Raw genomic sequence first — 60,352 nt, 5'->3', positions numbered from 1 at the left:
CTCAGAGGACCACAGCTTCCCAATGGACATCATCGCTGGTCTTGAGAGTGGTGCACAGTGGGCACATGCCAATATTCTGTTTCCTGCAGATGGACATATGCTGGAGTGGTGCAGCAGAAGGCTCCCAGGGGTTGGGCTTTGACTCTGCCTGATTGATAGATTCTCTTCCTCCCTGGGCAAAAGTAATTTTGGGCTGACTCCCCTCATTGATCACTGTTGGCCCAGGACAACAATTTTTCCCTGGTGCTGCAGGCCTTAGGGGTCTCATCCCAGGGTTCCTTGATGGCTCCTTGTGCTGTTTGGCAGTAGTGATGATAATTTCACATAATTGTTGGAGGGAGGATATTAAGTAAAATTACTACAGTAGCTTATAACTTTAAAAAGGGAAGACTGACAGAATGAGGAAATTAGGAGTTGCAAGATTGCATGAGGTGGACATTGTTTAAAAATACCATCTTAGAAGACCAGATAAAATGTATTCCCTGTACATAACCCACATCAGTCCAGACTCTCCTATGTTTTGCCTCCGTTCCAGCAGATGGAGTCGGGGAATGTTTGCAGGCCACCGCCTCTTAATCCGCTGTGCCAGTATTTCTCTGTCTCCAGCAGATGGAGGTGGTGCAAAACATGTGGGATCATAGGGCCCAGCTCGTTTACCTATTTCAGAGAGAAGAGCTGAGCCCTATGATCCCGCATGTTCTGGCGGAATTGGGAATAGCAGTTCCGCAGGAGGAGCCGGATCAGAACACAGTATATCCTGGTATGGCGGGCTTATGGGGCCCTGCCAGAACTTTTCCTTTCCATAAGATGGTTAAGCAACTGATGGTCAGGGAGTGGAATACTCCTGAGACAGGTCTTAAGGTTAGAGCTAAGGACAAGCTTTATCCCTTGCCTGAGGAAACTGGAACTTTTGAGGGTGCTGAAGGTGGATGCTTACGTGTCGGCGGTCACAAAGAGAACCACCATCCCTGTAGCTGGCGTGGCAGCTCTGAAGCATCTCCAAGATAGCAAGCTCAAGGTGCACCTCAAGATTTTTTTTTTTTATTTTCGCATTTACATAAATCATACAGAATTTATAATACAATATTGTATTACATCAATAATTCCAAACAGATATATCTATATTTCTTGAAATTAAATTTTACATCATGGATAATAATCTTTAATACTGTTGGAATGAAAAGATACATTTTCCTGCATTATTATTAAAAAGGAACAAAATAATAAAACTGAAACCCATTGGCAAATACTAGAGAGGAATTATTTGTTAGGCAATAATATTATTAAGCAATCAGCAACGACAACAATTATACTATTTCTAATCCCTGTACATCAAGGGTCAACCGGGGAGGAGGTTGCAGGTATTCGGGACTCAACAAACTGGCTTAAATGTTTCACCTGAGTAAAAACAAAGGATTCCGTACCTCTTTTTAGGACAACGGCAAGGATATTTTAACGTAAAGGAAAAACCTAATGTCAAGACTCTGTCTTAATTCAAGAAATTGACGTCTTTTAATACGAGTAGCTAATGATAAATCAGGAAAAATCTTAACATTTTGTCCTAAATATGATATAGGAAATTTTTGAAAGTAGTTCCTCATTAAATTACTTATATCAACTGTAGATATTAGTGAAACTTAATGTTTCTCTCGCAAGCACTTGAATAGCTGAGTTTTCCAGAAAACTGGTTAAATTAGCTGGGACAAACTGCCACTCCAGAAGTTCTTTTTTTTTTTTTTAAATAACGAGTTTACTGAAATCATATTTTCAGAAAAACCAAGCGCTTCGGTTAAAATTTTTTTAAAGGAAACATAAGGAATTTCCCCAGCTATTCTTAGAAAATTCATTAAGCGTACATTTAATTGTCTAGTACTATTCTCAATTACTTCCAACCTTTTAGAGCAGAGGGACTGATCTTTCAACAAAGCTATATTCACTGCCTGTAAAGATTTAATATTCCCTTCTGCTAAATCAATTCTAGTATCTATTTCATTCACATGCTGTTGCATTCCTACATATTGCTGGGATAAATTAGAAGATACCGTATCAATTTTTTTTCCAACCTGTTGAGTCTCGTTTAACCCGCTTACCAAGTCCCACAGTGCCCCCAATGTTACCGTTTCCGGTCTAGTTGTTCTTGGCCTTACATCCTCCTGTTGTTCTCTAGCAGATGTTACTGCTATTAACGATCTCTCCCCATCCTCCAGTTCCACCATGGAGATAGCTCCCTCAATAGTAGACGACTGATCAACCCCTTCGGTAGGAATTGCTACTGCTCCTTCGTTTGCGACTCTTTGGGCTGGAGGGGGGCGTAGTCTCGGGGAGCCTCTTGTTCCTCTACTAAGGGGCTTCCAATAGTCACTGGGACCCCCATCCTCTAATTGTTTCATAAACCGGTCTATTTCTAGCTGTAATAAGGGAGGTAGGGGATCTGAGGGAAATACCCTCACCTTCCCTTTTTCTTTTCGCTGGTATACCAAATCAACCAAGAAAGCAGAAGCACAGAAATAGAAGGTTTACCGGTGCTGTCCTTTTGCCACGAGTTCACTCGTTGGGGACGGTTGTTCACCTCCTGTCCAGCCTAAGCCGGACCAAGCTGTGCGCACCCCTTAGGCGCGCACGGCTTTGGCGGCGAGCCGGTGTCGACGGGGCGCTGCTGTCGCTGGGATCTTTACTGCGGTCCGGCTCCTCCCCTCACGTGTGCCTTGCTGCTGTTCCGGGCTGCAACAGGGGGGTTCTGCACACCGGTCTCCCGGGCGTCTCTGTTTCTCCGCTGGGATCTTTATTGCGGACCGGCTCCTCCCCTCACGTGTGCCTTGCTGCTGTTCCGGGCTGCAACAGGGGGGCTTTGCACACCGGTCTCTCGGCTCAAGAAGATTTTTGAAGTTTCTGCTCTAGGCGTCTGGGTATGGTGTGCAGCAGTTTTATGCTTCGAGTGAGCTTGAGATGGGTGCAGCAGTTGCAGAGCGCCAAAGATCTCTCGCCCCAGGAATCTGAGCTTAGAGGCAACTGTGGCTTATGGGGCAGATGCTTTATATGATCTTATTCGCACCTCTTCTAGGACAATGGTGTTTGCTGTCTCGGCCAGGACGCTCTGATGGCTGCACATCTGGTCGGTGGATGTTTCATCGAAGGCTCAGCTTGGTGCGTTCCCCTTTAAGGGCAAGCTCCTTTTTGGGGAAGATTTGGAGCAGCTGATAAAGCAGCTGGGAGATGAGGTGCTCAAACTACTGGAAGACAAACCTAAAGGGACCAAAGGTTTTTTTCACCTGTTCACTTTCATTTTCAAGGCCAAAGGTGTTTGTCAGAGCAGAGCTCAGTGTGCAGGCCAGACGCAAACCTTGGGGAGGTAGTCCTTTAACAGCCCTTTTTGCGGATGCGGAGCGAACAGAGGCTCCAGCCAGGGGCCTGGAGGAGCCAAATCCTTGCAATGAGGTGGGGCCAGCCCACTCCTCGCTCCCAGCCATCGGAGGTTGGTTGACTTTTTTTTTTTTTTTTTTTGAGTGGGTCAAGATCACATCGGACCAGTATGTTCTAAGTGTTATAGGACAAGGCTATGCTTTAGAATTTTCTTGGCCACTAAGAAACCTATTCATGGTATCTCCCTGTGTTTTGCCAGCAAAGAAGCTGATCGTATGACAGACCATCCAGAGACTAGACTGGGAGTCATTGTTTCCCCCCCCCCCCAGAACAGTGAGGGTTGAGACGTTATTCCATTTACTCTGTGGTGCCAAAGAAGGAAGGCACCTTTCGCCCAATCCTGGATTTAAAAAGCGTAAATGTGGCTCTCAAAGTTCTTAGTTTCCAGATGGAAACTCTCAGGTCTGTCATTAGCAGTGATGAGAAGCAGCAAATTCTTGGCTTCACTGGATTTGACAAACATATCCGCAGAAATCATCAGAGATACCTCAGATTCATGATCCTAGGAAAGCACTTCCAATTTTGCGCTCTTCCATTTGGTCTCGCCACTGCTCTAAGGAATTTCACCAAAGTGATGGTGGTGGTAGCATCGACTCTCAGGAAGGAGGGTGTGCTGGTTCATCCATATTTGGACAACTGCAAACAGGCGATGGACGTGGTCTTGCGCCGCCTGAACTCTGAGCTGCATTGTGAACCTGGCCGAGCCACCTTTCTCCTTCTCAGGTTCTGGAGTTCTTGGGTGCATGCTTTGATACCCAAGTGGTCAAGGTATTTCTCTCAAAGGACTCGATTGTCAAGCTACAGGTACAAGTTCGGAGCCTGTTGAGGGCCCGTGTACCCAGGGTCTGGGATTACCTGCAGGTCCTTAGTTTCATGGCCTCGACCTTGGAGCTGGTCCTGTGGGCATTTGTTCATATGAGACCACTGCAGAAAGCGATGCTATCCCGGTGTGATCAGAGGTCTGAGCAATTTCATCTTTCACTGCCGCTTACAGAAGTCACCAGGTCCAGTCTTTGGTGGCTTGGTCTGGATCATTTGCGGCATGGGGTGAACCTCGAGATACCTCAATGGATGGTAATGACTACAGACGCCAGTCTCACTGGTTGGGGGGCTGTTTGTCAGTCCCAGTCAGAGCAGGGCCTATGGTCACCGGAGGAAGTGACCTGCTCCCTCAATCACCTAGAGACAAAAGCGATGCAGTTGGCATTGGCGAGGTTTCTTCCTCTTCTGTACAACCACGCAATCGGGATCTTATCCCACAATTTGATGATTGTGGCTTACTTCAACCGTTAGGGAGGAACCAAGAGTCGACTGGTAGCTTTGGAAACGGAGTTGCTGATGTCCCGAGCAGAACAGCATCTAGCCTTGATAGCGGCATCACATATAGCTGGGTCTGATAATGTGCAAGTGGATTTTCTCAGCTGGCAACAATTGGATCCCAGGGAAGCAATGTCCCTCATTTCTCACTGCCAGGGGATGCCTCACATAGATCTGATGGCAACTCAAAGGAATGCCAAAGAACCACGCTGCTTATGTTGTCGATCCATTCAGTTGATGCCGGAACGGGTGTTATTAAATGCTCCAATAGAGGTGAAAGTTTGTTTACTCAAATGTTTGGGAACACTGTGTATATTGGCAGCAACATGGAAGCAGGTAATGGTGCCATCATTGAATGTTTTGATTCAACAATTGGACAAAATGCATATCTTGTACCAGATAACAGCCCAGAAACACCACAACATTCCTCGATTTAATCAGGTATGGAACCCATACATGCAGTGGAGGGATTCTTCAACATCTGTGGTGATCTTGACGCAGCAACCACAACTACTTATGGCGACTGGAAATGAAGATACTTACACATTTTAAGCGTAACGTATGCTTCACCACTGTTTGATTGCTTGACCATTTGATTACAAAATTGTGATATGGCTCATTGTATAGATATGCATATCTTGTACCAGATAACAGTGTTTGAATGCCTCCTCCGGATAGCCTCCTCCGGAGGCATTCAAACACTGCACAGAGGGGCAGTAGCCACAGAGGCATTCAAACACTGCACGGAGCGGCAGTAGCCACAGAGGCATTCACGCAGCGGGATGCCAGTGGCCAGTAGTTGGTGTTCCACCTTCATGGAGCGGAAGGATGGAGGGCTGCTATCAAAAAATAAAAACAGGGGTGGGTAAGAGTATGGGGTAAGGGTGTGGCCTGCTTGTTACAGCGGTTGCTACCCCTAATTGAGCTGGATGTTCACTTGGATGCAGATACGGCACTGCTCTCTAAATTGGTGGAGGGGAATTAGGGCTGGAGGGTACTGGAAGCCAATAGTAACAGGTGGGAGAGAAAAAAAGGGGAAAAAAAAATGGATAAAGTGTGTAGCTTGCTGGGCAGACTAGATTTATTTATTTTATTTATTTATTTAAGGTTTTTTTATACCGGCATTCATGAACTCGTTCACATCATGTCGGTTTACAGAAAACAGGGGTGCGGATAATACAACCAAAAAACATAAATAACGTGATGAAGAGAAGCAGTTACAATTAACAAGGGCTAATGAACTGGGAATGTAAGAAATAGAAAGAGATAGAGGAGAATAATTATATACAAAAGTTCAATATAAATATGGTGTCTCATATGTACAGTCTCTGAGTAGAGAGTTTGTTTATGGTGCATCTTAGGTAGAGTTCGAGAAGGCTTGCCTGAAAAGCCATGTCTTGAGTCTTTTCCTAAAGGTTAGGAGACATGGTTCGTTTCTGAGTTCTGGAGGGATGGAGTTCCATAACTGTGGGCCTGCGGTGGAAAGGGCTCGGTCTCTTAAGGTGCTGTGATTAGTGGTTTTCGTGGGTGGAACAATGAGGCATCCTCTGTAGGCTTCCCTGGTCGGTCTTGTGGATTTGTGGAAGCGGGGAGGAATTTGTAGATCGATTGTGGTATGTTGGTGAATGATTTTGTATATCAAGATGGGCCTAGAATGCCCTTCCGGAGGAAGTGGTGAAGTCTAAAACTGTGAACGACTTCAAAAGGGCATGGGCTAAACACTGTGGATCCATCAAGTCTAGAGGGCGTGAATAAAGAGGAGGCATTCAAACACTGCACGGAGCGGCAGTAGCCACAGAGGCATTCACGGAGCGGGATGCCAGTGGCCAGTAGTTGGTGTTCCACCTTCACGGAGCGGAAGGATGGAGGGCTGCTATCTCAAAAAAATAAAAACAGGGGTGGGTAAGAGTATGGGGTAAGGGTGTGGCCTGCTTGTTACAGCGGTTGCTACCCCTAATTGAGCTGGACGTTCACTTGAATGCAGATACGGCGCTGCTCTCTAAATTGGTGGTGGGGTGGAGGGGAATTAGGGCTGGAGGGTACTGGAAGCCAATAGTAACAGGTGGGAGAGAAAAAAAAGGGGAAAAAATGGATAAAGTGCGTAGCTTGCTGGGCAGACTAGATGGGCCGTTTGGTCTTCTGCCGTCATTTCTATGTTTCTATATCTTTCTGCATACACTTGTATATTGCAGTTTAGTGTTAACTTGTATAATAAAATTTAAATTACAAAAAAAAACTTACTGGTTCTTCAATTCAGTCACAGAAGAGAGCGCGGAGTGGAAGGGGGCGATGTCCTGGTGCTTCCTTGGCCACACTATGTTCTGCTCTACGTGTTCCCTCCATGGCCTCTGGTGAGCAAGGTTGTCAGGAGGATAGAGGTCCACTCAGGAAGGGTGATTCTCGTGGCTCCAGTGGTTGAGAAGGCCTTGGTTTGTGGATTTTGATCAATCTTCCAGTGGATGGCACCCTGAAGCTGGATCACCTGCCGAACCTTCTCTGGCAGGGCCCTATATTTTTTGATCAGGAGGATCGCTTTTGTCTAGCGGCTTGGCTTTTGAGGGAAGCAATTAAGGCGGAAAGGCTATCCGGAGGATGTGATTTCGAAGCTACTAAGAGCAAGAAAGACCTCTACTTCCTTGGCGTAATGTTCGAGTTTGTAAGGTCTTCGAATCTTGGTGTACGTGGCGCAGATTCTGGCCTTTTTACAGAAAGGACTAATGAAAGGGTTGACCTTTAGCTACCTGAGAGTGCAGGTATCAGCCTTGGGCTCTTTGAGGGGCAAGGTTCATGGAGCAACTCTGCCTGCACATCCAGATGTGGTACGTTTCCTTCGCGGGGCAAAACAGGTGTGTCTTCCTGTTCATAAGTTGTGTTCTTCTTGGAGCCTTAACTTGGTACTCTGTAGTTTGTTTGAAGGGCCATTTGAGCCTCTTGAGGGCCACTATAAACAATTTGACTTTGAAAGTGGTTTTCTTGGTTGTGATCTGTTCAGCCAAAAGGATGTCTGAACTGCAAGCGCTATCAAGCAGAGAACCCTTTTTGCAAATTTCGGATTTCAGAGTTTCTCTGAGGATGGTCCTGTCGTTCCTGCTGAAGGCGGTTTTGGCATATCATTTGGGTCAGTCAGTGGAGCCTCCGGCCTTTCCAAATCTGGAGGCCGATACGCCTCATGCGAAAGAATTGAGACCTCTGGATGTCAGAAGGGCCTTGTTGCGATATCTGGAGGTCACTAATGGTTTCTGCCTGTCTGATCACCTTTTTGTGTTTCTGGAGTGGTGCAAAAAAGGGTCAAAGGCCACAATAGCGCTTTGGCTGAAGGAGGCTATTGGTCCCATGTATATCTGTTGCAGTTGTCCGGTCCCGGAAGGATTGAGGGCTCATTTGACCCTTTTGCAGGCAGCATTGTGGTTAGTGTTTGGGTAATTGCCGGGTTCTTGTGGCCTGGTTTTGGCCTCTGTTGGAAACAGGATGCTGGACTTGATGGACCCTTGGTCTGACTCAGCATGGCAATTTCTTATGTTCAGTGTGCCAACGAGTTTCTCTGCAGGAGATTTGCAGCGCAGCTACTTGGAAATCTTTGCAAACGTTTGCCAGACACTACTGGTTGGACGTTCAGGCCCCGGATGGCGACAATTTTGGCAAAGTGTTCTTCAAACAGGACTCTCTCAGCCCCATCCAGTTTAGGGAAGCTTTGGTATACCCCAGGAGTCTGGACTGATCTGGATACGTACAGGTAAGGAAAACCGGTTCTTATCTGCTAATCTTCGTTCCTGTAATACCATAAATCAGTCCATACATCCACCCAGTAAGAGGTATGTGTTTGAGCAAGTCTGCTCAATCTGTGTATTGTAATGATTCTGATTGTTTGTTTGTTTCTGAAGAATGGTACAGGTTTCTCATTAGTCCTTTAAGGAGGATTCTAAAATTGATGATAGTTCTTAATTACGAATTTCCTTGTCCTCTGCTTGTTCCGGGCGATACACTAGGGTTAATTTATTGTTTTTTGGTTGAATGTTTTTCTGTTTGGGTACTGATTAATAATGAGGAGCTGCAGGTGCCACACCGGGTTAAGAGGTGGTGCCTGCAAAGCTTTCTCTGTCTCCATCTGCTGGAAGGAATGAAAATTAGCAGGTAAGAACCAATTTTCCTTTCTATGCACTAAAAAAGGTTGAAGGAAGACCAGATGACTTCCAACATGGTTTAATGATAAGATGAAAGGCCCTAAAAGGCAATGTTTGAAAAAAATGGAAAGTGAACCTGATTTGAAATAGGCAAGAGCATAAGTACTGGCAAGTTAATGTAAAACAGTAAGATAAGTTATGAGAATATGAAAAGAAGTTTGTGCCAGAGGCAAAGACTAGTAACTTTCAAGTACATTCCAAGCAAAAAGCTGGATTAATAGATGACAAAGGAGGCCAGTGGGGGCAGCGACAGCAAATCTCTGGTCTAATGAAGATGTAATCGAGCACACTAAAGATTAACAAATCACAAAGAACGGGGTAGTATTCACAGCAGAGTTTTGAAAGAACTTGGGTGTGGAATTGCAAACCTGTTAGCAGTAATCTATGACCTCTCATTTAAAATGGGCACAGTTACTGTAGACTGGAAGATGGCAATGTGTAACCCAAAGCAGAGATGGGCTGGGAAGCTATAGACCAGTGAAACTGCCAGTGGGGCCCAGCAGCATGCTAGAAGCTATTCTTAAAAACAGAATTACTGGCCATGGAGACAAATGTGTGTCTTCACAAAGGATTCAGTGGTTCCTAGTCGTGGAAAGTCCTGGCCTTTGGCATGCAGATTTCTGGGTGAGTGGTTGGGGTTATTCCTGCCGCCTTCCTTTGGCAGGTGCTTCTGAGTTTCTACCACCTGTGCAAAACACAATTTTTCAGGAATGGAAAACAAAAGGGGATAAGTACTCAGCGCTAAACATAAGATGATTTACCTCCCGAATACTTTTTCACATCTTTACAAGCAAGGCCCAAGATCTACACATTGAAGTCAGTCACCTAAATTGTTTCAGATTAACTCCTTAGACAATTTGGTTTGTTCAATCAGTATCCAGAACATTTCCAAATCATCACATGACCTACTTTGTCCCCTAGGCCAGTTCTGCACAAAAAGAATAGGTTCAATCATTGAGACATCGGATATGTTAATGTTTTGACACTGTCTATAAAAGGTGGATGCATTGCTTGAAATTTCAAATCTAAATTAAACTCTTACATCACTTTTATGTAGACACTGTAAAAGCATTCAAAATAGGAATCTCAAGTTCCTCTCTATATATTAAATGTGTGGTGTGTGTTTTGTATAGGGGGTTGGTGTATTGGTTCACAATTATATCTTTTATGTTAACTTTAATTTCTGGAAGGAGATTTTAGTGAAAATGTGGCAGTAATTAAACTACCCCTTAATGGAGAATTTCTGTGAATGTAGCAGTCCACTGAAAAGACTTTATCTAAGGCCTATATTAAATTGACCAAGTTCTGAGTTTTAAAATGTTGCTTAGATTCCTCACCTTCTGTTTCACTATGGTATAAAAAAAAAAGTGGCTGCAATGTGAACAAGCAGATGCCATGAAAAATCTTTAGGATAGCCCTGTTAGTCTGGTGTAGCAAATATGACAGGAGTCAGGTGCCATCTGATGCCGTGGACTCTGTCCTTGAAAGCTCATGTGGCAATAAATTGGTTAGTCTATAAGCTGCCACCCAACTCCAGTCATTTTTAAACAGGTCATGTATTTAGTGAGGACATTTGCTAAGACCAAAAGAAGTTGCTATATTGAGTCAGCCTGAGGGTCCATCAAGTCCAGTATCCTAAATCCAGGATAGGATTTGGCTGCAGTGGCGAGTCGGTGGCCGGTACCAGAGACTGGTTTACATGACTGAAATTTTAGTCAGGTGACTATGGCAGCCATTTTGGAACTGTATGCCTCCTTGGACATTTTGGAAAGGGGGTCTCATTGAAATTACTGGGGGTTTTTTTAAAGTTCTTATGTTGCCTATACAAAGCTCTAGGCAACATACAGAATAAATATACATAATCATATATAAAACTAACAAAATATATATATTTAAAAGGTTGTCACATCAAAAAAGCAGAAGAAGTGGTGCCCACCCAGAACCAGTCTAAAAACCAAACACTCTAGAAAGTGCCTAGAGGCTAGGATAGGTGCAAGGGAAAAGCTGCTTCTAAAACTTCACTTGCTGGTTGGACCAAGGAGCCATCAGATCTGCTTACACTTGTAAAGGTTTGACTCTTTCAAAAAATACAAAGACTAGAGCGCACTCCATGACGTTAGTAAGAGTGTGCCTTCCAGTTGGCCCTTGAAAGAGATTGATATTGAAGCATGGGACTCAGGAAATCAGCTTGGCTCTGCCCTCTTTATCCCCACGAACCCAGCTATTGCTTTGCAATTGTTTTTTCAAACTCCACATGTTACGTACTATCAAGCCTATGCTAGCCCCCATCTGTTTTCTGTCCTTACCTAGTCACTAATTCTTACTTCATTAGCTTACTGTAACTCTCTCTATTAAGATCTCACTCAGTCCACTCAGAGCTGTACAAGCCATTCACAATTCAGAAGCTCATTTGGTTTTGGGGAGTGCCTCTTCTTTTTCACATATCCCCAGCTCTAGCCCCTCTACACTGGCTCCCCAGAAAGTGGTGTATGCATTTTAAAGTTCTCGCACTAGTCTTCAAAGCGATTAATGATCTTGCTCCCTATAGTCTAGCCAAGCCTATCTGCTATTTTCCTATGTGCCATTTATGTTCTGCATCAAATGGTTTGCTTGTCATCCCTACTGTCAGAATGATAGGCCAGGTCCAAGCTGTGAGTGAATGTTCACTGTCGCTGGCTTTCAGTTGTGGAATGAGCTCCCTGCCTTTCTCAAGACAGAGAAGGACCTACTACGCTTTAGAAAACTTCTGAAAACCAATCTGCATTTCAACCCTAGTTGTTGCAATATGCAAAGATGTGATATTTCAGGTTAAAGGAAAGGCCTTCATCTATTTTTACTTTGTTTTGTTCTGTTATGTTGGTTTTATTTGAATTATTTTAATTGTAACTTTTATTTTGACTATTGTGTATGTTTACTGTAACCCATTGAGCTCTGTGGGTTACAGTAAACATACAGAGCAAATTGTTTTTCACTCAATGCACAATTAAGTTCTGGAATTCATTACCAAAGGATTTGGTTAAGGCAGTTAGCCTAGCTGGTTTTAAAAAACATATGCACTGGTTCTTAGAGAAGTGCATAAGTGGTTAGTAACCAAATGGAATTAGGGATTAGCCACTACTTCCTATATGATAGCAGCCTGTGATCTATTTACTGTTTTGAGTATTTGCCAGGTTATGGCCTGGATTGGTTACTATTGGAGACAGGATACTGGGCTTGATGGATGCTTGGTCTAACTCAGTATAGCAAGTTTTTATATTGTCTCCATTCAAAGGTCTGAAGGCTCATTCAACCTGGGTGCAGGCCTCTTCATGTGCCTAGTTTCTGCTTTGGAGATTTGTTGGACATCTAGTTGGGTCTCCTTGCATTCATGCAGATGAAGCCTCTGGGTGTCTGAACTAGAGAAGTTGCCTCCTTTGGCTTGAGTCTTGAGAGTAGATGTAGAAGTATCCCACCGCCTCTAATGGATGGTTATCGTACATCCCATTTGTTTGGACTGCGCTGGGGGGGGACGAGGGGACACAAAAAGAAGATGACATTGTCTTATTTTCTAATTTCCTGTCAGGCTGGTCCAGGACCCTCCCAGACTGCTGCAGTTGAGCTGTTCTTGTTTTCTGTCTTGCTGGCAGTGGGATTTTGCCCCAATCTTGCTGAAGGTATTATTTTATTTATTTAACTTCTTTTACTATACCGATACTCAAGACCAGGTCTTATCGTACCGGTTTACATTAGAACATGAGGGAAACCAATTAACGTCTAAGTAGAAATGAAAGTTACATTAAAACAGGGAGCGTAAAAACATGGATGTCGGAAGATAGGGCAGAATTAAACTATAACATTAATGAGTGATAGCTAATTAACAAAGACAATAAATTAACAAAAACAAATATTAGTGTATATAGTGTAGTTCCTTGCAGTTTAGGACACTTGGTGGGCTTCTTGCTAGCTGGTTTCTCAGGGGTTGTAGGCTCACTCTTTTTTTCTAGCCCTGTGAAGCCCTCTGGTTAATGGGAGGGAGGTTTTGTTATGAGCTTCTTACCTTGGTCTGTGAGCATTGCTATAAGCATGGGACCCTAGAGAGGGTGACGACTGTAAATGAATTGCTCTCTCCCTTTAGCTTCTGCTAGGGCAGTGTAATGCATTGGTCTGAACTGGTCGGGCAAGACTCAAAGAAAGGAAATTAGCAGCTAAAAGTAAGGCTTGAGCTGGGCTCTAGTGCAGCTCTGCTTCCCTGGGGTGAGGACGTTGGAAGCAGGCTGTCCCTCTAATCATTTGCAGCAGCCTGTTTGCTCCCCTACCACAGTGGCCCACCACACTCTAATTCTAAGCCGCTAGCCATCATCTTTTGGTTTTTGTTCAAACCGCTAACCCCTAGATATATTGCTGCTTGTTTTCTGCCAGCCCTTCAGCATGTTTTTGCTTTACTTCGCTTTGGTGGTCTCCACCAAACCTCAGGCCTTTTCATCTTGCTGTAGCTCTTTCCCTCCCAGCCTCCTTCTCCATTTTCCCTTGGGTTTGTACCGAGAGTGCTGTGCCGGCAGGGACTGCGTCCCGGGCTGCTCAGCAGAGGTCAGTGTTGTAATACGAATAGGGGTTGGACCGTAGTGCAGACCTCAAACTTTCTGCATGCGGAAGGCTTAGTTTTCTCTTACCGGAGGCGCTCGAGATGTGAAGTGGCACGGGGTAGCGCGGTGCAATCTTGTAACCCCCAGCTTCCGGTTGCACGCAGCCTGGCCCTGCTAGAGTAGCGAGCCAGCATGCTCAGGGGCGGACCGATAGGGATATGAGCCCCTAACTACCCATCTGCATGCCTGACTTCTCCGTCCTAGACTTAATTAAAGTATTAGCGCTAAGAAACACCTCCTGGCCAAGTATTGTGTGCACTAAAGCGGCTCGGATTGCCCGCATTGGCTCCTGGGGCCACATGGCTGGTAGTCCCTAGCTCACCCGTAAACCTGGGAGCAGTTGGGGGGAAGACTGGGTGCATTCACGTCTCTGGGGGAGGGGTGGACCTCCAAGCTGGAAGGGATGATTTAGGATTATTAAAAGCTACTGGGGGGGGCAGTTGCTGGATCGAGATGTAAGAGTAGGTAGGAAGTGGCTGAGCCTTTGGCCACTTCGTGAATCCCGCAGGCGTGAGTGCAGCTGTCTGCAAGGAGCACGGGGCGCTAGGACCCCGCGGAGGCCGCTGCAGCCGGTGCGGGGAATCCTGACGGCGGCGGCTGCGGGGCTTTTCCCGGCCCCGGGGGGCGCTGCGCGCTGGCGCAGGTAAGCCGAGGCCTCAGCTCACCTTTACCGGGGGGAGGGGGCTTTCTGCATTTCCTTCTGGCCCCAGCATGAAATCCCCCTTCTGCTGCGAGTGGCAGAGGCAGCATCCGGATCCCCCCCAGACCCAGGGGTGAGGCGCTTACTCTTCTCAGCCGAGCATTTCTGCTTTGGCTTCTTGCCTCTAAAATGCTTCCGTTTTATAGAAGTTGTTTGCGGTTTTATGGCATCAAGAGAGCGAAAATCTCGGCGTGGAGCCACATCCCACCCCCGGCTTCTCTCCAAATGGCAGAGAAGCAGGACTCCCGTGGGCAGACTGCAGCCTCTTCTGCCGGTTGCTCGCTGCTTGCCGGCTTAATCTCAATGTTCTGCCGGCACCGCCTCCGCTGTGACCCAGCAGCCGGGCCACTGCTCGGAGCTGTGCTGGATTAACCACTGTAAGCTCTTCTGGTAAATAAAGGGCCAAGAATCGATAACTTCCCCCCACCCCAGGAGGCCTGGGCCCATTCGGCCTTGTCTCTAGCGCATCTTGTTCTGATATTGCTGGGACGTCTCCACTCCTGTCTGTGCCGGTAACGTCCGGCGGGCAGGACTGGACGCACCCTGCGCTGTAATAAGCTAAGTGCAGATGCCAGGAAAGGTGAAGACCGCTGTAAACTGGACTGGGAGTGTGAAAGCTACAGATGTGTGCACATGAAGTCTTGCCTAGTTTCTGTATGCACGTGTTCTGGTTGCATGCCTGATTGGGAGCTAGGTAGCCATCCACGCCAGTTGTGAGCCCGCTGCTACCAATGGATCTTTTTTTTTTTTTTTTTAATTTATCCTCTCCTTCCAAGAGGAAACCTGGGTTCTATCCAGTTTTGCTTTGCAAATCCAGTCCCCCACTTGTCAAACAGAATAACCATCTATGCGCAGGTCGATTTCTTAGATCAAATGTGTGCCAATTGTATCTTCTGGATATTCATAGAAGCAGAGCAAATGTTGGGGAAAAAAAAAAGACCACTAGGTCCCCTCTTCACCCAATCTGCCCCTTTGTACCTGCCTGCCATGCTCTCCCAGGTCTTCTCCTTCCCATCACCACTAAGGTCCCTGAGTGTCTGCACCATGCATGCTTGATTTTGGCCACTCTTTTGGCTCCTAACATCTTCACTGAAGTCTGGTCCAGGTGCGCGCCCCCCATTACTCTCTGTGATAAAATGTCTTCTCACATTGCTTTTCAGCCTCTCTCCCTTTGCATGTCATGCGATGAAGATGCTTCCTTCTGCTACTTTGCTGAAACCTGCCAGATCTTTGAATGTGCCTTATCCCTCTTTCCCTCTAGAGAGGCCATCTCTAGCACCCTCGTCTCGGCGTGCACGGCTTACAAGTGTCCTCCTTCTGAAGTGGCTGACTATAATTCCCATTGCTGGGTCAAGTCTGTAAGCCGCCTTGATTGTGTTCACAAAGATGGTATTTTGCCTTTTGCAAAGGTTGGCCCTTGCTGCATTCTGTAAAGCAGCAAGTCCTTGGGTAGGTAAGTAATCTATATCATTCAATAAATGCATTTGCCTCTCCCTTATCCAGGACTGTTTGTAGATGGCAATCTCCAGGCCACAGCTCAGTCCTTAGAGCCAGCATTACTTCCCCCGCTGCACTAGCGGTGCCTCCTGGTTCTGCACCCCACTTTATCGGCTTTCCAAACTGTGTGTTAGTTTGCTGACTGCTAATTCTTTCCTCAAAAATAGTATTTTGCTCCTTGGATTGCTGCACTCCATGTGTTAGAGTTTGCAGTTTTTTGTTTTTAAATCAAAGTGCAGTGGTCAAACCCAATTTGTTTAAAGTCACTTTTCATCTTATCTCTTCCCGCCATGCCTGGTTTTGCAGTCTTTCATATACGTGCACACGGGTGCATGACTCTGTCAGAAACGTTGCCCATGACTGCCCTTGTGGCCTCCATTCCTACCCTCAGAGCAGCCTTCTGGGCAGAGGGCTTTACTTAAATCCAGATAGGGTTACTTCAGCGTTTTCCCTCTGTGCCGTGCTGCAGCGGGTCCCAGAGCCTTCTCCAACGCCCCTGGCGCCAGCACCCTGCATCCTCTCTTCTCAGCCCCCAGGCTCTTTGCCTAATGCCCATCATCTTGCACCGGCGTGCGTAGCGAGCACAAGAATCTACTTTCTTCTGTGCCTCCCTTTAATTGTTACTATTCCCCTTCCGGCCTTCCTCTTTTTCGCTTGTGTACTAAAACGGTTCTATCCCCTTCCAGCCTTGCTCTCACACTCTCACAGTGGCTTTTCCAACACCTGACGGTTTGCTCCTATTTTGGGAGGGGATGAGGTCTTGGTGCTGCAGTTTTATTCTTCTTTTTACACCAAATTAAATAATTTTACAAGCACCTGGGAGGAGCCTTCAGGGCACCAGGCTGTGCCACCTGGGCTACTGAGCCAGGTTTCAAAGGCCCACTGTGCAGGTAAAACTGGTCCCCCTGCTCGTGGTGTCTCTTTAATGCATTGCGGTTTTCCTGTAAAGCAGACCTGCTTAGAGGGTCTTGAAAATGCGGTTTAAGGCCCCTGCCCTCAGGGTCCTGTATCCAGCTGTGCATGGGAAGCCCCTGGAGTGCCAGCACTTTCATGCTGGCTAGCGACTTGACCTCTCCTATTGATTTCCTGCCAACCCATTTTTACCGAGCTCCATCAGGTTTGGGGCACTATCTAAAGAAATGAATGTAAGAATTGGGAAGGCACAGGGAGGAAAGGAGATCTCATCATTGTTGATTTCTTCCTGAGTTTGGGGGGGTTGTCTTTCTAATTTTTTTATTTTTTTTTTGTGCACGTTCACAAGGAACGGTCGTGTAAGCAGCTCTGGTCTTCCTTACACAGGCCCACACCATCCAAACCCAAGGACAAGAAACTTCATCCCCAAGTTCTGATTGCTGCCCCCCCCCCCCCAAAAAAAAAGGTCCAGTTCTTGGGCAATCCTGAAAAGGTCTCTGAGATGAGCAGGGGAAGGGGAAGGGGTTTGCCGAGGGCCCAGACCTTGTCAGCGCATTCACTCTGCAGGTGTCATTCAGCACCTAGTTTGCTGGTTCTCGTTTGAGCTCTCACCTGAAGGAAGCTTGGAGCGGCACTGAAGATGGAGCGAGTGTCGCAGCCTCTCTCGCTGTTCCGGGTCCCCGCTTATGTTTATTTGGTGCCGACTGAGCAGAAAAAAACCCCGAAGTGCAGAAAGCTTTAATAAGTAGCAAATGCAAGTTCCCTTCCCCAGAGAGCTTACAAATGGAAAGGATGGCGTGTAAGAGCAGCGCCCGGGACGTGCTGGAAATTTGGGAGGAGCTTGTTTTTGATTGCGTGGCTACTCGCTCCCAGCAGCGAGGGCACTAGTGCTTTTGCTAATTTCCATGTAATTATCGTACCTGTGCACTCTCTCGGCCCAGAACTTTATTTCTAGATGGGAAGCAGAAGTGTGAGTGTGCGGATGAGTTTCTGGCTGTGATGCGGAGAGTTGGCTACGGCCAACACATGATGGGGCACCTCTCTCTGCTTTCCCCAGAGTCATTGGCTATGGTAGAGAGAGGCTACAGGTAGGGACTGGCTTAGGCTGTGATGGGCTGCTCCCATGCTGAGCCTTTCCTCCTGCCAGGCCTCTACAAAGCCAGAATTTTAGCTCAGACACAAAAGTGTTTAAGCTCAGCAGGGCTCCCTTTCTAATATCATAAGAACAGAAGACTTGCCATACTGTGTCAGACTAAAGGTCCAACCAGCCTAGTATCCTGCTTCCAAGTCACCTGACATGATCCCAAGAGGTAGATAGATTGCTTGTGATCTATCCCAGGGACAAGCAGTGAATTTCTGTAATTCCAGCTTAATGGTTTATGGACTTTTCTTTCAGGAACTTATCTAAACCTTTTTTAAATGCAGCTTCACTTATAGCTTTCATCACATCCTCTGGCAATGATTTCCAGAGCTTAATTATGTGTCGAGTAAAGTATATTTTCTCGTATTAGTTTTAAATGTCTTACCCGGTAACTTCATTGTGTCCCCCTGGTCTTTGTACTTTTTGAAAGAGTAAACAACTGATTAACGTTTACTCGTTCCAATCGACTCATTATTTTATAGACCTTCCCTCAGCTGTCTCTTCTCCAAGCTGAAGTGTCCTAACCTCTTTAGCCTTTCTTCATAGGGGAATCGTTCCATCCCCTTCATCTTGGTCGCCCTTCCCTGTACCTTTTCTAATTCTGTTATATCTTTTTTGAGATGTGGTGACCAGAACTGCACATAGTACTCAAGATGAGGTCACACCATGGAGCGATACAGAGGCATTATGATATTCTCTGTTTTATTCTCCATTCCTTTCCTAATAATCCCTAGCAATCTGTTTGCTTTCTTGGTCACTGCCACATACTGAGCAAAACATTTCAACGTATTATCAATAATGTCCTTCTGTGCTGCACACATAGCCTGGAATGTATCCCTGTATCTTAAGTGCACGCAGTGTAGAATTAAGCAGCAGTGCACATCTCCCCATAGCACATGTGGCTTAGTTTAAGGCCCTGTGTATGTCTCTGTAGCTCAGCATGTGGTTCCTGGAGCACTACAACTCCTGTTGGCAGATTCAGCGTAAGTGATGGAATGAAGATACTCCGTTGGTGGCTTTCAAATGGGAGACTTGAGTCATTTTCTCAGGGAAAACCTGCACTTAAAGTGACATTTCTAAGTGGCTGGGCCCGCTGGGAAGAAAATGCAAGCCACAGAAGAGAGCCCCTCAGACAGCACTAACGTCCGTGCTCACGAGGAGCTGGCACCGTTTCTCCTTCTAAGCATTTTTTTTTCTTTCCTGTTGCAGAGAATCGGAGTTAGAGCTAAGGATTCTTTCTACTCTGTGATAAGTTCGTGGGCCAGCATGAGTCTTCTGACGAGGAAGGCCTTGGGGGAGCTCGCCGGACCACCGCCAGATGTGCTGCTGCTGGCCAAGGCCCCTTATCACAGCCGAATGGACCCCAACATGAAAATCCCCTTTTTCCGGGTAGTTCACGGGGAGCCTGCCCATTTGATGGTGCTTGCAGGTGCTTATCCTTGCCTGTCAGCAGTTGTTTGCTTGTTTTGTTCACATAGGGCGCATGCTTTTTTGGAGGAAGGAGAATTGGGGATTATTAAACCCTTAGTCTAAATGCCCTGTGTGTGTTTGCTTGCTCTCTGCAGCGGTCGGCGACTGCAGGTCAATATTCTTTCAGTGGAGGGCTGGCGGGGCAGTCAAGTGGAGATTGCGCCCTATGCTTCTTGGTCCTCACACAAGCCTAATGATGAAATTGAGGAGGGGGCTGTTCTTTGTCAGGTTCTGCCAGCACGGTGCTCCTTGGGTTGTCTTTTGGAAGAGAAGAGGCGTCGCTGGGGTGGGTGCTGAGTATTTTCTGTCTTGGCTCAGTTCTTTGGAAGTGGTCTGAATATTTTCCGGTCTTACGGGGGGTGCATGTTTGTGCTGGTGAAAGGTGCAGGCCAGGTCGGGAGCCGGAGTTCAGATGAAGTGAGCCGTGACTTGAGACTCGTTCTGATTTTGGCTCTGTTTAGTTGGACTTTTCGCAGGCCGCGATACGTTTCTCACATTGACTAATGGGAGACTTCTCCAGAGAGGATAGACTTGTGCGCTTCTTGGTTTGAAAAAGACCCGGACAGCAGTATCCCAGTGTCCGGCACCATTTAGAAATGTTACTTTTGCCCAGAAGGAAGGGGGGAAGCTGAGTGCTTTCCTCTCTGCCCAGCAGACTTCTCTCCAGGGTAAGCAGCGCAGAACAGGGAGCCTCCCAGAGTCCTTGGTTTCCCTCGGCAATCCTAGGCCTGCAGGGCTGAATGTAATGTGACAGCTGGGAAATGTTACACGGCCTCTTCGCAAGGGAGAGGTGAGGCGCTGGCACACGAGGCCATCTCTTAAAGGGGCAGGAGCGCCTACACCATCATCCTGTAAGTCTCGGCTGCCGCTTTCTGGCCCTCGGCCTCTTTGGCTCCCTTTTTCTCGTCTTGGACCTACCCTGTTTTTCTGGGCTGCTGTAGCATTTTCTGTCTGTCTGTCCTTCATGAAGTCTAATGATGTTTTAAAATGCTGCCCTTGGGGGATGGCACATGGGCAACAAGGGAGAGGTTAAGTGCTTTAAGTCTAGCAGAGGGGAGAGCTGCAGCTGGCTGATTTCCCCCCCCCCCGACCCCCCCCCCCCCCCCCCAGTCTGTGGGACAGGCACCCCCTTTCTCTGTGCTGCATGGGAATGGGTTCAGGCAGCAGAGGGGGGTGGCTGTCAGGGCAAGATTTTCAAAGCTCCTGGGAGCAGAGGCTGGGAGTGGTTGGGGTCCTCTAGCACCAAAACACAGCATGGGAGGCTGGGGATGGAGTTCATTTCCAGGGTGCCAGCCGAGAGGCAATCCTGCCTTTTACAGCTGGAAAGGGCCACAGGGTCAATCCGTTTCCTACAGTTTTTGAAGGAAATCCCTGCTGGTTATGTGTGGGGGGAAGGGAGGGGCGGGTGCTTCCTAATACTCTGAGCAGGGTGATTAAAGCTTTGAGCTGGTCTGCAGCCGGACTGGGTGTGTGTGCGCTTAGAGTGTACAATTTGTACTTATATTGAATTAAAAATCCTCCTGACAGGCTCCTGGAATGGAGACAACGTGTAATGACATTTAATACCTGCTAAATCCGTGTTTGGCTGGAGATGGCTGTAGGTTAGGAGGCTTCCAGCTGTGAGTCAGGACCAAAACATGCAACTTTGGCAAACACGGTTTGTGTGTTGTGAGGTTGGACATAACCTGACTGGTAGCAGCCACCTTCACCTGCTCCCTAACTTAACCCTTGAAAGCCAGTAAGTGGTGAACATGAGGAAAGGCGCAGCCGTGCTGCGGTTTTTGTGGTCCGTTGCAGGTCGGCACGAGCTTTTCTCCTGGGCTCTGGCTTGTCTGGTTCTCCTCCAGTTGGAAAGTTATGCTTGACCTGCCCTGCTTTTTAAGGGAAGGGGTCAGGGGGAGTCTTGGGGGTCTCCTGGCCTTGATTTATCATCTAACTATGCCCCTCCCCCCACGCGGCCTGCTGTCCCGAGATCTGCTCTCCGGGCTCGCACTGAATGTCCATCTTGGCTAGCAGAGGTTGCTTTACTTAAAGGAAGGGTACAACTGCAGGATTGGGTGGTGCTGCCGCCCTCCAGCCACGACAACATCGCCCTCTTAAGTATGGCTTCCCCATGGCGCGAATCGTGTTCTTCCCTTCCGTGGCTCGCGTGAGCAGAATTCGAAGCCCTCGCCGCCAGAGAAACGTCTCCTCGGTAACGTGACAGCGTGAGAGGTGCAGGGGCAGAGCGAGGTGCATGGTGCTGTGTGTGCAGAGGCTGAGACCCAAGCTGCTTCCTCTTCTCAGAGCCCGCTGATTCACTGGCTGCGGCGAGGCATTGAGGCAGCGCCGGGCACTGGGAGGAAATCCTCCTGCGCGCTGCTTGGACCGCAGTGACGTGAGGAGCTGGCGCGTGAGGCTGGGGAAGGAAGGGCCAGCTGCCCCTCCCCCCCCCCCCCCCCCCCCCCCCCCGTGGTTTCTCTAGGGGATGGTGAGCGCGGAGGCTCTCGAGTGAGTCACTGCTATTGGAAAAGCATCCATTTTATGGAGAGCTGAGGGGGGTGGAAATCTCAAGCTGGCAGCGCGAGGCTTTCTCTTCTGTACTGGGCAGGGGAAGTCGGAGCTCTGTGGCAGTCTCGCCCTGTTTCGCTTTTTCTGTCTTTCATCTCACTTCTGGGCCCTCTCCTTCCTGTGGCATGAGAGTCACGCCTTCACAGGGAGACAGACGCTCTCCTGAATGAGTCATTCACCTTCCTGCCCATTATCAAAGTCACTCACATCTTCCCTCTGTGGCTTGCAAGGTGTACGTCTGAGCCCCTGTCCAATGGCAGTCCCCATATCTGTTCCTTCCTCCCTATTACCCGAACTTCCCTCATCCCCCTTAAGGGGATGAGGAACATGCCATACTGGGTCAGAGCAAGGGTCCATCAAGCCCAGCATCCTGTTTCCAACAGAGGCCAAACCAGGCCACAAGAACCTGGCAAGTACCCAAACACTAAATACATCCCTTACTACTAATGCCAGTGGCTGTTCCCTAAGTCAGCTTGACTAATAGTTTATGGACTTCACCTTCCTCCCGCCGATGAAGATGTGGGTTGAGCTGAGTCAGCTCCGTGCTGTAGGCCCAGTGTAAGATGTGGCTCTTGGCACCTGCGACCTGAGATAACCGGGCTTCATGGGTGGAAAGGGTGCAGCAGCTGCCCCTCGGGGGTGTCTGATGTTTGTGCAAACTGCTGGAAGCAGCTTCTCACTCTGATTCCTCTGCAGATGTCACTGCAATCTGCCCAAACAGAGATGTCCATGGCTGCAAAGAGAAGCAGAGAAGAAGAAACTTTGTGTTAACTCTTAAATGGCACTGACCAGGAAAATCTCCCAAGCTATGAAACCAAATATTGAGGTGGAAACGGAGAGCCGGGGCACACTCTGCTCCTTTCCACCCCCAGCAACCTGCATCTGACTTGCAGCCTCTCATCTTTTCCTCGCTCGCTACCCTCTGAATAATCCATTCACGTGCCAGCCTGCTCCCTACAGGAGCCCTGTGTGCCCGCTGCTTGGGCATTCTGGCCCATTCCTGGCACCAAGCATTTTATAAAGTTCTGCTCCCTGGGCTGAATCCCTTTCCACTGCATTCTCCCAAGCTCAGAAGCACCTTGAAGTCATCTGTGGGCAGAAGGGAGTGAGGCTTGTGAATTGGGGTGGGGAGGGCAGAGGAAAAGATCAGAAGGCAGCTGGATTCTAGCCACCCCCCTCCCCACCTCAGATCCTTTCACAGCCTCGGTTCTCTCAATAGTTTGGGTACCTGTGCTCACCTGTGCTCACATGATGCAGTTTTATTTGTTTCAGACAAAAAAAAACCACCCAAACCGCAATAACTGTACTCAAAACATGGCTTACAAAACAACAAAAACAGGACAGTACTGTTTGCTCACAAATACAAAGTCAATCAAACATCTGTTCAAAACTTTATTAATTCATAATTTCACCCTAATATCATAACATCTGATTGCACAATAACACAAATCTACAGGGTCCTATCTTTCCTTCAATTCACATAAAAACATCAAACACAAACTCCCGAAACCACAGGACCACATAAACCACAATACATACAACATCTGATTAACATTTTGTTTTTTTGAGTTTTTTAAAGACAAAAAAAGTATCTAAGAAAACAAACAAGGGGCTGTAAGAAAACAGAAGTCCACTAAATTCTTCTCTTAAAAAGAGGAAAAAATGAGAAAAACTTCCATAAAACCAAACTGTGAGGTCTTGCATTACAAGATTATAATCCCAGACTGTGAGTTACTGTGTAAAGAATTATAATCCGTTTGGCCGGCTCGTCATAGCATAATATTCCACTCGGAGGCAGCTGCAGAAAAAGACAACAAACACTCAAGAGAGTATGAGGTCAAGGATATTCAGTCAGCACCCGTTGAACTTCACAGTGGGTATATCACGTTTTCCCCGAAAACTATTCATTCTGTAGTATCATCAATTCTTCTAACTGTTGTCCTCACTAGGTGATGAATAATACAGCATTCCCAAAGATTGGCAGCTTATCCCATGCTTTACCTCTCACTCTCCCACAGCTAAGGATCCTCTGTGCTTATCCCATGCTTTACCTCTCACTCTCCCACAGCTAAGGATCCTCTGTGCTTATCCCAGGCTTTACCTCTCACTCCTCCCACAGCTAAGGATCCTCTCTGCTTATCCCAGGCTTTACCCCTCACTCCCTCACACTGAGGATCCTCTGTGCTTATCCCAGGCTTTACCCCTCACTCCCCCATCAGCTAAGGACCCTCTGTGCTTATCCCAAGCTTTGCCCCTCACTCCCCCCACAGCTAAGGATCCTCTGTGCTTATCCCAGGCTTTACCCTTCACTCCCTCACAGCTAAGGATCCTCTGTGCTTATCCCAGGCTTTACCCCTCACTCCTCCACAGCTAAGGATCCTCTGCTTATCTCAGGCTTTACCCTTCACTCCCTCACAGCTAAGGATCCTCTGTGCTTATCCCAGGCTTTACCCCCTCACAGCTAAGGATCCTCTGTGCTTATCCCAGGCTTTACCCTTCACTCCTCCACAGCTAAGGATCCTCTGTGCTTATCCCAGGCTTTACCCTTCACTCCTCCACAGCTAAGGATCCTCTGTGCTTATCTCAGGCTTTACCCCCTCACAGCTAAGGATCCTCTGTGCTTATCCCAGGCTTTACCCTTCACTCCTCCACAGCTAAGGATCCTCTGTGCTTATCCCAGGCTTTACCCCTCACTCCCCCCACAGCTAAGGATCCTCTGTGCTTATCCCAGGCTTTACCTCTCACTCCCCCACAGCTAAGGATCCTCTGTGCTTATCCCAGGCTTTACCCCTCACTCCCCCCACAGCTAAGGATCCTCTGTGCTTATCCCAGGCTTTACCCCTCACTCCCCCCACAGCTAAGGATCCTCTGTGCTTATCCCAGGCATTACCTCTCACTCCCCCACAGCCAAGGATCCTCTGTGCTTATCCCAGGCTTTACCCCTCACTCCCCCACAGCTAAGGATCCTCTGTGCTTATCCCAGGCTTTACCCCTCATGACCCCACAGCTAAGGAAATTTGGTTTTATGGAAGTTTTTCTCCATTTTTTTTCTCTTTTTAAAATAAGATTTTAGTGGACTTCTGTTTCTTATAACCCCTTGTTTGTTTTCTTAGATACCTTTTTGTCTTTTGCCTTTGGTGTCATAAGAACATGCCATACTGGGTCAGACCAAGGGTCCATCAAGCCCAGCATCCTGCCTCCAACAGTGGCCAATCCAGGCCATAAGTACCTGGCAAGTACCCAAAAACTAAGTAGATCCTTTTTTGAGTTTTTTAGATGTTGTATGTATTGTGGTTTATGTGGTCCTGTGGTTTCGGGAGTTTGTGTTTGATGTTTTTATGTGAATTGTAGGAAAGATAGGACCCTGTAGATTTGTGTTATTGCGCAATCAGATGTTATGATATTAGGGTGAAATTATGAATTAATAAAGTTTTGAACAGATGTTTGTTTGACTTTGTGTTTGTGAGCAAGCTTATAGTACTGTCCTGTGTGTGTTGTCTTGTATGTTATTTATTTCACAGACATATTCCACCATTTGCAGAGCACCAATGCAGATTATACCCAATATATACAGAAATAACTATACACAATACAAAAACAATCATTAATTAAAAGTTAAAGCATCCTCGACAATAACAGTCCATTGTGGTTTTCTACAGCAGTGGCAATTAGTGCTGCACAGCCTGAGGAAGACACAGATATTGATTGTTGTTTGTGGGACTTCAGTCCTAATTAGCAAAGCAGGAGACCAGAAGCAACCCAGACTGGTTCACATAAGAAGTGCCATGCTGGGTCAGACCAAAGGTCCATCAATCCCAGCATCCTGTCTCTGACAGTGCCGGTCCAGGTCACAGGTACTCAGCAGCTCCCAAAAAGTAGATAGATACTCACCTGGCATCTTTATTATTATATTGGTATTTACATCTTTTTGGCACATGTTAAACCTCTCGTATGTTTAGTTCTTGTTGCAGCTGTGTGAGTTACAGGCCTGCAGCCCTGCTCACTGAAGAGGGATCTGGATCAGAACCAGACTCTCACTCAAGGTGATCCTGACTCAGTTCTATGTGCCCTTTCGGACAGACATGAATTCTGTTCCAACTCTGGAACAGGGAAAGGGAGAGGGAGCGATACAAGAGGTTGGCTACAATCTGAATTTGAGGTCTGCTAAGAATTATTTGGCTTTTTTTCTTCCAGCAATGGTTCTTGATTTACTTTCTTGGTTCAGGGTTTTTTTTTCCCTTTTTACTGTTTTCCTCTTACCCCTGAGATAATTTGCTTTGCTGCCAACTCCCTGCACGCAAGATGGTGCCTCTGGGGCCTTAGAAAGCAGAGTTAAATTGCCAGAGTTTGGCTGTGTCTCAAATACCTAAGGGTTTTTCAGGTTATCAGAATAACAAGAAGAAATCCCAATTCTTGCCTCTCCCCTCACACTGGAGCTCTCTGTTTTTGTAGGCAATAGAGCCAACAGGTGTAAACAACGTGGATGTCACAGTACAGCTGACATGACTTCAGACAAACCTGTTGTCATTGCACACACCCTGTATTGTGCAGATAGGAACAGACCAGCACATTGATGTGCAGAGATCTGCAGGCCCTGCAGTCCAGGCTCATTCTTCTTCCCTACTGTAGTGCTGCAGATCCTGTATGATCTTCAGTGTTGTTCCTTCTCCAATACTGAGGAGCTTCTGATCCCATCTCAGGCTTTACCTCTCTGTTACGGCTATGATAGTGAATCCCTTAGTAGAACAACAGTCTTACCTTAGGCCGCGGTAGACCATCTTAGAGAAGAAGCCGAGTTGGCAGCAAGAAGGCAATCCAAGGTACAGTCCAGAGTCAGGGCAGGCAGCAGGCAAGAGGAGAACCAAATCCAATGCAGGTCATGGGTAGGCAGCAAGAAGGCAAATCCAAGGCTCAGTCCAGAGTCAGAAACGCCAAAACAAAGAATCCAGTGAGAGCACCAGCACAAGCAAGCCTGAAGCCAAGGCAGTGCTGCTCAGGGCTGTAAATCTCAAAACGTCCAGCGCAAACGGGACTTTTGGGAGGGTTGATGACGCGCCCTGGTGGGCAGAGCCTGAACGCGACTCACACTGGGCCGTGCTGCCGCCGGAAAACACCGCAGAGCAGTGATATTAGAGGGAGCCCCCTGCCTCGCAGATTGTCGAATGGTAACTATCTCTCCCACAAAGCCCCTCTCTCTCGCTTCTAGGATGAGGTTTGAGAGGGAAACGAAATTCCTGGAGTAGACGAGGCACCTGTATATTACAGGCTGGTTCCCAAGAATTCTCCTCTGGCCCGTAATTTTTCCATGAGATTAAATCTTGTAAAATACCCCTAGATCTTCTGGCTTCCAAGATTTCTTTAACCTCGTATTGTGTGTCTTCCTGTATAAGTGAAGAGGTGGTTTATCTAGTCCTTCTAGAGGGCCAAGACAAGATTGCTGGTTTGAGCAATGAAATATGGAATACATCATGGATGCGTAGTGAGGGGGTAGTTGAAGTATAAAGGTGACCTCACTGATTTGTTTCTCAATGGGAAAGGGACCAACAAACCTGGGTGCAAATTTTAAGGACGATGTACGTAATCTGAGGTTCTGACTACTCAGCCACACCAAATCCCCAGGTTGAAGTTGGGGCCCCAATCTCCTTCTCCTATCGGCTTGTCTTTTAGCTTTAATGGAAGATTGTTGTAATAATCGTCGGGTCTCCTCCAAAAGATCAGTCATGGACCAAATAGTTTGTTCTACAGCCGGACAAGAAGAGGGCGCACTGATGGGAAGTGGAATCCAAGGGTGTCTCCCAAAAACTAAAAAGAAAGGTGATGCTCCTGAAGCTTGGGTCACGTGATTATTGTGACCAATCTTGGCCCAAGGTAAAAGATGCCCAGTTGTCCTGTTGTCTATTCACATAGCAATGTAAGAAGCTCTTGAGAGATTGAATAGTGCGTTTGGTTAAACCATTGGATTGGGGGTGTTAGGCTGAAGAAAAATTTAGTTCTATTTTGAGTTTTTTTGCAGAGGTCCCTCCAGTATCGAGCCGTAAATTGGACTCCTCTATCAAAGACGATTCTTGAAAGCAGGCCATGAATCCGAAAAATATGTTGCAGAAATAGTCGAGCTAGTTCTGGAGCAGTGGGTAGTCCAGGAAGTAGAATGAAATGGGCCATTCTGGAAAATCGGTCTACAACGACCCAAATGGCCGTATTACCCTTAGAGAGAGGAAATTCAGTAAATAAATCTGTGGCTATGTGAGTCCAAGGCTTTTCTGGAATAGGAAGTGGTTGCAAGAGTCCACAGGGTCGCTGTCGTGGAACCTTTTGAGCTGCACAAGTGGACAAGATTCAACATGTGTTCTAAACATCAAAATCACAGAACATATAGAAAGACATGGTTTAATGGAACAAAGTCAGCATGGCTTTACCCAAGGCAAGTCTTGCCTCACAAATCTGCTTCACTTTTTTGAAGGAGTTGTTAAACATGTGGATAAAGGTGAACCGGTAGATGTAGTATATTTGGATTTTCAGAAGGCATTTGACAAAGTTCCTATGAGAGGCTTCTAGGAAAAGTAAAAAGTCATGGGATAGGTGGCGATGTCCTTTCATGGATTACAAACTGGCTAAAAGACAGGAAACAGAGAGTAGGATTAAATGGATAATTTTCTCAGTGGGAAGGGTATGGGCAGTGGAGTGCCTCAGGGATTTGTATTGGGACCCTTACTTTTCAATCTACCTTATAAATGGGCTCTGACCGGCCTGCAAATGCGCAGTAGAGAGCACGTCGGTCAGAGCCGAGCATGCCTGAAAAAAAAATGGCGCTGGGGCTGCAGGAACGGCGGCGGTGAGAAGCAGGAGTGGGAGGAGCAGTAGCCGCGCGCGTGGGAGGGACACCACCCCCCCGCCGGAGATCTTCCGTCTGCCGGTTGTGGATGATCTGAAAGGGGAGGGGATTGAGAGAGGGGGCGTGACTGAGGAGAGGGAGGAGAGAGTGAGGGGAGGAGAGAGTGAGGGGGAGGGGGGAGGAGAGAGTGGAGGAGGAGGAAGGGGAGAGGGAGGAAGGGGGAAGGAAGAGGAGAGGGAGGAGGGGGAGGGAAGGAAGGGGAGGGGGGAGAGGAGGGAAGGGGGGGAGAATAGAGGAGGAGAGGGAGGGGGAGAGGGAGGGAGTGGGAAGGAAATGGACCGAAATTTTTTTTTTTAAATGTAGCCCGTTGTTACGGGCTTAACGGCTAGTATATTTATAAATGATCTGGAAAGAAATACAAGTGAGGTAATCACATTTGCAGATGACACAAAATTGTTCAGAGTAGTTAAATCACAAGCAGATTGTGATAAATTGCAGGAAGACCTTGTGAGACTGGAAAATTGGGCATCCAAATAGATGAAATTTAATGTGGATAAGTGCAAGGTGATGCATATAGGGAAAAATAACCCATGCTATAATTACACAGTGTTGGGTTCCATATTAGGTGCTACAACCCAAGAAAGAGATCTAGGCGTCATAGTGGATAACACATTGAAATCGTCGGTTCATTGTGCTGCGGCAGTCAAAAAAGCAAACAGAATATTGGGAATTTATTAGAAAGGGAATGGTGAATAAAACGGAAAATATAATGCCTCTGTATCGCTCCATGGTGAGACCGCACCTTGAATACTGTGTACAATTCTGGTCGCCACATCTCAAAAAAGATATAATTGCGATGGAGAAGGTACAGAGAAGGGCTACCAAAATGATAAGGGGAATGGAACAGCTCCCCTATGAGGAAAGACTAAAGAGGTTAGGACTTTTCAGCTTGGAGAAGAGATGGCTGAGGGGGGATATGATAGAGATGTTTAAAATCATGAGAGGTCTAGAATGGGTAGAAGTGAATCAGTTATTTACTCTTTCGAGTAATAGAAAGACTAGGGGGCACTCCATGAAGTTAGCATGGGGCACATTAAAACTAATCGGAGAAAGTTCTTTTTTACTCAACGCACAATTAAACTCTGGAATTTGTTGCCAGAGGATGTGGTTAGTGCAGTTAGTATAGCTGTGTTTAAAAAGGATTGGATAAGTTCTTGGAGGAGAAGTCCATTACCTGCTATTAAGTTCACTTAGAGAATAGCCACTGCCATTAGCAATGGTTACATGGAATAGACTTAGTTTTTGGGTACTTGCCAGGTTCTTATGGCCTGGATTGGCCACTGTTGGAAACAGGATGCTGGGCTTGATGGACCCTTGGTCTGACCCAGTATGGCATTTTCTTATGTTCTTATCTTTTAATATCCGATTTCCATTGCGGCCACCAGTAGTGACGAGAAATAAGATTTCTTGTTCTGAATATACCAGGATGTCCAGCAAAGTGGGCATCATGGTCTCATCGTAGAACTCTTTACCTTAAACGCTTGGGTACCACTGTTTTCCCTAATGGAACAGTAAAGGTGGTGGCCAGTATTATTTGAGTCGGATCAATAATATGATGGGGGGGGGGGGGGGAAGATCAGGGGTATCATCAGGTAAAAAACTCTGAGAGAGCGCATCTGCACGTAGGTTCTTCTCTGAAGGCTGAAAATGTAATTTAAAATTGAATCGACTGAAGAAAAGTGCCCAGTGGGCTTGCCATGGATTCAAACGTTGAACCTGTGATAAATAGGCGAGATTCTTATGATCTATATAAATGTTAATGGTATATTTAGCCCCCATTCCTCAAGTGCGGCCTTAATTGCCAAGAGTTCTCGGTCCCCTATAGCATTGTTTCTTCTCCACTGGAGAGAATGTTTTAGAAAAATAGGCACAAGTAAGTAATTTCCCTGACTCGGAGGGTTGTAAAAGAATTGCTCCCACTCCTAAGGTTGAGGCATCAAACGCCACAATAAATGTGGAGAAATAGCCAGATGCTTAAGCTCTATACCATCTCTGGGTGATCTTAAGTTTATCTTGGAACTATATACTTATATTTTAAAATTTTATTGGCTTAATATGTATAGTTTTATTCTGTCTTTTAGTAATCTTATCTTTTAAGCTATTTCTCTAAGCTAGTAATTTTACCTTTTATTTTTCTATCTATAAACGATTGTAACTTTCTTACTATGTTTTTTATTGTAATGTAAACCGTTGTGAAGGCTACCGCTGAGATGACGGTATATAAATAATAATAAACCTTAAACCTTAAATGGTTTAGCTGGATCAGGATGATGCAAACATGGATCTCTTATAAATTCCTCCTTTAAATATTGGAAGGTATGGACAGCCTCAGGAGGCCAGTTGTAAGTCGGGGCTCCCTTCTTGGTCAAGGCAGTAAGTGACGCCACCAAAGTAGAATATCCGGAAATAAATTGGCAATAGTAATTGGAGAACCCCAAAAATTGTTGTAAGGCCTTGAGCCCCACTGGTTGGGGGCCAGTCCACTACAACTCTGAGTTTCTCGGGGTCCATGCGTAGACCGTCTCGAGACACAATATTTCCTAGAAAAGGTAGTTCCTTTTGGTGAAAAAGGCATTTTTCTAGTTTTGCGTACATTCTGTTGTCTTGAAGGTGATGAAGGACTTGCATAATATGGATCTGATGTTGGTGCTTGGTCTTGGAAAAAATTAAGCTGTCGTCAAGGTAGATTATAACATGAGAATAAAGAAGATCTTGAAAAATATCATTAATCATGGTTTGAAAAACTGCCAGGGCATTACACAGTTCGAATGGCATTACCAGATATTCATAATGTCCATCGCGAGTGTTAAAAGCAGTTTTCCAATCATCCCCTTCTCGTATTCGGATTAAATTGTAGGCCCCCCCGGAGATCTAGTTTCATGAAAATTTGTGCTCCTCTCAACCGATCAAAAAGTTCTGAAATAAGTGGAATAGGGTACCAATTCTTTTTAGTGATGGCATTGAGTCCTCTGTAGTCAATACATGGCTGCAGCGATCCATCTTCCTTTTTGACAAAAAAAAAAAATCCGGCCCCTGCAGGAGAGTAGGAAGGTCTGATGAATCCCAGGTTCTCGTGGATGTACTGGTTCATGGCCTCAGACTCCGGCTCCAACAAGGCATAAACCCTTCCCCTGGGGGGATTCTTACCAGGAAGTAATTCTATTCCACAGTCGTAGGTATGGTGTGGTGATAGAGTCTCGGCTTGTTGTTTGCTGAAGACATCAACAAATCTGGCATACTGATGTGGTAAAGTGGATGGAATAACTGCTGAACAAGAGATAGTGGACCTGGCTGATAGAACTTGCAACAAGCAGTTCTGATGACAGTAAGCACTCCAACTGGCCAACTGTAAGGTTCCCCAATCCACCTGGGGTTGATGTAATCTTAACCAGGGTAACCCAAGGATCACCTGGTTGACGGAGGAGGGGAAGCACATAGTTGAATGGTTTCTTGATGGAGTATTCCAGTCGCCATTTTGATGGGTTGGATAATCAGAGAGATTTTATTTTCCAGTGGTTGTCCAGAAACAGAAGACACCAGTGAGGGGAATTTTCAGTGGCTCAGTAGGAAAGGGTATCGACGGACTAGATCTTCTTCTATGAAGTTACCGGCCGCCCCAGAGTCCAGGAAAGTCTGAAAATGAATAGTGCAGTCATGGATAGAAATTGATACTGGAATCAAGATTTGTGGAGAGGGGATAACATGACCCAGGGAGGCCTCTCCTACCAGTCCTAGGTCTGGGAGTTTCCTGACTTATTTGGACATTTATTAACGAAATGCCCCGTTCCTGCGCAATAAAGACAGAGGTTATTTAGCCTTCTATGTTGTTGTTCTTCAGGCATTAACAGACATTGGTCGATTTGCATAGGCTCCTCCGCGGGTGATTGCAGTTCAGAAGCCTTGGGAACTACGAGAGGTTGTTGAAAAGCAGGTGCCGGCCGAATGGATCGCGACCTCTCCTGAAAACAAAGGTCTAGTCAAATTGCCAAGCGAATCAATTCCTCTAGAGATTCTGGAGGTTCCCAGCCAGCTAACTCATCCTTGATTGTCTCGGAGAGACCCTGACGGAATATGGCCGTAAGGCTGTTGTCACCCCAATGAAGCTCGGCTGCCAGAGTACGAAACTGAATGGCGTATTCCCCGACCGATCGGGATCCTTGTCAAATCTGAAATAAATCTGCAGCAGCCGAAGTTGAACGTCCAGGCTCATCAAAGATCTGACGGATGTCTTTCAAGAATTGATCCAGGTTATTCAAAAGGGAATCCTCTCGTTCCCAGAAGGAAGAAGTCCAGGCTAAGGCTGGTCCTTCCAAAAGGGATAAGATAAAAGTGACCTTTGTCTTATCTGTGGGGAACAAAGAGGACTGGAGCGAGAAATGCATACGACACTGATTGATAAACCCCCGACACTGCTGAGGGTCTCCATTGAAGTGAGGTGGAGGTGGCAGTCATAGAATGGTGGGTGGTGAGGATGAAGCTGGGGTTACCGGTGCAGCGACAGAAAAGGCATCCATTCGAGCAGCCAGTCTCTCCAAAACTCCTGTAACTTGATCTAATACTCCTTGCTGTTGAGTGCGTGAAGACAATCCGGGAATGGCCTGTAAGGCTGTCAGATTTACGGGATCCATGGCCTCGGCTAACTGTTATGGATATGATAGTGAATCCCTTATTAGGACAACAGTCTTACCTTAGGCCGCAGTAGATAATCTTAGAGAAGACGCCGAATTGGCAACAAGAAGGCAATCCAAGGTACAGTCCAGAGTCAGGGGAGGCAGCAGGCAAGAGGAGAATCAAATCCAATGCGGGTCGTGGGTAGGCAGCAAGAAGGCAAATCCAAGGCTCAGTCCAGAGTCAGAAACGCCAAAACAAAGAATAATCCAATGAGAGCACCAGCCACAAGCAAGCCTGAAGCCGAGGCAGTGCTGTGCAGGGCTCAGGGCGTTAAATCTCAAAACTTCCAGTGCAAACTGATGACACGCCCTGGTGGGCGGAGCCTGAATGCGACTCACGCTGGGCCGTGCTGCTGCCAGAAAACGCCAGTGATACTAGAGGGGAGCCTCGCGGATCGCCGAATGGTAACAGTACCTTCTCCACCTCTGAGGGTCCTCTGTGCTTATCCCAGGCTTTACCTCTCACTCCTCCCACAGCTTAGGATCCTCGGTGCTTATCCCAGGCTTTACCCCTCACTCCCTCACAGCTAAGGATCCTCTGTGCTTATCCCAGGCTTTACCCTCACTCCCCCACAGCTAAGGATCCTCTGTGCTTATCCCAGGCTTTACCCTCACTCCCCCACAGATAAGGATCTTCTGTGCTTATCCCAGGCTTTACCCCTCACTCCCCCCACAGCTAAGGATCCTCTGTGCTTATCCCAGGCTTTACCCCTCACTCCCCCACAGCTAAGGATCCTCTGTGCTTAACCCAGGCTTTACCCCTCACTCCCTCACAGCTAAGGATCCTCTGTGCTTATCCCAGGCTTTGCCCCTCACTCCCCCACAGCTAAGGATCCTCTGCGCTTATCCCACGCTTTACCCCTCACTCCCCCATAGCTAAGGATCCTCTGTGCTTATCCCAGGCTTTACCCCTCTCTCCCCCCCACAGCTAAGGATCCTCTGTGCTTATCCCAGGCTTTACCCCTCACTCCCTCACAGCTAAGGATCCTCTGTGTTTATCCCAGGCTTTACCCTCACTCCCCCTCAGCTAAGGATCCTCTGTGCTTATCCCAGGCTTTACCCTCACTCCCCCACAGATAAGGATCTTCTGTGCTTATCCCAGGCTTTACCTCTCACTCCCCCCACAGCTAAGGATCCTCTGTGCTTATCCCAGGCTTTACCCCTCACTCCCCCACAGCTAAGGATCCTCTGTGCTTATCCCAGGCTTTACCCTCACTCCCTCACAGCTAAGGATCCTCTGTGCTTATCCCAGGCTTTACCCCTCACTCCCCCACAGCTAAGGATCCTCTGTGCTTATCCCAGGCTTTACCCTCACTCCCCCACAGCTTAGGATCCTCTGTGCTTATCCCAGGCTTTACCCCTCTCTCCCCCCACAGCTAAGGATCCTCTGTGCTTATCCCAGGCTTTACCCCTCACTCCCTCACAGCTAAGGATCCTCTGTGCTTATCCCAGGCTTTACCCTCACTCCCCCTCAGCTAAGGATCCTCTGTGCTTATCCCAGGCTTTACCCTCACTCCCCCACAGATAAGGATCTTCTGTGCTTATCCCAGGCTTTACCTCTCACTCCCCCCACAGCTAAGGATCCTCTGTGCTTATCCCAGGCTTTACCCCTCACTCCCCCACAGCTAAGGATCCTCTGTGCTTATCCCAGGCTTTACCCTCACTCCCTCACAGCTAAGGATCCTCTGTGCTTATCCCAGGCTTTACCCCTCACTCCCCCACAGCTAAGGATCCTCTGTGCTTATCCCAGGCTTTACCCTCACTCCCCCACAGCTTAGGATCCTCTGTGCTTATCCCAGGCTTTACCTCTCATAGCTGGGGTTGCCAACTTTCAGAAATTTGTGAAAATTCCAAGCAGTTTGTCTCACATTGTAAAATTTTCGCCTCTGTCCTTCCACACTACTATTTATTTTAAACCTAAGGACATTTTGAACCCATATACAGTAGTATTAGGCCTATTGTAATGTATGTTGGGTGTGGGCTTGGCTGTAGAAACCACAAGTAAACTGAATTACAGTTCAATCTAGTAAATCTCACATACCAAAACAGCACTAACTGCTAACATTCAAACAGAAACAATCCTAAGTATGAAAAAGCAAAACTGCAAATATTACACCAGCTAGTATAAAACTAAGAAATATAAATCATAATAGTAAAACCATAGTAGTAAAAAGAATACATATTTCAAAACAGCGGATGAATAGAATAGCATCCAATAATGAAAAACATTAATTTTTTAAATTTTACCCAATACTAATAACACATTTCAAAACAGCAGACATCAAATAATGCCCAATTAAAACAAGAGTAAAAAATATCCCCTTATCTCCATACCTGGGAATTCTTGATTTACAGTCATTCTGAGAGGAAGGTTGCACACTTGATCCTCTCACCGCACTCTTTAGTTCATTCTCTCCCTCACACACACACGTTCACTCTCATGCATACTCCTTCTTATATACACTGGCTCGCTTTCTCTCTCCCTCCCTCACACACACAAACACAGACTTTCTTGCATTTATTGGCTCTTATATATATACACACACACACACACAATGGTGCTCTCCCTCACGCACACAAACACAGACTTTCTTGCATTTATTGGCTCTTATATATATATATATATATATATATATACACACACACACAATGGTGCTCTCCCTCATGCACACAGGATCTTTCTCTTACACACACAGGCTTTCTCTCACTCACTGGTGCTCTCTCCCCCCACCTCCACACACAGGCTCTCCCTCACTTTCACAGGCTCTCACACTCACTGGTGCTCTCTCCCTCACTCTAACATACAGAGGCTCTCACATACGCACCGGCACTGTCTCCCTCACTCTCACAGGCTTTCCCTCACAAAGGCTCTCACATTCACTGGTGCTCTCTTTCTCATACACATTGGTGCTGTCACACTCACTGGCATACTCTGGTACTCTCTTCCTCTCACACATACAGGAGCTTTCTCACACGCACACTCACTGGCGCTCACACAGGCTCACTCACACTTCAAGTCTCTGTATCAGCATGCTGACGGCCCCACCCCCTACTGCTTTAAATAAATCATCATTCTGCCAGCCCCACTGGGCCTTTTTTTTATGTGCTGCAGGCGGGCGGAAGAATAATCCCAACTACAGTGCATGATGCTGGAGTCACTTCCCAGGAGTAAGACCTTTGAGTCCTTGTGGACAATATGTTGAAAACCTCAGCTCAGTGTGTAGTTGTGATTAAAAAACAAGTAGAGTGTTAGGAATGGAGAATAAACACAGAATATCCCATTGCTTCTGTACTGAGCCATGGCGCGACCGCACCTTGAGCACTGTGTGCAGCTCTGGTCGCCCCATCTCAAGAAAAACAGAGCGAAACTAGAGAAGGTACAGAGGAGGGTGATGAAAATGATAAAGGGGATGGAGCATCTCCCCTATGATGAGAGGCAGGGTAGGGCTCTGTGTATTGGAAAAGAGACCAAACTACCAGAAGTTTATAAAATAATGACAGGGGGGGATGAGTAAATAAACCAGGGGACCCTCCATGAAACTAGGAAGCAGCAGATTCAGAGCAGGTCGTAGAAAATATTTTTTTACTCAGGGCACAAGCTGTGAAATCTGCTGCCAGAGGATGTGGTCAAGGTAGCGGGTATAAAAGAGGTTTAAGTTCCTGGAGGAAAGTCCCCAACACATTAGCCAGGTAGACTTGAGAAAGCCACTCCTGATCCCTAGGAGCGAGGAATACATTTACGTTTTGTAATCTGCCAAGTACTTGTGACCCAAACTGGCCACTGTCAAGAGACCGGATGCAGGGCTCGAAGGACCTTGGTCTGACCCAGCACGGCAGCTCTTATGTCCCCCCACTGCCGAAGATCCTCTGTGTCCATCCCAGGCTTTACCCCTTGCTTTCCAATCACTAAGGAGTGGTCAGGCTTTACCCCTCACTAGTGAGGATCCTTTGTGCTCATCCCAAGCTTTATCCCTTGCTCTCAAACTACCAAGAATTCTCAGTGCGCGTCCCACGTTTTACCCCTCTCTCCCCCAGTTCTGAGAACTGGGGGAGAGAGGGGTAAAACGCTTCACTTTATCACCCCCCCCCCCCCCCCCCCCCCCCCCCCCCCCCCCCACTGCTCAGGACCTTCTTTCCTCATTCTGATGTTTCCAACCTCCTGGTTTCCTGGAAGGTTGTTGCATGCTCCCGCCTTGTGTAAAATCCTCCTTTCCCCTCTGCCCCCTCCTGCAGCCTCTTCCAGTGAGCACCTCGCTGGCAGCTTATGTGCAAGTCATGGAGGAGAGGCACCAGTTACTCCCTGGGGTGCGCTGGGGGAGGTAACAGGAGCTGTGATCTCTTTGTTGCAGGAGCCTCCTGCTATCTCTGGCCTGGAGATAACTTCCCCTTTCTGGCCCAAGAAGAAGGGAGCCCTGTGACACCCAGGCAGTGACTGCAGGGCAGGGAGAGGAGGAAAAAGGCAGGAAGGAGTCTATTGAGCAGAAAAGTGATTTGCACTGCTTATAATTGATTAGCCATATCTGTTCCTCCTGCCGTCTTCTCTTCTGCAATCCATACCACTTCTACTTTCTGTTCACTTAGAAACTACTCCATTCCCTCTCCAAAGCCACACTTGTACTCACCCTTCCCCAGGAATCCAGCTGCATGTTTCTTACCAAGAAACGGAAACCCCTACTTCCTCCATCCATCCATCTTATACATACCTCACCAGGAACGAGCAACCCTTCCTCATCTTTCCAGCTTACGTGTACTGCGCCAGTTCCTTTTCCATCCATCCATCTACATGTAGTTCACAAACAGGCCGATACAGAACGGTGCGCTCAGCCGCGCTATTACTCCTTATACTGAAGGGGTAATAGTGCATGGAAAACGCGCGGCCAACCACCCCGAAATTAATAGCGCTCATCGCATGCAAATGCATGTTGATAAGCCTATTAGTTATTCCCCCGGAATACTGAAAGTAAAGTGTGTGGCCAGAAATTAACCAAGGGCAGGTGTTAACCATGGAAAGCACCGGGAAAGTGTACAGAAAAGCAGAAAAAACTGCTTTTCTGTACAGCCTCCGACTTAATATCCTAGCGATATTGAGTCAGAGGCACAAAAAAAACAGATGCTCAATTTTGCCGGTGTCCATTTTCTGAACCCGTGGCTGTCGGTGGGTTCGAAAACAGACGCCGGTAAAATTAAGCATTGGTTGTCGGACCCACTGACAGCCGCCACTTCTGCTAATAAGGAGGCGCTAGGGACGTGCTAGTGTCCCTAGCGCCTCCTTATTAGCGCAGGCCCTAATTTAAATACAAAATTGCGCGCCCAGGAGAGGTGCCTGGGCACGCGTCAGGAGAGTGGGCACTCGCTTCACAGCGCCGGCTCTGCCGCATGTTTTATTGCGTCTGCCTGAAAGGAAGGGAAACAGCAGGATGCTAGTCCTCATCCGATGAAGCCCGGCACAGAAAACTTTTGTCAAAGTAGCCTGCTACTATCCGCGTGTCCATGCGAGGTCCCCCTTCAGTCTCTTCTTTTCCGTGGTGCAGTTACCTCGCGGTTGCTGGAGCTCCACATTTTTTTTTCAAAATTTTTCTCGAATCCTTCGAGTCACCCTTCGCAGTCAGTGCCCTCCCAGTGTGGTAGGTTATTTTCCATTTTTGCTCGATCTGGCAGTCAATTCCCGACTCCTCACCTCCCGTCTGCCATCAACCGCACTCCAGGTCTTTTTCATGGCATCAACCGGTTTTCGTCAGTGCCCCCGGTGCCCGTGGTCTATGTCCATCACGGACACGCATGAGGTTTGCATCCTCTGCCTGGGGGCCTCGCACAGTGTCTGTAGATGTCGTTTGTGCGATCAGATGACACCTAAGGGGCGTCATGTGCGCCTTGGCAAAATGGAGAAACTTTTCTGGACCCCGAAATCCTCCACTTCTGCATCAGTTGCTTCAATGCCCAAGGATCGCGGGGAGCTGTCCCCGTCTGTGACTCTCGCAGTCCCTTTCATTTCCACCCCCAAGGATCAAGGAAAGGGAGATCAATCCATGGTGGTCTCTCCCCTCCCCCAGACCTCAGGGTCATCGATTTCCTCGGTGCTGGGGAAAGACCGGGCCTAGCATCGGAAGCATTCCCAGAAGCACTGGCACCGGTCACCATCCCGACATGTTTCTGGAGCGGCATCAGCAGCCACCGAGCCGCCATCGAAGCAGCACTGGCCACCGGAGGCCCCATCCTCTGGTAGCCCAAGGTGTTCCCCACCTATACCCGAGGATGAGCCGGTGATGCCTCGTCCCCCTCCATCAGGACTTCCAGGAGGAGTTGGACCGCAAGGTGCAGTCGGTAGTGCTCAAGGCGCTGCAAGGCGTTGAGATACTGGTGCCCGAGCCTCTGTCATCGATGCTGTCACCCTTGCTAGAGTGTTTGGATATCCTTCTCAGCGCCCTACCGATGCAACCGGTGCCCAAGGGGCCACTGATGCCCTCCACCGGAGCGATCCCAATTCCCAGGTCCTCAGAGGAGGATGAAGCCTCCGGGACCAGGTTCCCTCATCCGCGGTTCCCCGTACCACTACCGGGCCCTTTCAGCTTACCACAGCCGATGACCTCTTCGATGCCGGGGGATCCATTGGTGCCATCTGTACTCTTGCGCCCTTCGAAGCCCAGGGTCGATGCCCCTCACGGCCCTTACCCTTCAGCACCTGGGCCCAAGTGAGGAAGAGGGTCCCTGTGACCCTTGGGGTGATGACTCCACAGACTCATCCTCCGAGTACTCCGATGATCCACTCTCAGATCCTTCACCCCCAGACGAGCAGTGCTGGTCACCGCTGGAGGACCTGTCGTTTGCAGGGTTTGTTAGAGCTATGGCTGAGGCCATTCCCTTTCAACGCCTTATAGAGAAGGATGCGCGCCACAAGATGCTGGAGGTTCTCCAGTTTATTGACGCTCCTAAAGAGATCGTGGCAGTTCCAATCCACAACATTTTTAAAGAACTACTCCTCCACATGTGGGAGCACCCCATTTCTGTCTCCCCAATAAACTGGCCGATGCCACCTACTTGGTGCAGCAGGCCCTGGGGTTCGAAAAGAGGCAGCTCCCTCACCAGTTGGTGGTAGTGGAATCCGCCCTGAAGAAGGCCCGGCGCTCCCGTACCCATGCCTCCGCTCCTCCGGGATGGGAGCATAGGGAACTTGATGCCATAGGGAGAAAGATCTTCCAAGGTGCCATGCTTGTCGACCGCATTGCGGCTTACCAACTTTACATGACCCAATATAACCGCAATCTCTGGAAGCGAGTCCACGATTTTGCAGAGGGTCTTCCCCAGCAGCAGCAGGAAGCGCTTGCTGCCATTACTTCTCTGGGTCTGGAAGCAGGGAAACATGAGGTGCGACCCACCAACGATGTGTTTGAAACTGCAGCCCGCTTAGCAGCCATAGGCATCAGTGCCAGACAGATGGCTTAGCTCAGGGCCTCGGACCTCTGGCCGGAGGTCCAGGATAGGCTCGCCGACCTCCCATATACAGGCAAGAACCTGTTCGGGGACAAGGTCCGGGATGTGATGGCACAGCTGAAGGACCATCATGACACCCTCCAGCAGCTATCCGCTAGTCCCTCAGAGGGGCCATCCTCAGCCAGGAAATCCTCCAGGCCAGGCTCTCGCAAATCCTTCTACTGGCAGCGAAAGTATTACCCTCTGGCTGCTTGGACGCGCATGCCCCAGACCAGTTCTAGGGGTCGCCCCCGCCAACAGCAAGCCCCCAGACCCCAACCAGTGCTCCAGCAAACCCCGGCTATGGGCTTTTGACTGGCAGCGAGGGAGCACAAGTCAGCTGGCAGTTCCCCTGGCACCCAATCCCCCGGTCGGCGGCAGGTTTCTCAGCTTCGCCTGGTGCTGGGAAGGGATCATGTCGGACCATTGGGTCCTTTCCATCGTACGCCAGGGATACTATCTGCACTTCAGACGGCTCCCGGGGACCTCTGCCCCATTTCCTTCGTGGGGTTCATCTGCCCATTTGGTCGTTCTTCAAAGAGAACTCTCCTCCCTCCTTGCAGCGGCGCAGTGGAACCGGTCCCTCGCAGACAGCAGGGTCAAGGGTTCTACTCAAGGTATTTCCTCATCCTAAAAAGGAATGTGGCTTGCGTCCCATCCTCGACCTCAGGGCGCTGAACAGGTTTCTCGTAAGAGAAAAATTCAAGATGGTCTCCCTGGGCACGCTGATCCCCCTCCTCTGAAGAGGAGACCGGCTCTGTTCCCACAACCTGAAGGTTGCATACGCACACATTGGGATTGTCCCCAGCCACAGGAAATACCTCCGCTTCATGGTGGGGAATGCACATTTTCAATATAGAGTGCTGCCCTTTGGGTTGGCATCAGCCCCCTGCGTCTTCACCAAATGCTTGGTGGTGGTGGCTGCCTACCTCAGGTGTCGCTCGGTCCATGTGTTCCCGTACCTGGACGACTGGATGGTCAGAAGCGACTCCTGCTCCAGAGCCTTGCAAGCTCTGGCCCTGACAGTTCAGATCGTGCAGACTTTGGGATTCATGATGAGCTTCCCCAAGTTGTACCTCTGCCAGTCCCAGCAGCTGGACTTCATAGGCGCCAGGTTGGACATGACACAAGCGAAAGCTTTCTTGCCCAAGGATCGGGTGGTCACCCTTTCCTTGCTGGCCACCCTCATCCGCAGCAGCGGAAGGGTGTCAGCCCACCTTCTACTCCGTCTGCTGGCAGCCTCCGTCCATGTGATGGGCTTGGCCCACCTCCACATGTGGACCCCTCAGTGGGTCTTGCGGTCTCCAGTGATAGCAAGCATCCCAGGATTTAGAGGCTCTGATCACAATCACGGACCCTCTCAAGCTATCCTTGGCCTGGTGGGAAACCCTTCCCAATCTAGAACGCGAACTTCCCTTCCAGCCTGCGCCGTCCCAAGTGACCCTCATCACTGATGCTTCTCCTCAGGAGTGGGGAGCCCACATGAATGGTCTACACACTCATGGCCTTTGGACAGCCGCTGAAGCATGCTGCCAGATAAATTTTCTGGAGCTTCGAGGGATACGATACACTCTGTGGGCATTTCGGGATCAGTTGTCATCAAAGGAGGTCCTTATTCGGACGGACAACCAGGTCATGATGTGGTACATCAACAAGCAGGGTGGCACGGGCTCGTTCCTCCTCTGCCAGGAGGTGGTGCAGGTTTGGAACTGGACCCTCTCCCAAGAGATGTATCTGCGGGCGACCTACGTGCCAAGTCACCCCAACACGCTGGCAGATCGCCTCAGCCGGTCCTTCCAGCCGGTCCCTCAACCCTGTGGTAGTGGCTGAATTATTCTGCCGCTGGAGTATGCCGGATATGGACCTGTTTGTCTCCCCTCTCAATCACAAGGTGAGCAAGTTCTGCTCCCTAGTAGCGGAGAACGGCCATCCGGCCTGCGATGCCTTCTCCCTTTTATTGGGAGCAAGGCCTCCTGGATGCATACCTGCCTCTCCCGCTCCTCTCCAAGATCCTGTCGAAACTTCAGGAGGACGGGGGGATCATGATTCTTGAGGCACCCTCCTGGCCTCGGCAGGTTTGGTTTCCACTCCTACAGGACTTGGTGCATGCACTTATCCCGTTGGGGACAGCGCCCAACCTCATAACAGAGGGCACCCTGTGCCACCCGAATCTCTGGGTGCTAGCCCTCACGGCTTGGATGTTGAGCACCTGATCCTCCAGCCATTACAGCTCTCGGATTGTGTTTCTAGGGTCCTGATCAAGTCTCGGAAACCTTTGACTAGGAAGTCCTAAACCAACTTTTTTCCATCTGGTGTGGAGGGCATAGGTTGGACACCTTCGCCTGCTCTCTCCCTCAGCTGCTGGACTACCTGTGGCACTTGTCTGAGTCTAGGCTACAGAGCAGTTCCATCAGCGCGTACTACCGAGGTGTTGCTGGCACGCCTGTTTCGGTCCAGCCCCTGGTTGGCCACTTCATGTGGGGTCTCCTTCAACTGGCCTCCGGCAGCATCCTGGGACCTCAACGTGGTCTTGGCAAGACTGATGCGGCCTCCCTTTGAGCCCCTGCAGTCTTGTGGTCTGAAGTTCCACATCTGGAAAGTCATATTCCTGGTGGCGATCACTTCCACGTGCAGAATCAGCGAGCTTCAGGCCCTGGTTACGTACGCGCACCATACATGAGGTTCTTCCACAACCGTTTGGCCTTGCATACGCATCTTAAATTCTTGCCCAAGGTGGTGACTGATTTCCACAACAATCAGTCCATCGTTCTGCTCACCTTCTTTACGAGGCCACATTCCCACCCAGGGGAACGCGCTCTCCACACCTTGGACTGTAAACGGGCGCTGGCTTTTTACCTAGACCACACAGCGAGCCACAGACAGTCCACCCAGCTCTTTGTGTCTTTTGACCCCAACAGGCTGGGGGCGGTGGTGAGGAAGCAAGCCCTATCAAACTGGCTGGCGGATGGCATTGCCTTCTGCTATCAGCGAGCAGGGCTCCAGCTAGCCGGCAGCATGAAGGCTCACTCTGTGCAGGCCATGGCAGCATCGGTGGCCCATTTGCTTGCAGTTCCCGTCACAGAGATTTGCCGGGCTGCGACCTGGAGTTCTCTCCACACGTTCGCAGCTCACTACTGCCTTGACAGGGATAGCCATCAGGACAGTGCCTTTGGTCAGTCCGTCCTCTGCAGCCTGTTCCAGACCTGAACCCAACTGTCTCTACTCGCGCTCCTTGTGGGACCAAACCACCCCTGTTTTCCCCACAGTGCCGCAGTTGTGTTGTGCCCATTGGCGCCTTGTTCGGCCACTGTTGGTCTCTCTGATTGCGTGGGGCTGTCTGGAGCTCTGTAATCACCCACATGTGAGGACTACCATCCTGCTTGTCCTAGGAGAAAGCACAGCTGCTTACCTGTAACAGGTGTTCTCTTAGGACAGCAGGATGTTAGTCCTCTGGAATCCCACCCACCTCCCCACGATGTTGGTTTGTTGTTTTATTTTTTTGCTTGTATTTTTGCTATGTTATAAGACTGAAGGGGGACCTCACGTGGATGAGCGGATAGCGGCAGTCTGGGCATGCTCGGTCTGCTGGCCAAAGTTTCTTGAAACTTTGACAGAAGTTTTCTGTGTCGGGCTCCATTAGATGATGTCACCCACTAACATCCTGCTGTCCTAGGAGAACACCTGTTACAGGTAAGCAACTGCGCTTTCTTCAATCGTTCATCTACACATAGCTCACCATAGAAGAGAATCTCTCGCCCATCTACACATAGTTTATAGAAGGGAATCTCTCATCATTTAACACATAGCTCTCCATAGAAGGGAATCCCTTTCTCCACCTATCCATCTACCTTGCCAAGAACCAGAAGCCTTCTCCAGTCATCTGTCTTTTAAAAATTCATAGCCCATACTCATCAACAGTTGAAGATGGGGTACACCACAACAATCCTAAAAATTACATCATAAACTTGACTGCCACAACAAAAAACAATTGAACAAAACTAAATAGCTACAACCATAAAAAAAAGTCCTGGACACTACATAACCAAAAATGCATCCTATTCAGCGTAATCAAATGCTTGCTGAAACAAGTAGATTTTAAACTGTTTCCTGAAAGTCCACATACATGTCATTGTATGTAATTGCTCAGGTAATGTATTCCAAAAATTGGGCTTTCCAGCCTCAGAAAGATGTGCCAGCCACAAGGAGGGTATATCAGGCAGACCAGGTTGAGCGGATGTCAAAGCTCGTGGAGGATTGTGCCTATGCAACATGGCCCCTATCCAGAGTGAAACCTGGAAGTTCAATAGCTTGTGCATGAGCATCATCCATCTGCACGGCCCTCCCCAGGACTTCATTTGTCTGTCATTGCTTCATCTACAGATCTCGCCATCTGTTGTGCCTTCCTGATTCCGGCCTCTTAGCCTGTATCCACCGATCTGTTTATTAACCAGTCCTCCATTCATTCCCCTCCACCTATTCTCCCTCCCACCTCTTCATCTTGCAGAGCAATGGAGTGCAGTGATGCTTCTATAGAAAATGTGCGCTGTGCTTTTTTTTTTTTTATATCCCGGCAGTGTTTCCTTCTCTCTTTATTTATTTATTTTTTTATACCGACATTCAATTCAGAATATCACATCAGTTTACAGAAAACAGAATTGTCATCAAATATAGTATTGAGGACAGAATACAGTGAAACAGTTCAAAACATTAAGTAGGAAATTATAGCATCAAATTAAAACATAGATTGGACTTCTAGCTTGATCAGGAGCAGCCTGTCTTAGGCTTTGGCATCATGAGATCTTAATTACAGCTACCCCGAGATTTTCCCCTCCAGACTCGACCCAGCCATCGCAATGCCGATAAGGGGCCACACGCTACAGTTCCACCGGGAGGCTGCCTAACGTGGAGCCCAAGTCCGGCCCTCTTGGCTGGGACTTCCTTACCCCAGGAACTGCCAGCACTGCGACCACAGCATCTCCATCTCCGGCCAGCCCAGGAACTGAGCCAGGGTCCTCCGTGTGGCAGCAGACAGCTCTTGCCACTGGAGAGACCCTCGTTGTTGCTTTTTCTAAGTGGAAGTGGTGTCCTGAGGTCATCTTCTGAGCTGTGTGGAGAAAGTCTTGGAAAACTAGAAGGAATCTCTCTTCTTGAAGAGATTTAGCCTCTGCCCTGGGATCTGGAGGCAGAGAATGGAGATGAAGAATAGAGGCGGTGAAAAGAGGGTATGATTAGGTGTAGAGGGCACGGACATGGATGCCGGCCGTGAGTATATGCAGAACAGTAAGAGCAGCCCTAGTGAGCCTGGAGGACGCATGTGCCATTCTGCCCAGAGCTTCTCTTTTTCAGTGATCCTTCTAGTAACAGACAGATAATATCCTCCCCGTGGCCAGGCTGGAGGAGAGAGGAGGGGCACAGACAGATAATATCCTCCCCGTGGCCAGGCGGGGCTAACCCTCCAGAAGGTTCGGGGCTGGGGGCTGTCTGGTTCCCTTTCCATCATCGTGGGAACGAGCCGTGTTTACCCCTGCCTTGCCTGGGGTTGTGAAACAGCTGCATGGGTGCGGAGCCCTCTGTGACAGGAAAAGCCGAAACCTCAGGCAGAGAAAGGGGAAGTAGTCTGCTGGAGGGCGCCCCGGGCTAGGTTTGCTGGGTACCAGCTGGAATTGGGGAGAATGTTTGCGTGCAGGGCATTGAATATATAATGTGTGTTTCTCTGTATGTGCATGCCACATATGTGGGGGTGACTTCTTGTGGACAAGTATTAGTGTACCTAGCAGCTTCTTCCAGCTGTGTCCCAGCAGCAGGAGCTGGTGCAGTTTGCTGGGGTCTGGCAGAGGGAGCTTGAGGCCCTCTGGTGTTGAGGGGGGGGGGGGGGGTGAGATTGGTGGCAGTCAGCCTGGCTCCTTGCTCTCTCTCCTTCATTTCAGCTGTTTGACTTCCCTCCCTGTGGCTTCTGTCTGTAACCCTGTGTTTAATATATCCTCACACCAGGGCTGTAAGAGATGAAGCAGGACAACTCTCATGCGTTTCTTGGTATTTATTAATATTCCTGCTGGACCTTCCCCCTCAGATAAGGCCAGGGTTAATTCCCATTTACCCTGCAACCACATTCCTGCCCATGGCTTGGACTTCTAACCGCAACTGGTCACTGAGCTTTTTCCTAGACAATGTCACAAAACATAAGAATTTGCATTACTGGGTCAGACCAAAGGTTCATCAGGCCCAGTATCCTGTTTCCAAAAGTGGCCAATCCAGGTCACAAATACCTAGCAAGAGCACAAGGGGTAGACAGATTCCATGTGGCTGATCCCATGGATTTCTGCAACTCCTTTTTAAAAAAAAGGGACTTTTCTTCCAGGAACTTATCCAAACCTTTTTTAAACTGAGCTACAGTACCAGCTTTCACCACATCCTCTGGCAACAAATTCCAGAGTTTAATTATGCGTTGAGTAAAAAAAATATTTTCTCTCATTAGTTTTAAATGTACAACTTAGTAACTTCATTGTGTTCCCTGGTCTTTGTACTTTTCGAAAGAGTAAACAACTTATTCATGTTTTCTCGTTCCAATCCACTCATTATTTTACAAACCTCTATCATATCTCCCCTCATCCATGTCTTCTCCAAGCTGAAGTCTTAACCTCTTTAGCCTTTCTTCATAGGGGAATTGTTCCATCTCCTTTATCATTTTGCTTGCCTTTCTCTGTACCTTTTCTAATTCTGCTGTATCTTTTTTGAGATGTGGAGACCAGAATTGAATACAATACTCAAGATGAGGGCGCACCATGGAACCATACGGAACAGCATTTACTACTCTTCACAGACCACATGGAGGTAACCTGCATGGAGAGGCAGTTACTGCCATAAGCAAATTGTTGGACAGACTAAATTTGTTCTTTATCTGCCATCATTACTATGTTACTTTGTATTATGATGTTCTCTGTTTTATTCTCCATTCTTTGTTTTTTGTTTTTTTTAAATCTGTTTATTGGTAACATTGAATACACTTTATGTCCATAGCACATAACAAAACATGTTTGAGAACTTTATACAGTCACTCGATTATTTTGATTTTTTCTCCCATGTGTACCCTCCCCTGTAAGACACATCCACACACTCCAGCACACCATTCAACCACTCACAATAAACGTTTGTAGTGTAAATGTAAACCGACGTGATATGTTTTACATGAATGCCGGTATACAAAAACTAATAAATAAATAAATATAAAGTTCAAAGATTGCGCTCTACCTCAGTCATAGGACCCTCTCAACCAAACGAAGTAACCTTTCACACAGAAATATCCCCTTAACTTCAGAAATGCTTACGTGCAATGAAATCCTTTTGACGCAATAACTCCAATGCAGCCTATTCCTTCATCAATTCTTTCCAATAATTAAAGTTGGTCACCTGGTCGCTATTCCTGCATTCCTCCCCTAATAATCCCTAGCAGTCTGCTTTCTTGGCGATTCCTAATGTGGAATCTTGCATTGTGGTGTTATTTGCATGCCCAGTCTCCCAGTTTTGCAATTTCTCACACTCCTCTTGTGAATTAATAATTTTTTAATATTTTGGTGTCATTGGCAAATTAGATCCCCTCATTCATTGTCCCGGTTTCCAGTGCTCCCAGAACAGATCCCTGGGGCCCTCCAGTATTCACCTTTTCCCTCAGGGCTACCCTTTCCAGAGCCATTGAGAGCTGCCTGCCTCTTATTTAACCACAGACATCATCTCTTTTTAATACACAATCCTAAAAATAGTCTTACGCCAACAGCATTCAAGGCCTCGAGGCAGCTTTCCCCTTACAGCACAGGATAAATCTGTCAGGCAGCTTATCTCTGCTTGGGGTGCAAGTCTCACCTCCTGTGTCCCAGGAATCTCCAAGTCCTTATCTCAAATGCAGAGGGAGAGGTGTAGGAAGTCTCAATCCACTAGGAAAGGCAGGGAGGGTCTCCCCGCCCCATCAGAGAGAGTTTGTTATAAAATGAAAGAATGTATTCCCTGGAGGATTTCTCCACCATCTGGTTTTGGTTATTTCTCGGGTTTCTTCAGCAAAATGATACTACACTTGTCTTCTTGAGAAATTGTCTTCCCTGTCCTTGGGGGCATTCATATGTACCCTTTCATCTTCCTTTCCAAGGAGAATCAATCTGAGGGAGCCTGGGATGAGGGGAACAAGCAGTGATAACCGGGCCCAAGGTGCCAGACGGCAGGAGAGAGGGAAGACAAAGCCTCTCTAGGTTATGGCTGCCTGCAAAGATTCCCCAGACATTATGTAAATAGCCCAGCTGTGCAGGGGGGCATCAGGCGTGCAGGGGGGCATCAGGCATGCAGAGGGCCAGCTGTTCAGGGGGGGGCATCAGGCATGCAGAGGGCCAGCTGTGCAGGGGGGGCATCAGGCATGCAGAGGGCCAGCTGTGCAGGAGGGCATCAGGCATAGGGGGGGCATCAGGCATGCAGAGGGCCAGCTGTGCAGGGGGGCATCAGGCATGCAGAGGGCCAGCTGTTCAGGGGGGGCATCAGGCATGCAGAGGGCCAGCTGTTCAGGGGGGGCATCAGGCATGCAGAGGGCCAGCTGTGCAGGGGGGGCATCAGGCATGCAGAGGGCCAGCTGTGCAGGGGGGGCATCAGGCATGCAGAGGGCCAGCTGTGCAGGAGGGCATCAGGCATAGGGGGGGCATCAGGCATGCAGAGGGCCAGCTGTGCAGGGGGGGCATCAGGCATGCAGAGGGCCAGCTGTGCAGGGGGGGCATCAGGTATGCAGAGGGCCAGCTGTGCAGGGGGGGCATCAGGTATGCAGAGGGCCAGCTGTGCAGGGGGGGGCATCAGGCATGCAGAGGGCCAGCTGTGCAGGAGGGCATCAGGCATGCAGAGGGCCAGCTGTGCAGGGGGGGGGCATCCGGCATGCAGAGGGCCAGCTGTGCAGGGGGGGCATCCGGCATGCAGAAGGCCAGCTGTGCAGGGGGGGGCATCCGGCATGCAGAGGGCCAGCTGTGCAGGGGGGCATCAGGCATGCCGAGGGCCAGCTGTGCAGGGGGGGCATCAGGCATGCCGAGGGCCAGCTGTGCCGGGGGCATCAGGCATGCAGTGGGCCAGCTGTGCAGGGGGGCATCAGGTATGCAGAGGGCCAGCTGTTCAGGGGGGGCATCAGGCATGCAGAGGGCCAGCTGTGCAGGGGGGGCATCAGGTATGCAGAGGGCCTTCCTATTTGAATGGGTGACATGCCCCCCCCCCCCCCACAAAGGATAGACATGGGTACAGCATCCTGCATGGCAAAATGTAGGAGGGAGGGGGAAGAGACATAGGCCCAGGATGGGGGCAGACTCTCATTCTGGTACCAACTAACCCCACCTCCAGTTTCTGTCCTGGGCAACCTGCTCTAGCCTTATCCTCTTCTGCTTCCACAAAATCTGATTTTGGGCCAAGGTTCTAACCCCACTATAGTGACTTCCCAACTTGCCAAAGGCAAGGTCAGTTCTCAGGTTCATGCTGGAGAGGATTGTAACTCCTGGTCCCAAAGTATTTTGGCACTTGATACTTATTTAAATGTAGGCTATAGGTGCCAGAATGCATTGTCTGGAGGTTAGAAATCCAGCGTGCCCTTCCTGAATGGCAGAAGATGTAGTCTGTCTAACTGGAGAGGAAAGAAAGCAATGCATTAATGTCCCTCGGAGAAAAAGGCATCAGGGAGGCGGGAAAGGGTGAGAGTAAATGGGAACGCGTGAAAAATAAAACATCTTTCCTGGCTCTATGTGGGGGCTTAAGGCACATGGAGTGGAGCAACACTGTGTATTGATTTTAAATTTGTACCCACTGCCTCTAGACAAAATATTCACAGCAATGTCCTTAAAGGCAGACCTCAATGTTACTCAGAGCAGGAGGGTGTTGGGGGCATGTGTGCGGATTTCTGGGAGCTCAGCGCTGACTGCTGAGATCATTCCTTATAATCGGGGTTGATGGGCTGCAGGCTCCTTTGGGAGGCTCAGCACAGCTTCTGCTATCCTTGGTGTGGATGAGAGGGATTGGAGTTTGATCTAAAGGTCGAGCATGCAGCCTTTGATGGAGTTTGATAGGAAAAATCTTTGTACTAAGGTCTCTAGGGAGTTTGAAAGATAAAATCCTAGTTTCCCTTTTAACAGCCCTGTAGCAACCCCTGCTACTCCAGTACAGAGGCTCTCACACATACAACTCTACAAATACACCCCACTCCCTATAGCACCCCCTGCTGATCCAGTACTGGAATGCTGACATGCACATCTGCCAATGCACCTCACTCATGTCCCACAGCACCCCCCTTCTTTTCTAGTATGATGATTTGAAAGTAGAAAAGAAATGAAATCCATTGGAAGTGAAACTGATATTTTGTGGGGTCACTTCAGGTAGCATCTCTGGACTGGGCTGGAAATCCTTTCGCTGGACTGGGCTCTGAAGCTCTCTGAGCATCTACAATCTCTAGAATAGTGTGAGTGAAGAGCTATGGAGCCAAAAATACCTCTAACAGCTTCAGGTAACACTATTGGCATGACAGTTTTTTCATATGTTGCTAAATAAGACGATTAACAGCAAAAAAGGAGGAATTTCAAAATAGTAATATATTTAGTTTACTGGAAGACGTTATGTAAAACTACTGCAGAAGCATTTAACTTTAAAAAGGGAGACTGATAAAATGAGGAAAATAGTTGCAAGGGTTAAAAGTTTGCGTGAGGCATGGACATTGTTAAAAAATACCATCTTGGAAGTCCAGATAAAATGTATTCCACACATTAAAAAAAGATTGAAGGAAGACAGTTGCCAGCATGGTTAAATAGTAATGTGAAAGAGGCAGTCAAAGCCAAAAGGTCATCTTAGAAAAAATGAAAAGCTGTTCCAACTGTAGAAAATAGGAAAGATCATAAACCATGGCAAGTTTTATGTAAATCATTAATAAGGCAGGCCAACAGAGAATTTGAAACTTCGCTAGCCATAGAGGTGAAATCTAATAATAAAAACTTTTTCAAGTACATTCGAAGCAAGAAACCTTTGAGGGAGGCAGTTAGACTGCTAGATGGCCAAGGTGTAAAAGGGGTGCTCAGAAATGACAAGGCCATAGCAGAAAAACTAAATTAATTCTTTGCTTAATTGTTCACTGAGGAGGATGTTGGGCAGATACCCACACTGGATGCATTCTTTGGCGATGATTTAGAGGCACTGAAGCAAATCTCTGTGAAAATGGAAGTAATAGAGAAAATAGACAAACTAAAGAGTAATAAATCGCCAGGACTGGATGGTATTCGCCCCAGAGTTCTAAAAGAACTCAAATATGAAATCACAGACCTGTTACTAGTATTATGTAAGCTACTTTAAAAGTCTTCCACAGTACCTAAAGACTGTAGAGTGGTTGATGTAACTATAGACTATTGCATCTGATGTCTGTGCGAGGCAAAATGGTAGAAGCCTTTCTTAAAACAAATGTACTAACCATACAAGTAGACATGACTTATTGGGGAGGAGTCAACATGAAGTTAGTAGAGGGAAGTCTTGCCTTAGCAATAATCTATTTGATTTTTTGAAGGTGTTAATAAACAAGTGGATAGGGGTGAGCTAGTTGATAATGAGAATCTGAATTTTAAAAAGGCATTTGCCAGTGTTCATCGTAAAAAACTCCTCAGGAAATTAAAAGGTCATGAAGTGGCAGGTAATGTCCTGTTGTAGTTTGGTAGATTGGTTAAAAGACAGGAAGTGATTGGTTTTTCCAATGGTGTAAGATAACAATGAAGTGCCCAGGGACTGGGACCTGTGATGTTTAACACATTCATAAATGATCTGGAAAAGGGAGCAACAAGTGAGGTGATCAGATTTGCAGATTAAACAAGGAACCACAGAAGGACCTTGGGAGACTGGTGGGCTGAGCATCTAATTGGCAGATGAGATATAATGTGTGCAAGTGCAAAGTGATGCGTATCGGGGGGGATGGACTATCCAAACTATAGCGGAGCTACACAATGCTGGTTTCCATATTGGGAGTCCTCGCCCAGGAAAGAATTTTGGTGGTGTTATGTACACACAAGCAAATAGAATGTTAGAAGTGATTCGGAAAGGAATGGAGAAGGCCGTATCGCCTCTCTATCAGTCCATGATATGACCGCACCTTGAGCACTGGGTACAGTTCTGAAAAGGTGCAGATAAAGGAGATGGAACGGGTCCCTTATGAAAGGAAGCTAAAGAGGTTAGGGCTCTTCAACTTGGAGAACAGATGGCTATGATATCACGAGTGGTGTGCATTGTGCAACAGGTAAATACGAAACCGTTACTTACCCTTTTAAATTGTACTAAAACTAAGTGACACATCATGAAACCAAAAACCAGCAAAAGAAATTGGAGAAAGTATTTTTTCACTCTCCGCACAATCATGCTGTGGAGTTTATTGCCAGTGGATGTGGTCACACTATCTAGCTTAGCAAGGTTTAATTAGTAATAATTGTGCCTCTGATAAACTTTATTGGCTACGATACCGCCACTGAGCAAAGCTACAGAGCAGGGTTTAAAAGAGGTTTGAATGGAAAAGAATGAGAAAGCCACTGCTTTTATCCCTAGGTGTGAGCAATAAGGAATGGATCTATTCTTTTGCTTTGCCGGGTATTTGAGATCCAGATTGGTCACTGAAGACAGTATGTTGTTCTGACTCAGCATGGCACGTCTTATCTTCTTGCTCAGGCTAACCCACTTTAATTGATAAACACCGCAATATAGTAGATGACAGCAGGTAAAGACCAATTGGGTCATCCAGTCTGTTTTAGTTTATTTAATTCTTGAGTGACCACAGAATCGTAATGAAACATCAATGCAGTGAACATTTAAATAAAAATTAATAAGCATAAAAAATAAAAATCAATAAATAAACAATATCAATAAATAAGCATAAAAACCAAAAGCAATTTATCTAATTCAAACAAAACTGCTAGGGATCATGAAAACATAAGAGATTTATTTATTTATTTATTTATTTTAGTTTTTTTTCTATACCGGCATTCGTGAGAGTATCACATCATGCCGGTTTACAATAAACAGGGGGAGTGATAAAAGTTACAGTGAACGAAATAAATAACAGGTGCTGAAAGAAAACAATTACAGTTACAATAAAACAGGGAAAAGTACAACTAGGAGCAGAGAAAATTGGTAGGAAATTTAACAGAATATATTAACCGAAATTTGACGGGGTACATTTACAGAGTTTATGGTATTTACTAGGACATGTCCATCAAGGGTCCATCAAGCCCAGCATCCTGTTTCTAACAGTGGCCAATCCAAGTCACAAGTACCTGGCAAGTACCCAAACATAAATAGATCTATCCCCAGCTGCCAGCCATAAAAGTGTGACCACTTGTAGGATCTCGTTCCTTATCCAGGACAGGTTTTGTCTTCCTTTTTGGTACTCTTTTTCTTCTGTCCTGGGTAGATGAGCGTGCAAGTTCCCAAACTTAATTCAACATCTGATCCCCCCTCTTATCCTAGTCCCAAGCTTTGTAATAATCCTAACAGTTGTCCTAACATCCGGCCAATTATATCCTTGTGGCCTTGCTGCACAGTACCTGGCTGGCCTCTGTCAGCCTGCTGACATTGATGCAGCTGGTTCCCACCGTTTCCCCAGGACTCTGCAGTATCACTGGGTCCTGTTTCCTTTCTCTGCACCTTGTTTCCTCCTTAGCTCTGCTCTGGAAGGAGTGAAGGGTGGGTTGTTTGCAATTCTGCAGTCTTCCTAATCTTTTTCCTTCCACTGACCTCTGTATCTATCCCGAGCGTGCTGGAGTTGTCACCGTCTCTGCCAGTGGCCATGCCAGACCTCTCCCAGCCTCTCATTACAGAAGTATCTTCTCACTTTTCCTCTGAACTTTGCTCCCTCCAACTTCAGATCAGGATTCTTTGTCCCTGAAGTTCCTTTTCTATGGAAAATGTCACCTTCTTGTAATTTATTGAAGCCCAGTCCATCTTTCCTCCAGCAAGCACCTTTTGAGCGCCTTAAAACTTTGTAGGGTTTGTGTTGTAGGCCTCATACCAATCCGTTTATGAACTGCTTCCCTCCTTTCTAGATACTCATGGTGGATCTCACCAGTGATGTGTACAGAGGCAGCGTTAACTTTTCTTTCTCCCCCTGCTGATGGTTCCTTCATGTATGCAGGCAAACTTTCTATTAGCCTTCCCTGTTGCAGTGATGAGATTGTTACGGGCCCTCTTGGAAAGTTTGTAACTGAGGATGCATGCCGACATGATGCGATATTTATCGCGAATGCCGGTATAGAAAAACTTAAAATAAATAAATAAATAAATAAATAAATGCCAGATGTGGTTGCAAGTAAGCTGCTGAGGTTCAGCACTGGAAAGGTTCCCTAAGCTTTAACTACTGCCCCAGAGGAGGACAAGCAGGAAAAGGTGGCACTATACAGGCAATCCTGGGTCAGAGGGAGAAGATCATGTTTCTTAAAAGCCAAGTGTATAGCACTATGCTCCCTAAGGGAGAGTTTATGTAGAAGCTGAAAAGATTCTTTATCTGGAAAGTGAACATAAGAAGTGCCATTGGGTCAGACCAAGGTCCATGGAGCCCAGCATCCTGTCTCCGACAGTGGCCAGTCTAGGTCACAGCTACTCAGCAGATCCCCAGTAGCTGATCCATTCCTTATATCTCACTCCCAGGGGTAAGTACTGGGTTTTGGTTGTCTACCTGGCTAATGTGTTATGGACATTTCCTCCAGGAACTTGTCCAAACCTCTTTTATACCCCGCTGTGCTCGTCTTGCTCGTCACCTTGACCATGTCTTCTGCCAACAGATTGCACAGCTCGACAGTGCGCTGAGTGAAAAAGCACTTTCTAGGATCTGTTCTGAATCTGCTGCTTGTTAGTTTCATGGAGAGTCCCCTTGTTTTAGGATTATCTGACAGGGAAAATATTTGGGATTATTTTGCTTCAGTTTTCTAGGTTTTTTTTTTTGCTTGGGATGTTTTGGTGGTGTCAGAGTGTTGCTTTTACGAATCTCTCCCCGGGCCAGTGGCTCCGTGGCAGCCCTGTGGACGGCCGGGCTGAGGAGCTGGGTTCACTTCCTAGGGAGGCTGAAGAGGTGACATTCACGGCGCCGGTCACTGCATGCTGGCGACTCCTAGTGATCAGGCTCGGGCTGCAGTTTTGGCCCTTGGTGGAGGACTGTTGGGTCGCTGAAGTGAAAGCTTATGGTGCTGGCTTTCAAGCCCAGTTCCAATTTAGCTGGAAATAGAAAGGAGTAGAGTGAAAAGAGAGACCGCAGTAATATTCCTCTGTGTTTGAGAGATTCTGCAGCTCTTGGGCGGGTCTGAGATGGTGGTGGAACAATTTTTCTGTTGCCGTCTCAAAATAGGAAACAAAATGTAAGACTTTCTTTGTCGAAGCTCTGACTGTGATTGCTTGATAGGAATATTAGTGCCCCCCTCCAGACAGTTGCAAGGGCCTCGGCTCCAGCTGCACGGGGCAGGGGTCAGAGTGGCCCAGCAGGAGAAAATCCCCACACATATGTGCTACAGCTGTTCAGCACATATTCAGAGGATTCGGACAAATCTGATGGGGGGTGGGAGGGGGTGTAATAGGAAGGGGGCAGCAGTAGAGGCTGATCCAGGCCTGGGTTTGCCCTGTTGTGTGCTTGGGACTTCAGAACGACAAGTTCAGGTGTGCAGCAAGGACAGAACGGGACGGGATCAGCTTGGTTGGTCGGCTGAGGTGAGAGCCCTGCCTTGGGCCCCAGCCATGGCCGGAGTGCAGGAGATTTACTGCTCTCTCCAAATTCCATTAATGAGCGAGGCTGTCGGAGGTGATTTGTGTCAGGCTGGCTGGACTTCAGACCAGTTTTGTGTTCCCCCTCCCCCTCCTCCGGACACGCATTCTCCTCCACTGATAGATGAGGTTTCTCGGGCTGCGCTGGCAGAGAGAAGAACAGGGCGCTTGCTTCCATTCAACCTTAACCCGTGCGCGGGGGGGGCCAGACGTGCATCCACATTCTCAGGGGCCACGTGTGAGCTTAGGGGCCCCTCACTCTGATGTGACTCTTCAGGGTCTCATAGTAAAGGAGAGGTATCTTTAACTTGTAACACATGTGACGAGGAAGGAGGAGTCCAGATGGAGCGTGGTGAGTGGGCTGCCCGCCTCTCTCCGGGTTTTGATAACTTCTCAATCCAATATGGAGGATTCTTTTGGTGACTCTTGTACTGAATAAATAAATAATGCATTTTAAAAGCTGTTCAAGCCTGCTGATATGGTTCTTTTATCTTTGCAAGCAGCATAGCACTTGGTGGGAACTCTGCATTAATGCTGTGAGGTTAAACTTCTCCTTCAGTACTGAATGGAAATGTGTGACGTTGGGCCCCCTCCACCATGTTCAGTGGCCTTATTTACTGGCCCCCCTCGGCCACATGCGCTCAGTCTGTGGTGGCTTTGTTTTTCTATTTCCCTTCTCCAAGCAGGAGAAATCCAAAACATTGACAGAAACCCAGTTAGAAAAGCCCAGACTGGTTCAAGCCCTCGTCATGGCCTGGCACAAGTTGCCATCTTGCTCCTGTTGCTGCGGAGGGAATATGTTTCTGGTACCAGCCGTCCCCTTGTACTGTGTGGGTTCTGGGAGGTGTCGCACCCCCTGCACCCAGAGAGTGAGGAGCAGTGGGGGATGAAGGGGGAAGGGGGGAGAACAGGGCTCATCCCAGGCCTGCATTCTCTCCTCCCCTCTGCTGGGACCCACCAAGTCTAGCAGTGGCATAAGAGGGGGAAACAAAGGATTGTTCTAGCTTTAAATGAAGACTAATGATCCTAATGGATCATTAATCAGAGCTGGACCCCATTGTCTGCGTGTCCTGCTATGGAAGATTTACAGGGTGTGAGGGCACAGGCCGCTCGCTGATATAAATATCCTGCTGCAGAGGAGGAGGGGCAAAGGCAGCCTATGTACAAATTGTCATGCCGATAAAGTTTCCTGAGCCTGAATGAGGGGGAGCTCTCACACCTGCCTGTGAGCCGGCTGAAGGGGCAGGGCTTTATCGTAAACTTAATAAACTGGTCCCCTTTTCATAAAATGAAGTCAGCCTGGCAGGAGCAAGAAACCCAAGAGTCTCTGCCACCCCTTGGCCCGTGGCCACAGTGGAGGGATGGGCACGAGTGCTGGGCCTGGGCCTCACTGAGAGCTCTGGGTGGCTTTTCGTTAGTGGCCCAGTCTGTGAGGTGGGCGGCGAGCACTTGGTCGCCCCCTTTTTAGATACCGGGATGCCTCTGAACTTGGGGTCTTGTAGCTGTGCAATGAGGGAAAGTTGCCGGGCTGAGGGGAGGGAGCTGATAAAGCAGGAATGCGGCCCCCACTTCCCTCCCCCTTCCCGAAACTGAGATCAATCATCCTGTGATGAAAGCTGGCTTCTCCCTGGGGGTATTCTCTCTGTGTGTGATTTACTCTTCCTGGGGCAAAGATCACAGACTGGGACACATTTATCACAGCCCCCTCCCGCCTGACATCCCTTCCAATCTGAGCCTTATCAGGGAGGCCTATGGTGCCTGCAGCCTGCAGAATTGTCCCACTTGGCTCCTTGTGAGCCACCAATGGCTCTGAATTTCAGGACAGCAAGACCAGCCCGAGCACTCCCTGCTGTCTGAGAGGGCGGGATGCAGCTTCGGAGGCAGGGTCTGTCCAAGGATCACTGCCGGGTTGCCCAGTGACTTCCCCAGCTTTCCTTTGTTTTCCTTGGAGGGGGTGAGCGGGGTTCGTGCTGTCTGTATTCGCCAGGCAGGCTCCCGGTAGGTAGGGGGAGGGGGCGGAGGAGAAGTGCAGGAGATTGCGTTGGGTTCTGGCCTTCTTCTCTGCCCCCTCCTGCGAGGCCGGCCGCTGATTTCCATGGTGAAGTGGAAGCAGAGCGAGAGAGCAGGCTTTCAAGGACTGTGATGTGCAGGGTAGCAGTGAGACAGAGGCCGGGATGCGATGGCACACAATGTTCTTTCTCTGTTTTGTGTATTCGAACTGGCTGAAGGCTCCCAGGTAGGCGAAAGGTCAGCCTGCTGCTAAAACCCTTGTACACCTCCACTCTGCTGACCCTTGCTCTGACTCCAAATGCAGCAGCCAGCATGGTGGACCGAGAGTTTGGAATGTTTTTCCCTATGTACAAACTCTAGGTACACAGTGCTTGGCTCTGTATTAGAAGGGAGATTTTGGAGTCACTGTGGACAGTTAAAGTCCTTGGCTCTGTGCGCGGCAATGGTCAAAAAAGCAAATAAAAGAGGGATTATGTCTCTTCTGTATATCCATGCAGTGCTTTACAGATGATAATGGATTATTGGGAAAAGAACAGAGAATAAACAGGAGCATATCACATCGCCTCGGTCCTAAGCCATGGCGCGACCGCACCTGGAGCACTGTGTGCAGCTCTGGTCGCCTCACCTCAAGAAAGACAGAGCAGGTGCAGAGGAGGGCGCCCAAAACCATAAAGGGGATGGAGCATCTCCCCTATGATGAGAGGCTGCGCAGGCCAGGGCTCTTCAGCCTGGAGAGGAGACGGCTGAGAGGGGACAGGACAGAAGTTTTATAAAATCATGAGAGGGGTAGCCTCATGGTGAGAGCAGCAGGCTATGAAGCAGGGAAGCCAAGGTTTAAATGGCGCTGCTGCTGCTGCTCCTCGTGACCTTGGGCGAGTGTCGTCCTCCCCCGCCACTGCCTCAGGTGCACACTTAGGGCCTGATTTACTAAGCATCTGTTCCATAGACCCAGAATGGGAGAAAACCTTTAGTAAATGAGCTGGGGCAGGGAGAACAGGTTCAGGTCCTCTAGGTAATCTGCTTTGAAGTGGCAGAAAATAAATGATATTAAAATGTATCTCTTCAGATAGGACTAGGGCCCACGCCATGAACCTAAGAAATTGGAGAAATAATTTTTCACTGCACTCAACCAAGCTGAGGAATTTGTTGCTGGAGGATGCGGGCAAGGTTTGGAAAAGTTCCTGCAGGAAACGTCCATAAACCATTATTAGGCAGGTAAGACTGGGAAAGCCAGCGCTTCTCCCTGGCACCGGGCAACAGGAAATGGATCTGCTCTTTGGCATCTGTCAGGTCAGTCCCAGTGATCTGTGTCTGTGCCCGAGAAACTGAAAAGGGCCCCCTCTCTGAGAAACGTGAGAGGCAAAGGACACCCATCAGGTTCTCCTAGGAGAAAAGGCCGGAAGTCAAAAAGAGGAAGGCAGGGAAGGAAGAATATCCATCGGGTGATGTCGAAAGCGATGAGGAAAGAAATCAGGTGAGCAAAAACCCAAGCGGAAGACAGGCTCGCCAAATCTTTTCCACGTCGATCAGAGATGGCATTGCAAGATGGCAAAGAGGCCAGGAATGAGCTGTGGAGAAAAAGGAGGAGGAGTAAAATATCTCTGTTCTCTATTTCTTTTATTAGACTCCGCTGTATTAGTTATTCCAAGCGGGTTACCTATTTTATATACATAACAACTGTTAATAAAATACAATTAACTAATGCAACATAAAAAGTTTTAGGATCTGCACTATA

General features: G+C 48.0%; 1 long non-coding RNA gene across 3 annotated transcripts; it reads left to right on the top strand.

Moving 5' to 3' along the window:
* The first annotated feature begins 14,109 nt into the window (after window positions 1-14,109).
* On the top strand, window positions 14,110-48,035 carry LOC115074192. 3 transcript variants are annotated; one of them, XR_003852206.1, is made up of 4 exons: window positions 14,116-14,183; window positions 15,401-15,693; window positions 19,000-19,219; window positions 47,576-48,035. It is a non-coding gene; the product is annotated as an uncharacterized LOC115074192 (long non-coding RNA). The 3 variants fall into 3 exon arrangements; XR_003852205.1 differs by lacking the exon at window positions 19,000-19,219 and having other exon boundaries at window positions 14,110-14,183; window positions 15,502-15,693; XR_003852204.1 differs by lacking the exon at window positions 19,000-19,219.
* The last annotated feature ends 12,317 nt before the right edge of the window (window positions 48,036-60,352 follow it).

This window comes from Rhinatrema bivittatum, chromosome 12 (assembly GCF_901001135.1).
Source record: "Rhinatrema bivittatum chromosome 12, aRhiBiv1.1, whole genome shotgun sequence".
Classification (NCBI taxonomy): Eukaryota; Metazoa; Chordata; class Amphibia; order Gymnophiona; family Rhinatrematidae; genus Rhinatrema; species Rhinatrema bivittatum.
Note: the sequence above shows the minus strand (reverse complement) of the source record. Positions and strands in the feature narration are given on the sequence as shown.